Here is a 67757-nt window from a genome sequence, read left to right as displayed (position 1 = left end):
CCCCCTCCATTCAGCAAGCACTCGTCGGAGGCCTGCTTTGTGCCAGGCATGCTGCCGGTTGCTGGGACTGCAACAGTGACCTAGGCGGACACAATATCCGCCCAGCAGAGCCCTCCAGGAGACACAATGAGTGACAACAGCGTGACACAGGGTGCCGAGCTCCGCTCTGGGGGCATCTGGGGGCTTTGGGCCACACAGCAGGAGTCCTAGCTCAGTCTTGGGAGTCAGGGAACGTTTCATGGAGCACGTGCTGGGCCAAGGCCTGAAGGATGGGTTGGATTTATCCAGGTGAAAGTTGATGGGGGTGTGGTGAGTGCCTGCATGTGTGTGTTGGGGGGGAGGCGAACATTCTGGGCAGGGGGAACTGCATCTGTCAAGGCCTGGAGGTGTCACTGAGTGTGGCCCAGTGGAGGAAACGAAACATGTTTTCTGGGGCTGGGGCGAGGGAGTGGTGGGGGTGGGACAAGTGGGGGCTTGCTCCATGAAGGGGAGGAAGCTGAACTGTATCCCAGGAGTCCGAGGTAAGCCCATGACCTCTCTGCATTCACCTTTTTCTAGCCCTGTGTTTGGGGATGAGGCCCATTGGCCAGGAACTGCCCACCATCTTTTTTCCAGATAAAATCCTCCTAGTAGAGAATGAGTCTGGCAAGAAGACAAGTGGTCTCCAACCTGGTCGGAAGCTGCTCTGGGATTGGGGAGCATCACCTACCAAACTCCCAGTACCCCCTTTCTCTGAGCAAACACCAGGGCTGGGTTGTGTCACGGCTTCAACATCTCCCTGTGCGCACTCATTACTCCCCATGCTGTAGGGAAGAGGGAACCCACCAGAGGGTCCTGTGTTCAGGCGGTGGAACCTTCTAATGTCAATTTCTAGAGCAATCTCGGGGGCTGCTCTAAGGCTGCTCTGAGCCCCCTGCCTATGCCCACATTTCCTACTGTGCAGGGCAACAGGGGGGCAGGGGGAGCTTGGTGGAGGGCCCCCCAGTGAAAACATTGACTCCTCTCCCCAGTGTGTCTCCTCCTATGAGATGGTTCTGGGAGAAAACCAAAGTTCAGAGAAGTTCAGTGACTTGTTTAGGGACCAATAGCTGGCTGGGGACTCCCTACCCTCCCAGATTTGAGCCCACGTGCGTGGGATTCCATGGCTGGTGGGATTTCCTTGCGGCAACTTGTCTCAGCCCCTTGCAAGGGATGATTCTAGGTCTCACTGGATGTATGCTCCTAGTTTGCCCAGCTTTCTTTAGCTTGATCTCCTAAGGGTCCCACTAAACTCTACCCTAAGAGAACTGTGAATTCAGGGGACTGGCTTATTCCCGGAAGGTTTAAACATTTGGGTACCATTATGATTCCAGCAGGGGTGTACTGGGAGGAGGAGGCTGGGCTGACCGCCCGCGGGGGCGAGGTGTGGTGGGGGCAGGTAGGGGGCGGGCCGTTTCCATCAGCTCCGGCTTCCTTCACAGCCGTGGCTGCAGCGGCCCCTTGTGGCTGTTTTGCACCTGAGGCAGCCGAGGATCAGACAAACAATTTTAGAGTGCGGAGGAGAGATACCTTTCCTTAGGCGGCCTCCTCCACTCCTTTGTTGCTCCACTGCCAGTTTCAGAGAGAGAAAGACACATGCCCAGGGTCACACAGCTACAGTCTGGGTCTTTGGATTTTCAGCACTTCCGGGCCTCTTTCTCTTGTACCAGTCTCAGCTCAACGCCAGTTTGCTCTCCCTAGGGAGGCTGGAGAGTAGCCTGGAGTCTAGAGCCAACCCGTGCCCAGATAATGCCCTCCTGACCTTTCAGATCTTTCATCTCAGAGTTGAGCACCGTCAGAAATGCAGAAAGAGGGGCCATTCAGGTAGCAGGGCGGCGAGTCCCCGTACGGCCTCCAGGGGGCGCTGTGGCGCCTAGTTGGCCTAGTCCTGGGCGCCGGCTGCACCCGCGGAGCCAGCTCAGCCTGCTGAGGGCAGAGGGAGCTGCGGGCGGTGGGGTGAGCTTGTAAAGTCAGTCCCCGGGGCCGGCAGCCTGTCCGAAGCAGCAGCTGGCTCCAGAGTGGACAACACCGCTTTCTTCGGTAGCTCGGATGCCAGGCTCTGATCCGCCTTGCAATCCCCTCTTCTCTCTGAACCTCTAAATAGCCGCGGGAGGTGGGCAGGCAGGATCATTGTCCCTGGCACATAGACTGGGAAACAGAGGGGCTAACAGATTGCCCAGACCAGCCAGATGCTGAAAGTCAGAGCCTGGACTGGATCCGGCACTTTGGACTCTATATCCAGCGCCCTTTCCTGCATAACTTGTGACTTCCCCCGCGCTTGGCTCAGGGTAAATAGGAAGGGTGCTTTGGTGGGAGGTGGGAGGCGCTTTGGAGTCAGCTCCACTGCCGCCTGCCCCTGTGGCCGTCAGCAAGTCACATACCTCTCTGTACCTCAGTATCATCTGTGAAATGGGTGGTAATGATCTCCTTTGGAAGGTTGTTGTAAGAAACGGACCTAATGGATTATGTCTGGGCGCCTGATCTAGGAAATATAAGGACTGCTGGGTCCTTGCTGCGCCATCAGAGCCCTGTTGTGCTTCCCTGAGGGAGGGGAGAGCTTCCCTGGACTGTGGGGTGCAGAGCGTGGGGCGGCACTGCTCAGGCCGTTGGAGCGAGTGCACAGATGAGCTGAGAGGGGGCCAGGGCTGGTGGGGTCAGAGGCAGGGCAGGGTGTGAGGGATGTGAGGGTGAGTTACTTAGCAGCCCAGACACGGCAGAGTGAAGGGGAAGGAGTGCGGGGGCCGGCCAGGCCTGGCGGCACCAGGCACCAGATACCCAGCATGGAGGCAGCTCTGCGGAAAAAGGCAGCGAGGGCGTGTCACCGCGCCAGCCCCACACCGCCAGCTCCTGGCTCCTGTCCAGCCCCGGCGCCCCAGGAAAGGGGCCGAGCCAAAGGAGACGTGTGGATTGGGACCGCTCAGTGTGTGGGCCTGTGTGGAGAGTGGGGTCCGGAGAACCCAATGGGAGTGAGGGTTTCCTCCCCTGCTGCCCACTCCCTCCTGCTCTCTCCACTTGCTAATAAGGCCTTTCTTCCTGCCCGCATGGCTGGGAGTGGGTGGAGGAGAATGCTCCGTGGGCCTCTCCCAGCCCTGGTGGGGTCACCATCTAAGACAGACAGACCGAGGCAATGTCCCCACATGTACCAGGCTCTCTGCAGCTGACTTTCCATTCGGACCTGAGCCACATCTGCATGGGTCAGGGTGCCCGCAGGATACGTGACTCTCGGGGTCAGCTGAATGGACTCTAGAGAAAGAACTATTTTTGAAAGTCTGAATAGGAGCAGGGTTGGGGTAGCACCCAGGAGGAAGCACGGAAGCTGAAGGGACAACGGAGGAGGGCGCAGTGTGATGGGAGCTGGGGGGGGGGGGGGCTGAGGTCCCAGAGGACTGCCCTCCACAGCGCCCTCCTGGAGGTCGTATGGGGACTTGCCGCCCGGCCACCTTCTTTCTGCATCTCTGACTGTGCTCAGTTCTGAGAGGAGAGTGACCACAGCTGTCCTGTTGGGGGAGTACACGCTCACTTCCTTCTTCCCTCCGCCCATCTCCTGCAGCTGCCTCCCACTGGCTGCTCCAACGGGGCAGCCAGAGATCAGCCTTCTGGGCATAAGCAGGGCAGGGAAGGGTGGAGAATAGATCTGGAAGGAAGCAGAAGAGTTATCAGGGTGATGGAGACACAAAAATAAATAACCAACTCCTGCCCTCAAGGAGCTCACCAACTAGAAGAGGAGATAAGAGTCAACTAACTCTCACCAGGGGGACAGAGGATAGCCCCAGAAGAGGGTCAGATAAAGCACCAGATGGGCTCAGAGGAGGGAAGGATTTGGGGTGGGGAGGGTGCCAGGGGTCACAGAGACTGAAGGAAGAAGTGGTGGGGAGAAAGTATAGCTCAGTGCTAGAACACGTGCTTAGCATGCGTGAGGTCCTAGGTTCAACCTCCAGTGCCTCCATTAAATAAATAAATGAACCTAATTATCTCCTGAACCCCCCGCCCAAAAAAAAAGAAGTGATGTGCTGGTTTCCTATTGCTGGTGAAAAAATTACCTTGAACTTAGCGGCTTAAAACAACACAGACTTAGTATCTTACAGTTCTAGAGGTCAGAAGTCTGAAGTGGGTCTTATGGGCTAAAATCAAAGTGTCAGCAGAATTGTGTTCCTTCTGGAGGTTTTAGGGGAGAATCTGTCTCCCTTCCTTTTCCAGCTTTTAGAAGCCACCTATGTTCCTTGGCTTGTGGCCCCTTCTGCCTTTAAAGTGCATTGCTCCAACCTCTGTTTCCATGGTTACATCTTGTCTCTTGGACTTGAATCATTTTGCTTCCCTCTTATAAGGACCCTTATGATTACTTGGAGCCCATTTAGATAATCCAGGATAATTTCTTCATCTCAGGATCCTTCACTTAATCACATCCACAAAGTCCCTTTTTGCCATGTGAGATGCGTATTCACAGGTCCTGGGCATTAGGCCTCGCACATCTTTGGAGGGTCATTATCTGCCTGTCACAGTGAGCACTGGAGAAGGGGCAGGGTTAGACCTGTGGTGGCTGAGGCTGAGGATACTGCAGGGGGAGGGGACAGCCGAGCAGAGGCAGGGGCGTGAGATAGAAGCCGTGCTTGCCAGCACCTGGTGTGTGGTTGCAGGAAGGTGTGGTTCTGCGAAACAGGCCTGGAAAAGCTGAAGGGCCAGCACCTGCTCCAGTTCCAAATAAAGGCAGTTGGCCTCTGAGTTGAGTGGCAAACGTTGCCCCACAGGGATGGTGGGGGTGGGGCAAGCCCTGTGGGTGCAGGTTAGCATAGCTGTTTAGCATTCATTCCGCTGCTTTATTGAGGCGCCGATCCTGGCTGCCTGTTGAAGGCTCTCCGTGTGCCGGGCAGTGTTTCTTACATATGATTTTTATTTATCTCGCACAAACCCTCTGAGGTGGGGGCTATTAGCCCCATTTCTGAGATGAGGAAACTGAGGTTCTGGGAGGTTAAATACCTCGCCTTGGGTGACATGGCTTTAAAATAAATAGTGGATCTGTGAATCAAACCCAAGGTCACATTTTATAGTGGAGGAAATTGAAGCTCGGGGAGACTAAATATCTGGGCCAGGCTGATGAGTAGTTATTACACCGGGGCGTGACTCATCTCAAAGGCTAGGCTTGTCACTGTCCTGCTACACAGCCACTCATTAACCCTCAGTGCCGTACTACACGGCCTCACCTCTATTCTGGAGTTATTTGTACAGTTTCCAAATTAAAATTTTGACGGAAGTTGGAAATCACTGTTCATAGGGTTTATACTGATTTTTACCACTACCAGCAATGTCTTGTTCCCCTTATTCCCAACTGATAGTTACCAATCCTTTTCACCTTCACCGACCTGACACGTACACAATGAGAAATCATCGTAGTCTAAATTCGCATTTCTCTTATTACGAGCGAGGTTGAACATTTTCATATGTCTAGCTGCAATGCGTATATCCTTTCAGGAAACTATTTGTTCATATTCTTTGCTTTTTTTTTCCCCTCCTGGGTTGTTGGTCTCTTATTTGGTCATTCGGAGGAACTTGTTAAATGTCTTAAGGCTATTGGCTGTAGCTCCACAATATGGGTTGCAAAAATTTCCCCTTCGTTGTTCGTTGTTCGCACAAGTTCTGTAGTGAAAGGCTTCCTGCTTATCACTTTCCACCTTCGGCTCTAGTTATTTGCCTACTTGTTTTATCTCCTCTGTAATTATCCCTCAGATTCCCGGGAACTTTCACTCGCAAGATCTGATTATAACCTCCATGCCAGAGGAATGTTGATATTTCCATGAGTGTTGGGAGAAAGTTTTCCATGGCTCTCTTGTCTTTCTGTTCATCTTGCAACCAGAGGCACTGACAGCTTTTGTTCTGGTCTGTCTTTTCAAGGATGCTTTAGTAGTGAACTTTCACCTACCCACTTATGGTCAATTAATCTTTGACAAAGGAGGCAAGAACATACAATGGAGAAAAGACAGTCTCTTCATCAAGCAGTGTCGGGAAAGCTGGACAGCCTCATATAAATAATGAAGTTAGAACACTCCCTCACATCATATGCAAAAATAAATTCAAAATGGTTTAAAGACCTAAATGTAAGACATGGTACCATAAAACTTCCAGAAGAGAACATAGGCAAAACATTCTCTGAAACAAATCGTGGCAATGTTTTCTTAGATCAATCTCCCAAGGCAACAGAGATAAAAGCAAAAATAAACAACTCGGACCTAATCAAACACATAAGCTTTTGCACAACAAAGGAAACTGTAAACAAAATGAAAAGACAACCCACGGACTGAGAGAAAATATTTGCAAACGATGTGACTGACAAGAGCTTAATTTCCAAAATATACAAACAGTTCATACAACTCCATATCAAAAACAAAATACAAAAAACCAAAACAAACCAATCAAAAAATGGGCAGAAGACCTAAATAGACATTTCTCCAAAGAAAACATACAATGGCCAACAGGTACGTGAAAAGATCACATCACTAATTATTAGAGAAGTACAAATCAAAACTACAGTGAGGTATCACCTCACTCTGGTCAGAATGGCCATTATCAAAAAGTCTACAAATAATAAGCACTGGAGAGGATGTGGAGAAAAGGGAACCCTCTTACACTGTTGGTAGGAATGTAAATTGGTGCAGCCACTATGGAAAACCGTATGGAGGTTCCTTAAAAAACTAAAAATAGAGTTACCATGGGATCCAGCAGTCCCACTCCTGGGCGTATATTGAAAAAATACACGTACCCCAGTGTTCATAGCAGCACTATAACAATAGCCAAGTCATGGAAGCAACCTAAGTGTCCATCAACAGATGACTGGATAAAGAAGATGTGGTATATCCCAGGTGATGCTTCCCAGGGGGTCCAAGGACCACACGCCGCTTTGATTTGGGAACAGGCTGCAGCGGACGGTTTGTGAGCAGAGTGACTTGATCAAAGCTGGCTTGAGATGGATGAGCCTGCTGCTGGGGAGAGGCACCGGAGATCAGCTCTGAGGGTGGTACTGCCATTGTTTGGACTTGAAGGATAAGGCTAGGATTATGGGGGCGGCAGAGGGAAGGAATGAAGGACGCGCTGGGACACCCACCTGGGATGACAGCCCTGTGTTCCCGGCTTCAGGGCACCCTGCTCCTGGCTGTCTGATTCATCTGACATTTTCTTGTGTCATCTCCTGGCTCAAAAACCATTGTTGTTGTTTTCTTCAGGAAAAATGAAAAGTCACATCCACAGCCTGGCCTGCAGTGGCCTTCCTTGTCTGAGTCTAGCCAGCACTGCAGCCTCTCGATTCTCCTTTGGCACAGAGGTGAGACCACGAGGCACAGGGCCAGACCTCCTGGGTTCAAATCTTGGCTCTGTCACTTCCCCAAACTCTAAACTTAAGCAAGTCACCCTCAGTTTCTTTGTTGGAAAAATGGGGCCATAGCTCTTTGCAACCTAGCTTCAGCATAGGGGAGCTTTGATGATTTAAACCAGTCACACACACCCTTGAACGGAGTCAGGCATGTGGTAAGGACTCATACATTTGGGCTTAACCCTTAGAGGATCCTTTCTGGAACTTTTTAGCCATCTGCCACCCGGGTGTCCTCACTCGGCTCACCACTTACTGCAGCTCACCCTGGGCTCTGCTCAAACCTCCTCCTCCAGGAGGCCCTCCCTGCTAATCCCAGGCTGCTCTCTTTCCCTGACCTCCAGCAGCCTTCAGTCCGGACCGCATCTGCATCCCTCCTCTGCCCCTGGCCGGCCACCTGTTCTTGTCAGGAGCCTGCACTGTTTACCCCTTTGTCTTCCGGGAGCTCAACTCTTCCACCCAGGGGCAGACAGCCTGGATCCAGGGCACCTGCCTGCTGGTCTCAGTTTAGCAGGAAACCACCTGTGTGACCTCAGGCAGGCTAAGTCCACTCTGGTCTCAGTCTCCCCATCCACAGACTGATGGGGTTGGGCAAAAGTGCCAGATATTCAGCTTTAGAAGAGGGAAACCCTCTGCTCAAGCAAAAATCTTACAGGAAGCTGGGGATGTGAAACCAGGAAGAACAGAGGTGAAGGAGTGTGTGTGAATGTGTGAGTATGTGAGTGTGTAAGTGTGTGTGTGAGGGTGTGTGGTCAGCAGCTGGTTTGCTCCGCTGACACCTCTGCTGAGGGCTCCTTAAGTCAGACTTGGGACACCCTGGGGGGAGGAGCTTTCTGCACCCCCATCCCAGTGGTGCCGGAGTTTCAGAACCTGATTCATCTCGCTAGGCTTGTAGCAGAGGTTTCATCTATTTCTTAGTGATAAAGATGAGGATAAGGACAAGGTAAAATGGGCCTGGTAGGAATGCCAAGTTCCGGGTTCCCTTCCCCTCCCCCGCCTCCCTGAGCTCAAACCCTTCCTCCTTAAACCCCAGATACAGATCTCTCTGCCTGAAGGTGTTTATTTGGTTTCTGTGTGCTGGGAGGCTATCTCTGTGTTTACTGAGCTAGGACTGATGTCTTTGGTGTGTGTTCTGGTCTCCACAGGCCCCGGCCCTAATCCCAGATAAGGTCCGAAGACCACGGAGTGCCCTCCCCCTTCCAATCCCTAGCACATTCCACTGGAGGGGCCGGGGGTTGGGGGAGGGAGGTGGGGCCAGAGGGCTTCCTGGCTCTGTGGCTCCAGGGCTGATTTCCCACCCTTCCTAGGTGCTGGCATGGCTGGGAGGCCTCAGGCTGGTGCTTGGGGCACCCTGGTGAGGGTTGGGGCTGGCGTCCCCTAGGTCCTGCCCAGAATGGCAGTGAGGTGCCCAAGGGAGCCAATGAGATTTTGCCCTCTGTTAATGGTGTGTGTGTGTGTGTGTGTGTGTGTGTGTGTGTGTGTGTGTGTGTGTGTGTGTGTGTGTGTGTGTGTGTCTGGAGTGGGGTGTGTTTTCCCTCCCAATTGACTGTTCATTGATCAAAATGCCCCTTGGATACCAGGCCCCTGGCAGAGGGTGGGGCCTGTTCTTTCTCTGGGCAAAGGGCATCTCCCTCATCAGACCCCAGACACAGGGGCACCCCTGGCGTTCCCAGCTTCTTGCAGCCCACCTTGCCACAGGATTCTTTGCAGTTTCTGCTTAATAAGTGTTTATCCTGCAGCTGGCTGGAGCCAGGAGGGTACTGGAAGAGCCAGGAGGAGCCAGGAGGGGCCAGGAGGGGCCAGGAGGGTTCAGGGTTCAGCATTCAGTCTTCAGAGCTGCTCTGAATTCCAGCTGCTCTCAAGAATGTACCCCCCTGCCGGCCACAAACCCCTCCACCTACCTTCCTCCCTGGGGAAGAAATTTTTCCAGGAACTCAGCTAACTTGACCACCCCTCCCCCAGTCTCCTGGGCCCAACTTGCCAGCTTGAGGCCAGTGGAGCCTGAGGGAAGTCAGAATTGAAAATGTATAAACATCCTTTGTCCCGGATTATAGAAGTGACACACCTTCCTTGCTGCTCTGTTGAAATTTTGGAAAATACAGGTTCTGGTGGAAAGTCACCTCCCTACTCTTGGCCCTGACGGTGGGCAACGTGGGGCGGGGCCTGCGTGGACACAGTCTTGGTTTCCCCCCAAGCCCTCAATGGGCATCAGTGCTGGCAGACACGGGCACTGTGAGCGCTTGGTGAGTAGAGCCTAATTAGAAGCTAATTCAGCCAGGACTTCTTCCCGAGCAGATCTGGGGTGACCACTGTCCTGGAGGGAGATTGGATCAGCCTTGGCTCCAGACCAGTCCTCTGGCTGCAGGGCAGATCCCAGGCTCAGGCCCCAAGCTTGGAATCATCCTAGATTCCTCTCTTTCCCTCGTGCTCCCAGGAACCCATCAGCTCGACCTGTTTGGCTCTGCCTGCAGGATACGCCCCACATCAGGCCACTTCTCACCCCCCTGTCATATCTCCTGAGCCCCAGCCCCCAGCTTCTCTTGCCTGGACTTTGTAAGAGCCTCTGCTTCTTCCTTTGCTCCTGGTCTGTGATCTGGAGAGTAGCCAGAGGGATCCCAAGGCTTCTCTGAACAAAGCCCTCTTACTGTCAGAATAAAGCCCAGCTCTCTAGTAAGACTGCAGACCCGTGTGCTCTGGCCTCCTCTGGGCCTCCCCTCCTGCACGCCTGCCCCTGGCACACTCTTCTCAGCTCCTGGGGCTGCTGGGGTTCCTAGGACACCCTGACCCCATTCTTCCTTGGGGAGTCTGCCTCTGCTGAGCCCTCCCCCCGGGATCTGGAAGCTCCTTGGCCTCACTCAGCTCTCTGTCCACACACCACCTCTTTCCTTGGCCTTTCCCCCATCACTCTTCCCCTTCTCCTGCTGTGCTCCTCCCCATGGGCCCCTCAGCTCCTAGAATCACTGGATCTGCCCCACCCAGAACGAAAGCTCAGGAGGGCAGGGAGTGTTTACCCGTTTTGTTCTAGAAGCCCAAAGTCCAGAAGGTGACTGGCACAGGTGGTCCACAATTGTTGGTTGAATTAAAAAAAGAGAGACTTCCTTCTTTTCTTTGTCTTTTCCAGCAAATAATCATTAAGCATTTACTAGTGCTGACATCAACCTGGAGCTAGGTGCTTAGTGCAGCTCCAAGCCCAGCTGGGGAGATAGAGCTGGGGAATATAATGGGGCGAGTCCGGGGGGGTGGGGATGGCGGGAGGAAAAACTGGCCCAGCCTGAGTGGATCAGGCAGACCTCCTGGAGGGGGTGATGCCCAAGCTGAGCACTGAAAGGAACCAGAGTTACTGGCATCCAGATAAAGGGAGAAGGCAGGTGAGGAGGGAGGATGTTCCAAGCATGAGGAAGGGTCTGCTCCCCTCCGGGAGGGCAGGGACGTGGCCCTCCTGGCCACCTATCAGCCTCTGGTGCGCAGTAGGTCTTCAGCAGTGAAAATGCCGAGATAGCTGGTGTTCAGGAGTCACACCTGATTTTCAGGAAGACAATTTCAGTTCCCAGACGGGAACCTTGCTGTGGGGAGGTCTGCAAGGGCTCTGCAGAGTTTGCCCAAGGACTCACAGGATCAGATGAGTTTTGAAATGGAAAGAATCCCAAATCCTAGCGTCTTTCTACCATCCCTGGTGGGAGGGAAGTTAGCAGGGAAGGGAGCAGAATATCACCCAGGGGACCGCGCTGGTCTCAAGGAAATCAGGGTGGGCATAGGACAATGTTCTTTCTCTCTGTTCTCAGTCTGGTCCTTCCCATGCTCCAGCCCAGGTGGTACTGGCTGTGGTTTGGCGCTGGACTCCAAATGGGGCTGAAGTAGCCCAAGGTCAAGGCAGAGAGGCAAAGAGAGGAACCCCTGGCTAAGTGACGGCCCCCTCCCTGTTTGGAGAGGAGCCTGAGCCTGGTCACGTAAACTCAGCTCCGTGGGAGGGGCGGGGCAGGGAGAGGTCACTCCCCTCTCCCAGGGTGTGGAATGTGGCACCTGGGGGGAAGCTGACCCTCTCCCTCCCCCACTGGCCCGGACCAGGGGCAGTTCCCTAGGACCCAGCACTCCCTCCCCTCCCCCACCCTTGGCTCTAGTTCCGGTCAGGCTGGTTTTTCCTCCCTTGGGGACTCCTAGAGGAACACCAGGGGCCATCATGACCCCACCTGCCCTGTCCCACTTTCCCTGGGTTCCCATTTGTGGGAAGTGAAAGGGATGAATGACAGAGGGGGCCGGATGTGGGCTGGGGGGAGCTCCTGCTGCTGGCCTCCGGTCCCTGTGACGTCATCACCCACCTGACCTGAGCAAGGTCTTGAGCTGCTCATGGTGTGGCCAGTCGTTTCTTGTCTCCATCCTTCATTCTCCATCATCGCTACTAGGATGAAGTTCAGGCCCTTTTAATCGCTAACAGGAATTATTTCAACAACCCTAACCTGGTCGCCCTCCCGCTGGCTGTGCCTCGCTCATCCTGCCAACGCAATCAACACATGGAACCCACGGCAATTTCTAAAATATGAATTTGCCCACATCACATGACTTTCCACTGTCTCCAACTCCTTCTCTGAGCTTACAGCCCCCTGTTGACCTCCTCCCTGACCCCTCCCCTCCATGCCTCCAACCAAACTGAAAGACCAATGGCCCCGGGTTGGCCCCAGAGATCCCACTCTTCCAGGACCTCCTGCCTGATAAACACCAATAGGTCTTTCAGCCTCTTGCTCAAGGATGGAGAGGTGTGAAACATGCCCCCAGGCAGAAATGATGCTCCTTTCCTCTGCCCCCACCTGCTCCTACACACCTGATTATAGAATTACACTGATTTGTTTGAGCCTCATATGCCTACTGGCTCAATAGTTCTAGAATGGTTGCACACATAGTGGCTACTTGCTCCAGCACCCCTAGAACACCCCCAGCTGTCTCAGAAAGCCTCCCCCTAAATGCCTCCCACGTGCTCTCAAGGTGGCTGCTGGTTGCAGGCTCAGGCGGGGTCACTCCAGCTCTAGCCACTCTGGTCCACGTGCACTACCTGGGGAGGCCCTGGCTGCCTGTCGTGCGAATGCCCAGGTCCCTGCCAGAGGGTGACACCGGATGTTCCTAAAGTTTCTGATCCTTGGGGAGCCCAAGCTGGCAAGGCCTCCCCCTCCAGGTCCAAGTCATCCAAACTGAAGGAGCCCTCTTGAACCCAGATTCTTCCCTTTGAAAGTCCCTCTTGAAAGTTTGGCCACCTTCTCTTCCCTTCTCACCCTCTTGCTTCATAAAGAGGGAAAATCAGAGTAAAGGACCCAGGAGTGGGGACAGGAGCCTAGAAACCTTTAGTGGGGGCCTCTCTTCTCCGCACATCTGCCACTCCTTTTCTAATTCGAGACTAGAGTGTCAGTGAGTATGAGTGGGGGCAAAGAGGTCTGGGGCGTGTGCTGAGGGAGGGGAAGAGGGATTTACTACATTAAATATGGCCAATTCTAAATGTCCATCATCTAGTGTTTTCTAAAACATTATTTTTAATTAGCAATGAATAATTCTTAATTAACTAGTAACACATAAATACATTCTTTTAAAAAATTTTAGAGTTTTTAAAAGTGAAGTATAGTTGATTTACAATGCTGTGTTAGTTTCAGGTGTACAGCAAAGTGATTCAGTTAAAACTATACATATATACATATATTCTTTTTCAGATTATTTTCCATTATAGGTTATTACAAGATATTGAATATTGAATATCAAGATATTGTGCTCTACAGTAGGACCTTGTTGTTTATCTATTTTATATACAGTAGTGTTAATATATGTTAATCTAAAACTCCTAATTTATCCCTCATCTCCCACCCCTTTCCCCTTTGGTAACCATAGTTTGCATAAATACATTCTCATAAGAATGAAAATAGCAGAGACGGAGCTTGGGTTCCCCTGACTACTATCCTTCCAACAGCTTTTCTCCAAGGAATTCCTTGTTGTCAGTCTGGTGTGTTTCCTTCCTTATTTATGTGTTTACATGTATATTCATATGTCCCTATGGGAATAAGTCATTTTTAAGCATATGGCGGCATTAATTTATCACGTCATATGTATTGTTCTCCCACCACTTTTATTTTACCCAACAACTGGTTCTTAGTGTTTTTCAAGTCACTAAACAATTGACATTACTCATTCTGTTAATTGCTTCTCGCATAATGTGAATGTTACATAGTTGACTCAACTGTCCCGCTAGCTACTTGTGGTTGTTTCTATCTTTCCTTTATTGCAAACAATGCCTCAGAGAGTATCTTTTATGCCTCCCTGAATAGATGAACAAAGGGTTCTTTGGGTCAATACGGAAGAGTGGAACTGGGGCTTGCAGGGGGTGTGGATTTTTTTAATGGAAGACTCTGCCAAATCGCCCTGCAAAGTGGTTGCTATAAACTGCCCTCCACTCATGTGTTTGAGGGAGTTTTTTTTCTCAGCTTCCCTAACACTTGACATTATCAAACTTTGTAATTTTGCCAGTCTAACGGGGAAGAGTGAATCTCCCATCTTCTCCTGGTGTCCTCGGTTGGGCTGGAGATCTGGGAGGAGAACCTGGTGATGTTTATAGAAACTTCCAGCCTGCCCTGCTCATAGTTCCATCTTCTACTTCTCCTTTCAGGGTCCCTGGTGCCCTAATCCCCGAACTTCTGGGTCTTGTGCTGAGAATCTGTTTCCTTCTGTGGACTTCCGGCCCTCACCTCCTCTGCCTCCTCCTTCTGCTCCCAAGCCCTAGGTCTCAGCTTCTTGTCTGCTTTTAGTCACCATTTTGAGTTTTGAAATTTTTGTGGACATTTCTGATCTTCTGCTGTCTTTTCTTTTATTCTTTTAAAATATTCCTTAACTTTCTGCTTAATAGGGTTTTAGGAAGGAGCAAAGATTAATGTGGGTATTCAATCTATGACATTTCATCAAAATAAATGTCTGTATAATCCCTGGTCAGACTGTTAGCCTTTCAGAGGCAGGAGAAGCTTGTGTTTACTTCTTGCATCTTGTCTGGCAAATAGAGGGTAGGACTTGATACATGTTTGCTGAATGGAGGAGTGGCTGACAAAGTACCCGAACATCCCGTGCTGATGACCCTGATGACCCTGGGAAGGAGATGGTGTTTAGGTAAGGGTTATCAATTTATTATTTTTTTATTTTTAAATTTTTTATTTTTTTAACTTTTTTTTATTAATTTATAATTACTTTACAATGTTGTATCAAATTCCAGTGTTGAGCACAATTTTTCAGTTATACATGAACATATATATATTCATTGTCAAATTTTTTTCTCCATGAGCTACCATAGGATCTTGTATATATTTCCCTGTGCTATACAGTATAATCTTGTTTATCTATTCTACAATTTTGAAATCCCAGTCTATCCCTTCCCACCCTCCGCCCCCTTGGTAACCACAAGTTTGTATTCTATGTCTATGAATCTATTTCTGTTCTGTATTTATGCTGTTTTGTGTTTTTTTTTTTTAGATTCCACATATGAGCGATCTCATGTGGTATTTTTCTTTCTCTTTCTGGCTTACTTCACTTAGAGCATCCATGTTGCTGCAAATGGTGTTATGTTGTCAGTTTTTATGGCTGAGTAGTATCCCATTGTATAAATGTACCACATCTTCTTTATCCAGTCATCCATTGATGGACATTTAGACTGTCTCCATGTCTTGGCTATTGTAAATAGTGCTGCTATGAACATTGGGGTGCAGGTGTCATCCTGAAGTAGGGTTCCTTCTGGATTTATGCCCAGGAGCGGGATTCCTGGGTCATACAGGGTTACCAATTTATGCAAAAAGCAAGATCATGAAGTCTTGCACCCTTTTACCTGTCTCTCCTCCAGCTTGTGACTTCTGCTCTGTTTGTGTACACGAGTCCATTTTTGAGGCTGAACTCTGAGTCTTGCCTGTATGACCCACTAACTGACCGGATAAATAACTGTGCATCCAAGCACAGAGAACAAATTAGGACCTTGGCAGGTGATACTATGACTTTCCCAACTCGATCTTTTTTCCAGGCCAGTGGAAGAAGTCACCTTGACTCTCAACCCATTAGAGGAACAGAGTTAGTAGTTGGGACTGTAGCTTTAGAGAGTTAAAAATCTGGGCTTGAATCCTGGGTCCACTACTTCCTTGTGTGACATTGGTCAAGTTAATAACCTTTTTGAGCCTCAGTTTTTTCATCTGTAATATGGGGATGATAATACTTTAAGTCACAGGATTAGCTGATAATGTATACAAGGTGTTTAACATAGTGGCTGATATAGTAGATGCTGGCTGTCACCATTATCATCTTCGTCATCCATCACTATTATTGTCACCATGATTGTCATCATCATTACATCATTTTGTTCTTTCCAAGTACTAGGTCTCTCACTTGTTTCCAGTGGTCCCCAACCACTATTTCATTTCTGCAGGGATGATGAGAACTCTCCCACCTTTAATCTCTCCTCTCTGGGAACTGCAATCTGCACTTGCTCTAGTGTAAGAAGCTTCTAGGGTACGTCCAGGGGGAGGTACAGAGAGAATGGTTGGCCTCAGAACCTGGGCACAAGTTAGCCATGTGATTTCAGATGAGTCACTTAACTCCTTGAGCTTCCTCGGACTGGATCGGATTTTCCTGTGATATATGGATTGTTAATAGGCCTTACCTGACAAAAGATTCCATGGTCCAGTATATTTGGGAAATGCTGATTAAGCAAAGTTAAGTAATAATACCTAATGATATAATAGATATATAATGATAATACAGTACATTATATAATGATATAATAATAAGTATTATTATGTAATATTATTGCTTTAAAAAAATTTTTTGGAGGGAGAAGTAATTAGATTGATTGATTGATTGATTGATTGATTTATTGATTTATTTATTTATTTATTTAATGGAAGTACTGGGAATTGAGTCCAGGACCCCATGCATGCTAAGTACACACTCTACCACTGAGCTATATCCTTCCCCTGTAATATTATCATTAAATAGTATATTACTATCTGTCTAATTAGCATTTATCTAACCATTGAAACAATTCCATGAACTAGGTTGTTATTATTACTATCGTCATCATCATCATCCCTGTTTTATAAATGAAGGACTGAGGTTTTTGGAGCCTTTGGTACGGCGCATTGTGCATCTCCAAAAGGAAGTGGGGACAGCAGTGTTTCTGATCCTAGCTGACTATGGACCCCCTTTCCCGGTCCTGGGCTCTGCAGAAACAAGCCGTTTCCTCTCTGGAATCCCTTCGTGCTCAAACATTCCCTTCTCATCACTCCTGAGCCCGTGTGCCCCTCCCCTGCAGACCGCAGGCCCCCATCCTGGAGACCAGGGCTTAGGAAGGCAGCTCCTTCCTTCAGGTTCTGCCCTTACCAATTAGAAGCAGATCAAGGATGTTGCTTGCAGACAGTCTGTTTAGTGAATGGGAACAGTGGCTTGTGTCTCAGCTCCATCTCTGGGGAGGGCAGCCTTTTACAAACTGTTCTCTTGAGTTCTTGATGTGTCAGAGAATGTTTAAAAGCCACACAGCTCATGGTGGAAGGTGCTAGACGCTGTCTTGGCCAGCGAGTGGGAGCAGGAGATCCTCTAGACCCCAGCCAGCACTTCAGCCTGGGGCTGACTGCCTTTGGAGTTAGCCTAGGATTTGGGGGAAAGAGACCCGAAGGAGTTGTTTCGGAGCTGGGACGTTCTTGGAAAAGAGATCATGGCCTCTGTCGCACTCAGGAAACCAGGCCCTCGTGGCTGAGAGTTAAGAGGCTGGGAGCCAGAATCTGACCCTTTTGGCTGTGAACCTCCAGCAAGTCACTGTCTCTCTCAAAGCCTCAGTTTCCTCATCTGTAAAATGGGGATAAGAATACCATTTCCACTGGGCTGCTATGAGGATCCAGTGAGGTCTGAAAAGGCTTTGTAAACTGTACTCCTCTGCAGTCAACTGTTTTTATGATTAGGCTCTGGGGTAGAGGCTGGGACGCTAGGCTCCTCTGAAGTTCAGGGAGCTCACAATCCCTTAATCTTTAGGGGGAGAACTGTTGGTCCTATTCTTTATTTCCTAATACAAAGTCCCTTCCCAAAACCCTCCTATCAGGCCAGGAAATCAGAGATTTCCAGCTGGGGCTTGGGGTGCGTAGCAACTATCTGGCCAATCTCCCCCTTCCCCCACCAGGAGCAGGCCTCCTCCTCAGGGCCAAATAGTGACTCATGTCAGACCAGCCCTGGTGGCTACAACCTTTGAGAAGGGCCAGCCACACCCTGCTTTCTGGGCCTGGAGTCTTCCTCCCCCTGAGAGTCCCAGAACCCACTTGCAGGTCTGATTTCACTGGTTTAAACAGCCTCACACTGGCCTTCCTAGTGGCTCAGGCTGTTCCTGGTGGCTTAGGGCTGTGTAGGTGGGGTTTCCTGCCCCTGTTCCTGGTTAAATAGGTAGCTAGAAGACAGTTTATTGGGGACTGGTTTCAAAGGCTGAGGACAAGCCTTCATTTAGCCACCGGTGACCCAGGGGGTCATATGCAGAGGGGAGGGCTGAGATTTCATGGGGAAAACTGAGAGTAACTGGCTTATCTCCCTAACATGCTGTCAAAAGGCATAGGGCTTCTGTCCTGAGACTGGGTGGCTGCTCTGATGTAAGGACACCACGCTCTGATGTAAGGAAGGAACCATGGGGGCAATTCTGAGGAGTGAGGTCTTTGGGGACAGGAACTGGGGTAAGGATGCTGCGGGGCCCTGCAGTGTCTGGCGGGGGCAGGAGTCTCCAAGGCAACCAAAAACGTGGGTGGAATTGTTGAGCTGGATGAAGAGTGGGCTGGGGGGGCTGTGTGTGGAGAGGAGGGGCTCCTTCCTCTATTATCAAAACGTTGCACGTGGACGCCCACCCCAGAAATCCATTCATTCATCCCCATGCTGGGACTGGACTATTAGGCACAGGAGGATTCAGCCTCTGACACCCTCCTTCGAGATGCCACAAGGAGGGAGGGATTCCATTTGGTCTCTGAGTGCAGGTGGTAAAAGTCCCCTGGGCGAGTGAGTTACTCAGATCCTCATAATGACTCAGTTAAAGCATGTCACTTAGTCTGGGTTGAATGCATGTTTTGGGGGTTGCAGCGTTTAGGGTTGCCCTGGTGCAGGGAATGGGTGATGAGAATCCTTGTGTAGGGGTCAGCCCCCAGGTGGAGGTCAGGCTTGAGCTTGGGGCCTGAAGGTGCCTTTTACAGCCCAACTGCAGGACCCCTCCCAACAGCTGTTCCCAGGGGCCTACTGTCACCTTTGGCCACAGCAGGGTGGGGCAGCTTTGTCTCAGGAGGCCTGGGAGGTCGCAGCTCAGAGCTCGTCATCTGGGGGACTTTGGGGAAGTCAGGGTATGGGTGATCTCCAAGGGACAGGTTCTGAGAGACTGTAATTCTGAGTGGGGTGTAGGAATCAGGGGAATGTATCTTGGGGGGTTAATTTTGATCACAAGGAAAGGGCTCAGAATATGATGGGGGGGGACTCTGAGTGAGTGATCACTGGGGGAGGACGAACAGGTAGGAGTATACTCTCAGAGAGACTGTACTGGGGGGGTGTCTCAAACTCTGGGTGATCTTAATGGAGACAGACCAGCTTGTGAATTTCAGGGAGCATTGTCTAAACATACGTGTAGTGGGGGTGAGGATCAAGATCGGAATGAGTGTGCAGCGGAGTGTGGTTGGGGCTCGGAGTGGGCTTGGGTGGGGCAGCTCTCTGGAGGGTAGGAGCCTCTGGCCTCTGGGAGGGGAGAGTTGGAAGCAGAACCAGGACCTGACCAATGGGGAGAGTGCCTGTATTTGCACTCAGGAGTCTGCAAATTCCTGGCGCTCTGATATCCGCCTGACACCATCCCCCTCCCCCTCTCCCGCCCGCCCAGGGCATAAAAGGCACCAGGTGAGGGCCTCGCCACTCCTCCTGCCGACCGCAGCAACTCCGGCCAGTGTCGTCCACGTCCTGCTTCGCCATGACTTCCTACAGCTATCGCCAGTCGTCGGCCACCTCGTCCTTCGGGGGTCTGGGCGGTGGCTCCGTGCGCTTCGGGGCGGGAGGCGCTTTCCGAGCTCCCAGCATCCATGGGGGCTCGGGCGGCCGCGGCGTGTCGGTGTCCTCCGCCCGCTTCGTGTCCTCGTCCTCCTCCGGGGGCTACGGCGCGGGCTATGCGGGCGCCCTGGCCGGCTCCGACGGGCTGCTGGCGGGCAACGAGAAGGTGACCATGCAGAACCTTAACGACCGCCTGGCCTCCTACCTGGACAAGGTGCGCGCCCTGGAGATGGCCAACGGCGACCTGGAGGTGAAGATCCGCGACTGGTACCAGAAGCAGGGGCCCGGGCCCGCCCGCGACTACAGCCACTACTTCAAGACCATCGAGGACCTTCGTGACAAGGTGGGCGGTGGCCTGGCCGCGGAAAGTGCACCTGCCGCGAATATCCAGCCCCGCGGGCCGGGCGAGGCCCAAGGTGGGGGCGGCGGGCGCCCGAGCCACCTCCCGGCTGGGGCGGGAGCGAGCCCGGTAGGACGTGGGAGGGCCCGCAGGGTGGGGCACAGGGATTCGGGCAGGTGAGGAGGCGCTGGACAATGGGGACAGGAAGGGGAAGCCCGGGGGCGGGATGGGGGCGGGGAACGGGGACGGGTTAGTGTGGGGAGCTAGAGGGCAGGAAGAAGAAGGCGCGCGCGCGGGTCGGGGAAGAGGGGTCAGAAGGAGTGGGAGGAGATGGGCTCCCCTGAGGTCTAGACCTGAGCTGCTGTCGCAACAGGGAAATGCAAGAGTTTGGCCAGGGAGGAATCTGGTCCATCCCGGCCCAGACCTGCCCTCTGCTGCCCCGGTGTGGGGCCCTCTGCTTTCCTTTTCTCTGGCAGGACAGATCTGGTTTCCATCACGCTCAGGCTGAAGCCCCTCCCCTGCGCAGGGGGCCATATGGGACTTAGAGGAGCTGTAGGAAGAAAGGGAGAGGCAGTTATGGCCCCTGGTTATGGAGGGACATATGCTGTGGTCCCTGGACGGAGTAAGGGAGGGACATGCCGAGCTTGAGAAAGACCTCTAGGGAGAGGACCACGGGCATTAGTAGTTCTGTGTAAGTGGGGACCCCACATCCAAGCTGCAGGCTCTTGCTGGGGGGCACTCAGGGGCCCGGAGGGTCGGGGCTTGGTCTCCACCCACAGGGAAGAACTCAGAGCTTTGAACTCAGTCCAGAAGAAATGTTTCAGAAGCCAGTGGGCCATTTAACAGCCTCACATATTGAGTCTCCAAACGCACAGCCGCCCCCCAACATAGCCCCACGCCCTGCCTGTGCCTGGCATGGTGCTGGGTGCTGGGGCTTAGACCAGATCCATCGATGAGGGAGAGCTAGAGATGTAAACTAGGATAATGCTTTCACACTTTGAAGATTTCGACCTGCACTAGAAAATATATTTTACCTGAAAGATGAGGTGCAGAGTGCCGGCATGTAATAGATGCTCAACAAAAGGAATTCCTTTCCCTAAAGGCAAAATGTGACTTGAGTAGGGGGTACGAACAAAAGACAACGGGGTAACCCCCGTGCTTCCCTGCATCTGGTCTGCAGATCACTAGAGGCTGCCTCCCTAAGACCATTTAGAGTTTCCCTGGGTGCAGGTTTCCCAACTTTACCCCCAGGCTTACCTCCCTGCCCTTCCGCCTACCTCCTACCTCCTGGCTTAGCCTCCCTGGCAGTGGTTTCTCCTTCTCCAGCTCCTGGGCCTGGACTGATTCCAAGGCCTTCCAGAGAGCAGGCTGATGGGCAGCCTGGATTGGCTGGGGCTTTGGTCTCTAGGGAGTGGGGTCATGTGTAATACTCCTCTCTCTCCTAGGGGAAAGTAGGTGGGTAGGGCCAGGAGGCTGAACTGGTGCCAACCTCCTGCTTTCTGCCTTCCAGATTCTTGGTGCCACCATTGAGAACTCCAAGATAGTCCTGCAGATCGACAATGCTCGTTTGGCTGCAGACGACTTCCGAACCAAGTGAGCATCTCTGACTTGGGGTGGGGTGGCGGCTGCAGAAGCCAGAGCAATGGAGGGGGGCAATCTCAAGCCTTTTTGGGGCTCAGGGCAGTGGGGGGGGATGGACTCTGCCCTCACTCACCCCAGCTAGTCTGAAGCACAGCCCTCCACGGACTCCTGAACCCTGGAGAGGTGTGGATGTCTTCAGAGGTACAGAGGAAATGCTGACCTGACTGCAAATATTCCCTCTGAAAGATTCGAGACAGAGCAGGCCCTGCGCATGAGCGTGGAGGCCGACATCAACGGCCTGCGCAGGGTACTGGACGAGCTGACCCTGGCCAGGACCGACCTGGAGATGCAGATTGAAGGCCTGAAGGAAGAGCTGGCCTACCTGAAGAAGAACCATGAGGAGGTGGGTTTCAAGCTGGACCTCCTGTCCATCCCAGTCCAGCTTCTCAGGACTGAAGACAATTTTTTATTCTGTATCCTCTGACTCTGGCCACTTTTGCTGCATCCTCAACATGGCCCTAGGTGTGTAGCATGGCTCTCAAGGGTTCTAGCAGGGGATGGTGGTGACCTTGTCTCTCCCCCAGTCAGCACTCCTAGATCTGCATCTGGAAACCAGCCCCCAATGGCCTGGGGGATGGGGGAGTGACCTGGCCCAGGCCCAGCAGGCTCTGGGCCCTGACATGCCCACCTCTGCTGTCTCTTTCCAGGAAATCAGTGTCCTGAGGGGCCAGGTGGGTGGCCAGGTCAGCGTGGAGGTGGATTCCGCTCCGGCCGTCGACCTAGCCAAGATCCTGAGTGACATGAGAAGCCAATATGAGGTCATGGCTGAGAAGAACCGGAAGGATGCTGAGGCCTGGTTCACCAGCCAGGTACGGAGGGGAAGGAGGCAGGTGCCCTGTGGGGAGGTGGCAGGCAAGGAGAGAGGGCTTAATATTCCCTGGCTTATTCCCTCTGCCTCCCCTCACTGCAGACTGAGGAGCTGAACAAGGAGGTCGCTGGCCACACAGAGCAGCTGCAGATCAGCAAGACGGAGGTCACCGACCTGCGACGCACCCTCCAGGGTCTGGAGATCGAGCTGCAGTCTCAGCTCAGCATGGTCTGTGCCCTCTGCCCTGTGGGAAGCACCCTCGTGTCCTCGCAGCCTTGGGCAGTCTGGGTGGTGGCTGTGCCCATGCCCTCTCTCAGCACCAGGCACGGCTGAGACTCCTTCCCTCTTCCTGCCCTCAGAAAGCCGCCCTGGAAGGCACCCTGGCAGAAACAGAGGCTCGCTTTGGAGCCCAGCTGGCACAGATCCAGGCACTGATCAGCGGCCTCGAAGCCCAGCTGAGCGACGTGCGAGCCGACACCGAGCGGCAGAACCAGGAGTACCAGCAGCTCATGGACATCAAGTCCCACCTGGAGCAGGAGATCGCCACCTACCGAAACCTGCTGGAGGGCCAGGACGCCTACTACAATGACCTGTCCCTGCCCAAGGTCCTCTGAGTCCAGTGGCCCCCTCGGCTTCCTGCCCTCCTGCAGAGGGATTCCCCTGGGTAGGGGCGTAAGAGGGGAGGGACCCTTCCCTGGCTCTCCCCCTGAGCTGCCAATAAAACTTTATGGCCTAAGGGAAGAAGGTTGCTGGGTTTGTTATTTCAGCCCATGGGCCGGGCCTTGGCACTGTTTGGCTTTGTTTGAAACAGAGTCCATCCACCCTGTCCCAGGAAAGGGAAGAGGGGGTCGCACACAAACTCCAACTCTTACGGTTATTCCGTCTTCATTCATCTTACCTGTTCCTTAAAACAAACTTGTGAACTAAGCATTGCTCCCACTTTACAGAGGGGTAAACTCAGGCCCAGAGGGGCGAGGTGGTTGGTGGTACAGGTAACTGTTCTAACACCTAGCAAAGGTAGGATTTGAAACTGGTTTTTGCTTCCAGATTTAGTTTTCTGACTATGGTACTTCCCTACAAGGGTTGGTGTGTGTTTGTGTAGGTGTAATTAATGCTTGCTGAGCACCTACTATGTACCATGTAATATAGTATGAGTGACATCTTACAGAGCAGGAAAACAGGCTCAGAGAGGTTAAGTAGCTTGCCCAACGCCTCACAGTGACTACCTGGCAGAGCTAAGACCAGAATCTACATTTACTGATTTTTTTTTTCTGCTTGTTGGCACTTTCTTATTTATTTATTAATTTATTTATTATTTTTTTTAAATTGAAGGATAGTTGGTTTACAATGTTGTGTTAATTTCTGGTGTACAGCATAACGATTGAGTTATACATATATAGATATATATTCCTTTTCATGTTCTTTTTCATTATAGGCTATTACAAGATACTGAATATAGTTCCCTGTGCTCTACAGTAGGACTTTATTGTTTATCTATTTTATATATAGTAGTTAGTATCTGCAAATCTCGAACTCCCAATTTATCCCTCCACCCATTTCTTAATTCTTAACCTACAATGCCAACCCTGCCCCCCTGTCTCCTAGGATGACACGACTCGTACCAGTTCCTCAGTACAGTCTAGTCTTGTTCTGGGACAAAGCAAGTTCAGAGGAACCCCTGAGGCAATTCCTCCTGACACAATTCTCCACCTAACTGAAGGAGAAACTGGGGCTTTGGGGTCAGAGCCTGGGTAACGGGGGCAGGCATCTGCTCAGAGGTTGGCTGGGGAGGGTGTGGTGTGCCCGTTGGCGTGTGTGCGTGTGCGTGTGCGTGCATGGACACCTCCATCCATCCCTGGGCAGCCCCGTGTCAGCCCCTTACGCCCACCAGCCCATACCTGGGCCCAGAGCCTGGAATAGGACCCAGCCGTGACCCAGACCTCCCACAATGACCCCCAACCTGGCTTGCCTGGGGCTGGTCCTGGGTCCACAAAGGAACACCAAGTCCCAGTATCCTGGTTCAGCTCTGCCCTTGGGTGGGTACGGTCCTGCCCCTGTGGTTTATGGCTCAGCTGCCAAAAACGGAGGCCAAGTAAAGGTAAATAAGAAGTCCCACTTACTCCAGCTGAGAGGTTCAGGCTGAGTGGGCTGCGCAGGGCCCGAGCATCTGTCTGTGACAGGAGGCCGGCCCTGTGAGGGAGGGGTCAGTGGAGAAGCGCTACCCCACCCTCCTAGAAGGTCTTCTCTAGGGGCACAGGCTGTGCAGCACTGGGCCAAGGAGGCCTGAGACCCTTCATCCTGAAGCAGGTGCCCTTTCTGCCATTTTCCCATGGGCCTTGGCGAGGGTCATTCACTTGCTCCAAATCACAGGCTGGTGACCAAAGAGCCCAGCTCTTCCTCTACCCCTGCTGCAGCCCTGGGCCGGGAGCCCTTCCGCCACTCCCCCAGCTATCCATCAACACCCACGTTCCCTCTTTCCCTCTTAACTTAGGAGGCCTTGGAGCTAGGGGCCAGAGGCCATGCTGCACCTCCAGGCTGGGACTGCCCAGAGGTATTTGTTCCCTGTTCATGAAAGCCTCTGTTGTTGTCACAGCTGAAACCCTCCCCTATGCTCCAGAGGCCCCTGGAATGTGGCTGTGGGGTGGGGTCTGGGCCCACACAGGTGGGGCTGGTGGCTGGGTCGCAGGTTTGGGTGTCAGGAATAAAGCCTGCCTTTGTGCGTGTGTATGTGTGTGTGTGGAGGGTGGGGACACTTCTGTCTCAGTCTGGGAGCTGAAACTAGGGATAGTGTGTTGACACAGCAGCTGGGATAGAGGAGAGGGAGAGAGACGAAGGGGGAGGGGATTTGAGGAGTGAGGTTTTTCCAGGCTGGTTCTCATGACCACTTCAGTTTGCAAGCATTTCCGGCCCATCTTCTTGCTCCATTCATGTGAGTCAGCCTGGGCTGGAGTTATTCCCGTTTTCCTGATTGGTAGACGGAGGCTCAGAGAGAGGAGGCTTGATTATCCAAAGCCACATAACTAATAAATGAGAAACGAGGAATTCTCCAGGCCCCAGGGTGTATATTCTCTCTGCCCCCTGCATCTCCCTGGGGAGCAGAGGAGGTGAGGGTGGACTCTAACATTTATGGAGACCTCCACTCCCCATGGGCCATCAAATGCTCACTGTGGCCCTGTAGCTGGGGTCGTTGTTACTGGGGTCAGTGGGGTTTTTCTTTCTTTCTTTTTTTTTTATTGTGGTAAAATACACAACATAAAATTTACCATCTTAACCATTTCTAAGTGTACAGTTATGTGGCATTAAATATACCCACGCTGTTGTGCAACCATCACCACCCTCCATCCTCATAACTCTTTCCATCTTGTAAAGATGAACCTTTATCCCTAGTAAACGATAACTCCCCACTCTCCCTCCCCAACTCTGGCAACTGCCATTACACTTTCCATCTTTATGACTTTGACTCTGCTCAGTACTTCATATAAATGGGAAAATGGCCCAATATTAAGTTGGGAACCTGGGTCGGAGACGTTGAGTCACACCCAGAGGTGGAGTCCAGCCCAGGCTCCTTCTGCTGGGCTGCATCGTCCCATCCCCAGGACAGAAGGCCGGCTCTGTGGATAGCCTCTGTCTGCAGTGGGCGAAGGACAGAAATTGGCATCCTGGGTGGGCTGCCTAGGGCAGGGCCTGGGGCCACAGTCTGGACTAGGGCCAAATGGAGCTTGATCTTTGCCCTCATCCAGCTGTCCCCTCCTGGCCCTAATGCGTAGGCCCCAGGCACACAGACCTTGAGCTCATAGGAGCTGTTTGGACCGAAACCAGGGATTCAAGACTGGGCCAGCTGCCGCCTGGCCTGGTCCTGAGAGTGTAGGGAAAGCTATCTTGAGGGGCTGCTGGAGGGGAGTCAGGGTGCAGAGAGAGGTTGGCGGGGCTCCAGCCCTCCCTCACCCAGGGCTGACGGTACGTAATTGTTCATGGTAATTGCTGGGGCCGTAATGTCTGCAGAGGCTTTAATGAGCTATGGCTGATCTGAGTTTGATTATTTTTCTTTCAGAGGAAAAGACAGTATCCTCCCACCCATGAGACAATACCGCACTGTCTGGGTTCAGCACTGCGAGGCCCGGCTGACGGTGATGCTGGGTGAGAAGTCTGCCCCTACGCCCCAGGACTGCACCCCGCTTCTGACATCTTAACTCAGGTGCAGGAGTCTGGGGTCTGTGGGGATGAGCCTTCTTTCTTATTCCTTGTTTGAGTGGGGGTCAGGGGATCCACTGAGTCCTGGCGAAGCCTTCTTACTAGCTGTGCCACCTTATACAAATCGCTTTCCCTCTCTGAGCCCCAATTCCTTCTGAAATAGGGGCAGGGATCGTCTTCTGAGATGTGAGGATTGGAGGCGTGGAAGCAAAAATATCTTGTAAACCGTGAAGTATGCAGTGGAAGTAAGAAATTACTCCTATTAGAGCAATAATAACAAAGATCTGCATTGCCCAAGAGGTGCTGGGTGTGGTAGGATATGGAAGGGTACGATGCTCAATCATGGGGTATATCTGATGCTCAAGGACAAAAGTTCCTCCTGCTGAGGGTCCTTGGAAGTCCCAGGTACTAGATGTGCACCACGCTCTCTGGCCCTTCATAAGATGGGGAGCCAAGAGGAGGCAGGATGGGCACTTTTGGGCCTCGGGCTTCCCTGGAAGTGGGAGTTGAAAGTTTCCAGTTGCTCCAAGGAAACTGAGACTTGAAAGGTACCATGCCGAAGGTTTTTACAAGTGGCAACTGATAGAACCAGCCTTGAACCCAGACCCAAGGGGCTCCAGGGCTCTGTCCACTTCATGGTGCTGTAAGGCCTGGGCCAGGAACCCCCCCTCCTGACTCTCCAGTCTAGTCTTGCTCACTTCCCCACCCCTGGCTCTCTCTCAACCCTGGAGCTGCAGACTTAGGGCCAGGCCTGGCTCCAGGGGTACTCCCACAGGTATCAGGTATCCCAGGAAAGCGGGCCCCTGAGCTGGTGGCAGAGGAACACGCTCTCCTGAGTGTTGGACTCCCCTCTCCGGCCTCAGCATCCTGCTCTGTGAAGTGGTGCCTTGGCCTTCAAAAATCTCCGAGGTGACTTCCAGTCTGCCTGCCGGGCCTCCTTCTCCCCTCCCTCCTCAAAGTGCTCAAGCACGTGCAGCCCTCTGGGTTGGGTCCCTCCTCAGCCCTGCGGCGGCTCTTGGCAGGACAAATGGGGTTAATCTGGTCCCGCTGTGCAGCAACATGCCTCTCCCTGGAGAAGGCAGGGGCTTTCTGGAACTTGTTCCCGTCTTATCTGCAGAGGTTTGCCCCAACTCGTCCCTGCAGCAAGGCGAAGGTTCGGTGACATGTAGTTGGCAGGTGGTAGGATGATCTATCAGCCCCATGTCAGCCCTGAGCCTGCTGGCTTTTGTGAGACTTCCAGTGCAGTGGGGCTGGGGGGCACTGGAGAAGCAGGAGGGGGGCTGCAGGTGGGGGAGAGGGGGAGGGGGTGGAGGAAAAATGTCCATTTGCAGCATCAGGGAAGTGACAGATGCTGGCACCTCTGGTCACCTCAGCTGCAACTTGACTCAAGATCCCTCTCCTGTCCTCAGCCTGTCCCCGTGGGCTTGCATTCCTCCACATGCCTCTGCCCACCAATCCCCAGAGCCCCGCGGGCTCATGCCCAGGCTCTGAGGGACAGCACAGGGCACTGGTGAAAAGTGGATTCCCAAACTGAGAGCAAGGCGTCAGCCGTTCTGGGGTGAGGGTTCCGGGCTCAGAGGGGGCAGCAGAGAAGCCTGGCAATGGGCGGAGTTGGCTGGAGCCTCTCACAGGCCTGGGAGATGTGATGGGAGTTCACTCCTCTCCGTGCTCTCCTGGAGTGCAGAGATGAACCTGTAATTCAGGTGTTAAAACCATGGCCCCGGGGGGAAAACACCATACATTCTGAATCATCTCCTTTGTTGCATCAAGGGGGAAAAAAAAAAAAAAGAAAGAAAGAAAGAAAAGAAAACCCCCACACTGGCCACATCGAGGTGTGCAGGCAGCTGTGTTTGCCGGGAACGCAGAAGGAGTTGGCTTCCCTTTTGGGGGAGGAGACGCGGTCCCACAACACCCGCAGAGGGGTATATAAGGAGCTGGTGGCTGGGGGGTGACAGGCACAGTGCCTGGGTCTCAGCCCTGCCCGTGCCTCCCACCAGCTTCTCTTGCACTGCTGAGAGCTTGGGGCTGCTGCCTGGCCATGAGCACCACATTTCTGCAGACTTCTTTCTCCAGCCTTGGGGGTGGCTCTACCCGAGGGGGTTCCCTCCTGGCTGGGGGAGGTGGCTTTGGCGGCAGGAGCCACTATGGGGGAGGTGGAAGCCGTAGCATCACAGCTTCTTCTGCTAGGTTTGTCTCCTCGGGGTCAGGAGGGGGCTACGGGGGCAGCTTGGGTGGAGGGGCTGGTAGTGGTTTGGGTGGAGGTTTTGGAGGTGGCCTTGGAGGTGGCTTTGGAGGTGGCTTTGGTGGGGGTTTTGGTGGTGGCTTTGGTGACTTCGGTGGTGGCGATGGTGGCCTCCTCTCCGGCAATGAGAAGATCACCATGCAGAACCTCAATGACCGCCTGGCCTCCTACCTGGACAAGGTGCGTGCCCTGGAGGAGGCCAACGCTGACCTGGAGGTGAAGATCCGCGACTGGTACCAGAAGCAGAGCCCCACCAGCCCGGAGCGTGACTACAGCCCTTACTTCAAGACCATAGAAGAGCTCCGGGACAAGGTGAGTCCTTGGGGGTCAGGGAGAGGGGAGCAGGTGGCTGGTGCCCTGCACACATCTCTACCAGCAGTGTTCCGGCTGTCTGGAAGAAATCCTTTCCTGCCCAGGCAGTGACTGTCGGTGTGTGACCTCTGCAAACTTGGAGTTCGGGGATTGCATTCCAGGTGCGGACGCTGGCAGCACACATCCGCTCAATCTGGCAGTGCTGGGTATCCTGGGAATCTGGTGGGGACCAGCGTAGGCTGAGGTGGGGGCAGAGTGCATGCCCTGCAGGACTTTGACTGGAGCATTCCTTTGCTTCTTTTGCAAGACTGGGAGTGGAGCTCTGGGAGTCCTGAATGCCAGGACCGCCTGCCTCACCTTTTGGGTGACTTTGGTGGCAAAAGCACTGCCGGGACTTAGGAGACCTGGATCTGGTTGTGGGCTCTGCCACCCACTCACTCACCTTTCACTCACCTGGACGGGTTTCCTCAGCTACAGAATGCCTTCCTCAGGTTCCTGTTGACTGGGATGTTCTGTAGATGTATGGCTGTGTCAAGGTGTGCCGGAGGCCAGCGACCATGAGCTGTCCACAGGGCAGGCTAGTGGAGTGCCCTGGAGATGGGCACCCAGCCCACCCCACAGTGGCAACCTGGGATCCTTGGTCTTTCATGCTCTGGAGACAAGGAAGAGGTGTGGGGGCAGATGGAGTAGTGAGCACTCAAGGTGAAGGTGGACTTTGGCCCTGGACCCTACAGGCTTCCATTGCTGGTATCAGAGGGGAGATGGTCAGTGAGGGGTCCGACCTGGGGTGCAGGGTGGGGAGAGCAGCAGGGAAGAGGAGGGGTCCTCTAGACACCAGCTCCCCATCTTCTGCAGATCCTGGCAGCCACCATCGACAACTCCCGGGTCATCCTGGAGATTGACAACGCCAGGCTGGCGGCCGACGACTTCAGACTCAAGTACGTCCCCCATCCCTCTCCCAGTTCAAGTGACCCAGACCCCTCACCCTTCCTCACTTGGGTTCCCTCTTTCTTCCCAGGTTTGAGAACGAGCTGGCCCTGCGCCAGGGCGTGGAGGCTGACATCAACGGCCTGCGCAGGGTGCTGGACGAGCTGACCCTGGCCAAGACCGACCTGGAGATGCAGATCGAGGGCCTGAATGAGGAGTTGGTCTACCTGAAGAAGAACCATGAGGAGGTGAGAGCGGGGCTGGGGGTCGGGGGCTGGGAGGCAGAATGGGGCCTTCTCATTATTGGCTGAAGGGCTTAGTGGTTCAGATATGCCCCTCTCCCAGCAAAACAGTGGTCAGAATGGAGAGGAAGGGGCACCATCCTCTGGTGACCCAGACCCCTTTTCTTCTCTGATCTGTAGCCAGGCCGGGTGGACAGTGGGAACTACTGTCCTAATTTGCTTCATGAGTTCACACAAGGACCCTACTGCCTTGAGGTCCTCCCTTGGTAGGATTTAGAGGGCAGGGGAGACCCTCAGAGCTGAGGGGCCCGTGTGATCAAACTTCTTCATGTGCAGTGGGAAACAGAGGCGGAGGATGGGTGCAGGGCAGAGCCAAGTTCTGGGGATGAGTTAGGGATGGAGCCGGGATTGACATGGGAGACCCCAGACTCGGCTCTCTCTTCTGCCCTCTGTCTCTGAATGGAGCCCACCCACCCTGCAGGAGATGAAGGAGTACAGCAGCCAGCTGGCCGGCCAGGTCAACGTGGAGATGGACGCTGCACCGGGCATGGACCTGACCCGGATGCTGGCGGAGATGAGGGAGCAGTACGAGGCCATGGCGGAGAAGAACCGCCGGGATGCAGAAGCCTGGTTCTTCAGCAAGGTGGGCCTGACCTGCCTGCCCCATCCCAGCTCCCTGAGCTCCTGGGGGACCCATGGAGCTCACTGCTCTTGTGTGCTACTTACAGACAGAGGAGCTGAATAAGGAGGTGGCCTCCAACACAGAGATGATCCAGACCAGCAAGACAGAGATCACAGACCTGAGACGCACGATGCAGGGACTGGAGATTGAGCTGCAGTCCCAGCTCAGCATGGTGTGACTCGCCCTGCCCCACCCCTCCAGCCTCTCCCACCCTCCATGGCTGCTTAAGCCTTGGAGTTTCCCAGCTCCCTCTGGGGTGGGGGTTCCCTGCACTTCATTCAGCCCCTCTCTCCAGAGGCCCTCAGTGGCTTCCCGCCTAGCCTGTTGTGGTGTCTGTTGGTCTGTTGATCCATCAGAAAGCCGGGCTGGAGAGCTCGCTGGCAGAGACAGAGTGCTGCTACGCCACGCAGCTGCAGCAGATCCAGGGCCTCATCAGTGGCCTGGAGGCCCAGCTGAGCGAGCTCCGCAGTGAGATGGAGTGCCAGAACCAGGAGTACAAGATGCTGCTGGATGTCAAGACGCGGCTGGAGCAGGAGATCGCTACCTACCGCAGCCTCCTGGAGGGCCAGGATGCCAAGTAGGTCCCGTGGGAAGGTACCTGCAGGACCCTGGGCTGTCGGAGGGGGCAGAGCCTTAGGGAGTCAGGCCTCGATGTCTGCACCCAAGAAGGGGCAGGGGTGTAGAGGGGGGATGAGGTAGGGGACGGTTGTGGTCGGGGTGGAGCATCATCCTAAGGGCACAGCGATGTGTACAGTGAAAAGAGAAGAGAGCAAGGAGTAATGGGTTCTGTACGCTGTGCTGTGGTTTTGGGTGGTTACCTTGGGCAGGTTGTGTCACCTCTTTGGACCTGTGTGCCTTCTGTAAATGACACATTTGGGCTAGTGGTCTCGGATTTAATGCTGGTTCCACTTTCAGCATTAAATAGATGGGGTTTTATCATAGGTCAGAATCTCTCTGCTTAGAGGTGGCAGGTCTGGAGGGCTCTCAGGACGTCCCAGCCTTTAGAGAAGTCAGATGTGGGGAGGAGGGTGGGGTGGGGGCTGGGGGGGACTGCTTAGCTGTCTACCGAGGTCTCCCTTAGGGAGACCTGAGCTTCTGTCCTTTGCTTACATCTGCTCCCCTCTTTCAGGATGGCTGGTATTGGCACCAGAGAAGGTAAGAAAGCTTAACTCTTCCTGAGTTGCGAGGGGAGGGAAGCTGTTTAAGCCATGATTCCCCATGGAATGGAAAGGAAGGAGAACAAGGCCAAGTATCCTAGTAGGGTGGGGACATGCCCATTCCAGTTGATACCTCTTACCCAGTGGGACCCTCTACCAGCCCCAGGTAGGGTTGAGACTGAAGATTTATTGAGAACCTTCCAGGCTGAGAAGGCTAGGTCCAGGGCATAGCTCCCCCCAGCCCTCACTTTCATGTATTTATGGTAAGATGCCCATGATTACTTCCTGTTTATGTGCAGCTTAAAAACCCTGACATTCTCGCTCACTGCAGGGCATACCTGCCACTGCCACCACCCACCTCTTTCTGAGTAATTCCAGTCCTCCTGGCAGCTCTAGGATTGGCCAATGGCCATTCTCAGGGGTGCTATCCAGTTCTTTCAGAGCTCAGCCAAGGTCCTGGTCCTGTGGGAGGGAGGACAGGGAGGGTCTCCCACTCTAAAGCTCACCCCTCTTTCTACAGCCTCCCTGGGTGGTGGCAGCGGCGGCAAAGTCCGCATCAATGTTGAAGAGTCAGTGGACGGAAAGGTGGTTTCTTCTCGAAAGAGAGAAATCTAAATACCCAGTGCAAGAGAGACGCCCCCGCCACCCCAACCCTCCCCATGCTCAGTGGACAGCTGGCCAGAGGGGCCAGAAGAGCAAACTCTAGACCCAGAGGTCCCTTGTCTCCTATTTGGGTGCTTTGCATGCTCTCCCTGTGCCCCTCCCCAGCCTTCCCACCTCCTTTAGAGCAGGAAGGTGCAAAGAAACCATAGTATTGTGTAACAAGGTCGTTTGTACCATGTCTAGCCATGCAATAAAGAATTGCTTTTCCTTTTGCAAATATCTCATGGTGATACGCCAGTTTTTCTTGTTGGTGGCCTCTGAGGAGGCGCAGGGCCCACGTGCTGTCATCTCCCCCGACTTTGACTTCTTCCCTGCACAGTCATTCTTTGAGGTCCCTGGGGTGCCTGGGACAAACCGGGCTGCTCAGGGGACTTGCTATACAGCTTACCCCCTTAAGCGATCATGGAAACAGGAGACGAGGTTCCTTAGAGCAGTTTGGCGTACCTAGCACAGAGCCAGACACATCGACTGATCACTTGCCAGATGCCTGCCTGTGTGGACGGCATTGGTTCACCACTGCACGGCTGGCCCTGCGCTCGGCCCACCCGCCCTCAGTTCTCATGTGATACAACTGCAGGTGGTCCTAATTTCTTATTCCCTCTTAGAGGCGAGATGAGAAACCTATAGAGGGAGTCAGGGAGATGACTTGCCCAGAAGCTTCATGGATGGATGGATGGATAGTAAGCTGCAGGGCTGGGGCTGGGTCCCACATCCGTATGACTCTAAGACCAGGGCTTGTTCAGACCCTGGTCCTTCGCAGTTCATTGCCAGGATCCTCCTCCTTGCTTCTGGTCCTCACCACATGTGCCCCCTGAACCTCCCCTCTTTTCCAGCCAGGTACACTTGACCTCCAGAGTGATTGAACCAGTTCCCATCTCTGCCCCCCTACAAAGCTGGCCCCCATTCCCCCCGAAGCTGCCATCTCCTCATAAGGCACTTAAAGTGCCCAGAGGGAAAGACACCAGCTCCAAGAAGCCCTCCCTGATTTTCCCATGCTTACGTCCAAAGCAACACCAACCCCTACTGCCCTTCTCTGTCCAAGTCCTGCTCCTGCTCCCCTCTCCCCAGTCTCCACCCTAGGGCTCATTAGAGCAGAGGCATCCATGCACACCTGATTTGTTGCCTCTGGTCTGGCACTGGTTCCTCTGGGATTCACAGCCCACTGGCAGAGGCCAGGGAATGAGGAAGTGGAGAACTCTGGGTGCCCTGGTTGGGCTGGGCTGGGGTCAGGATTGGTGGGCAGGGGGAGGGAGAACCGGTTTCTTAGTCCTGCTAGGAAGAGCAGGTAGGAGGTGTCTCTGTTCTCCTGAGAATCTGATCAACTAGGGGAAGGGCCCAGCCCTCTAAGAGGGACCCTGTGGGTCTCACGGGTCAAACTCCTTATGCAGTGATCCTGGCTGGAGAGAAGGTGTCACCTGATCTTTCTGAGGGAGGTTTAATCTAGAATGTGTCTCCTGAGTACACACTCCGAGGCCAGACTCCCCTGGGGCTGGAGGAAGGAAAGGGAATTTAAGTGTTCCATTCTGGGTTCTGGGCAGGGCGTTGAGTGGACAGCATCTCATTTACTCTCTCGACAGCTTTTGAAGTCGTGGTCAGACTTTAGCACTTCAGTTTTCAGACAAGGAAACTGAATCCCAGGGAAGTTAAGTCATTTGAATGAAGGCACAGCTAGGAAATCGTGAAACAGGATCTGGCACAGTCTCTCTGATTCCAGACGCTTGCTTTTCCCACAATGCCACGAGGGCAACGGAACCTGGCAACGCCTTCCTTACAGGGTGTGCTGCTCTGAAACCTATTTCTTAACCTCTGGGGGCAGCCTGTTCAAGTGTCACCCAGCTGTTACGGTCACAAAGATTGTCCTCACATGGAACCTTGGTCTCTCACGCTGTGGTTCAAGCCCAGAGTGCCAAGTGCCACATTCCCGACATCCTGGGATCAGTCAGGCTCCTTCTGGGGACTCTCCAACCCTATCGCCTGCTGTTCCTGCCTCTCTGACCTCTGGGCTTCTGTTGGGAGGTCTCAGACCTTCTAAATAGCTGCTACCAATGCTAGCTGTTCTTCCTTTTTGCAAAAACAATCGCCTCTGCAAAGGTGTAGAGGGGCAAGGGGGCTCAGCCCTCATCCAGGGAGACTTCTCTCAGGGCCAGACCCTGAGCTGCTGGAGAGAGGGTGCTGCTTCCACCCTCACCGCCGGAGCGCCCGTTCTTGCTCTGCTGGGATTCCGGGACGGGCTGTCAGAGGCCCATGGAACTTGCCAAGCCCTGTCCCCTGCCTGACCCTGGAGCGAGATGTCCACGCCCAGAGACAGCTCAAGCCTGGCTGAGCCCTTAAATAGTCTCTGCGCAGAGATGGCCCGCCTTCTGCCCGCTCCTGGACTGAGGTGGGGCTAGGTTTCCAGCCAATCTGGGAAGCAAGAAGCAGGCCTCTTTTCTCCCCTTAGAGAGGCCAGCTTTGGGACAAGGGATTAGGTCCCTGGGTGCGTCCTCTGTTCAGGCTAGGCTTCCCAGAGCAGGCGTGGGGCATACCCACCACTCTCTCCCCGAGGACTTTGACTGGTCCCTGCCCCTCTTTGAGTCTCAGTTTCCTCATCTTTAAATTGAAAATTCTGGCTGGATGAGATGAATTTTTTTTTAAATGAAGTATAGTCGAGTTACAGTGTTTTGTTAGTTTCTGGTGTACAGTATAATGATTCAATCATATATTCTTTTTCATATTCTTTTTAAAAATGATCATATTCTTTTTTATTATAGGCTATTACAAGGTATTGAATATAGTTCCCTACGCTATACAGTAGGACCTTGTTGTTTATCTGTTTTATCTATTTTATATATTGTAGTTTCTGCAAATTCCAAACTCCCAATTTATCCCTTCCCACCCCCTTTCTCCTCTGGTAACTATAAGTTTGTTTTCTATATCTCTGAGTCTGTTTCTGTTTTGTAAAAAAATCTGTGTGTTTTTTAGATTCTATATATAAGTAATAACATGATATTTTTCTTTCTCTTTCTGGTTTATTTCAGTTAGTATGAAAATCTCCAGGTCTATCCACATTGCTGCAAATGGCATTATTTCATTATTTTTTCTTTACAGCTGAGTAGTATTCCATCACATATATATTCCACAATTTCTTTATCCAGTCTTCTGTTGATGGACATTTAGGTTGCTTCCATGTCTTGGCTATTGTCAATAGTGCTGCTATGAACATTGGGGTGCATGTATCTTTTCAAATTAGAACTCCCTCCAGATATACACCCAGCAGTGGGATTGCTGGATCATAGGGTAAGTCTATTTTTCAGTTATTTAAGGACTCTCCATACTGTTTTCCATAGTGGCTGCACCAAACTGCATTCCCCTCAGCAGCATGGGAGGTTCCCTTTTGGATGAGATGATCTTGACGTTCTCTATGAGCTGATCTGCATCCTGGGACCTCAGAGGGGCTCCTGGCCCCTGAGATCTGTGACAGCAGGGGCTGGGTCTACCCCATGCACTGCCAAGTCCTCGGAGAGGGAGCTAGATAAATATTTGTTGTACAAATGCGCGAACTTTCTTCTCTTTTGCTCTTTCCTGTCTTAGACGTGACGTGACTCTGGAAATTCACTAGTGTCTTGGGCATGTGCCCACATGGTGGTCCCTCTGTGGGCAGCTGGTGGCAGAGGGCGGGGGGGAATAAGGAGGCGGCAGCTTTTCCTGTGAGATTTGGAGCTGGGTGACCCCATCGGTTACCATTCCTGTTTGCTGTTGCTTCTCACCTAAAGCCAGCAGACAATGTATCTTTAAAACAGCTTCTCAGGCCGTTATCCAGAGCTCCCCTCTGCCAGAAGCAGTATTTGGAGGTATATTTGACAAAGACCCTGTCTTTAGGGAACGTAAAACTGACTGGGGGAAATAAGACAGGAATGCCACCAACTGTCACCTGTCCGGTGGCTGTGGGTGCCGTGCTGGCTGCAGGAACTAGAGATGGAGGCAAAGCAGTGAGCTGGCACAGAATGGAGGCCCAGAGGAATTCTTGGACAGGTCATCTAACAATGATAAGCCTGTACTTCCTCATTTGTAACAGGGAAGGACTAGTAACCTTCTGCCTGCTGGGTGCTCCCGTGGGTCAGGTGCTTCTCAAACACTAACTCATCTAATGCCTGTTTTTCCGATGGGACCACAGAGGAGGCCCTGAGAGGTTGATCATCTTTCCCAAGGTCATGCAGGCAGTCTACGGCAGATGGAGGGTTGAAACTCAGGTCCACTGAATTCAAAGTCTTTGCTGACCTCGCTGGGTTTCCAGAGAGCCCTAGTGGTATAAGGGATTTGAGGAAGAAAAAGAAAAAGAAGACACTAATGAACTTATCTACAAAACAGAAAGAGACTCACAGACATAGTAAACAAACTTATGGTTACTGGGGGGAAAAAAGGGGTGGGAAGGGATAAATTGGGAGTTCGAGATTTGCAAATATTAACTACTACATATAAAATATATAAAAAACAAATTTCTTCTGTATAGCACAGGGAACTATATTCAATACCTTGTAGTAACTTATAACGAAAAAGAATATGAAAATGAGTATATGTATATCTGCCTTTCACAAGAGTCCCCATCCCTGTGGGGGAGCCTTAAGACCCTTTGGGAGGTTGTCAGGCATCCTGGGCTCTGGACCCCTTGTGGTCCAAGGAGAGAGGAAGGGAGGAATCTGATCTGAGATCCAAGAAAGGAACCCTGGGTTAGGAGCTGGGGGATGGGGCCTAGGCCTCTGTTCGGCAGATGAGTGATCTGGTGACTCTGGATAAATCTTTGAGAATCAGAGACTGAGGAGACATTGCTGAAGGAAACAGAATCATTTCCATGTAAGGCCCATGATGAATCAGTGGTGGAAATCCATGCAGTTCTCTTTCCTTCCCACTGCTCTGGATCTTGGCTTTCTGGGCCTTGGTTTTCCTACACATGAAATGAAGGGGTTGGATGGGAAAGTTCCTAAGTTGTCCTAAAAACAATTTAGGCTTGGACATTCTGTGTTGAGTGAGTACCACCGCCAGTCCCCGAGGTTTGGAGCTCATGTCAGGACAGACAGCAGACAGGCTGACCGTCAGGCCACCACCAGCTGCATAGGCCTAACCACTGTGCGATGCAAGACCATCCACCAGCTGGGTCTTGGGTGACAGGGGGCCTGAGGATGGCAACAGAAGACACCCTTGGTTGGATGGGATGGCGCTGACACCAGCCGGGAAGGGATTTACCATGTAGTAGTGAAGGGGGCAGAACCTAGAGCCAGAGGTTTGAATCTTGGCTCTGACATAATGAAGTTTGGGCAATGCAAACCGCTCCTAGCCTTAGTTTCCTCATCTGAGAAAAGGGTATGATACAAAGAGTGGAGTTATTTCAAGGACCAAACGAAGTCAGGCACGTAGAGCGTTTAGCACAGTGTTCAAGCAATGACAGCAAGTGTAATCGTTGTCTTTTAACAGAATGGAACCTTCAGCAATCGTGTGCTGATTTCATGGTGACCTGGGTCTAGTGACTTGGCTCCGCTGATCCTCATCTGGGGTTGTAACATGGGATTATATATTCATGGGGTTAGTAAAAACTCTCTACCATCGCAGCGTGGATTCAGGAGCAACATGTTCAGCACAGCCTCACTTGCTGGGGATACTCATAAATGTAGCGTTCTCTCCCCTTACCTGGAAAAAACATAGGGGAGGGAACTGAATTTGGTGTGATTTTTACCAGAAAGCAAAGAAGGAAGCTTAAGACACGTGAGCAGGGCCTCAGCTCCAGCCCTCTGAGCTGTCCCATTCGGAGCTGGGTTGGGAGAGGCGAGATGGGGTTCCTGGGAGAGGTTGGGATGAGTCTCTGCCCAGCATCCTCCAGGAGGGCTGGCCTGTGTCCCCCGGCCCTGTGTGCCCTGGGTTCACTGCGGGTCAGTGGAAGGCATTCCTGTGTCAAGGCATCACATACCCTGCTGGGGAGGGGAGGGGAGGGGCGGGGAGGGCAGGCATGTCCTGGCTGCCGTGTTTGTACCACTGGGGATTGAGAGGCTCTGTGGTATTGTTCCTCTCCGAGGCGTTGGCCGAACCTGCTCTTCAGCCCCAGGAGGCTTGTCATTCCAGGCCTAGCAGGTTCCATTAATCACCTTCTTGTCACTTTTGATCCTCTACGGAGAGCACGGGAGCTCCTGCTTTGGGCTGAATCACCCCTTTTTGGAGAGAGAGCGCTGAGCCATCAGTTTGGGGTGGGAGGGCCGGGCAGGGTCAGGGGTCAGCCTGAATCCCTGGCCTCACTGTGGTCTCAGGGCACCCACAGCCCGCCCCGGCTCCCTCCCTGACGCTGCCACCCGCTGGGTGAGACTCCCAGCAGGCCCACTCCTCTCCCCGCAAAAAACAAAGGCCAAGAAAGCCCTGACTCAGAGCCCTCCTTTCTGGTCTTGCTGAATCAGCGAAGGGGTTTCCAGGACACCCTCAAGCCTGTGCCACCTCACCCCAGCCCACGGCCTATCCCATCCAGCCCCTCAGGCTGCCGGGGGCTGCAGGCTGTTCCCCGGAGGCCATTCACAGTAACCCTGGCCCCCTTGGTGAATGGAGGCTGGAAGCCGGAGTCCAGCATCCTCCATTCTCAGCCCTGGAAGCTGTCCTGCTATCCTGGGCTCTGAGAGGCCAGCTCCAGGCCCCTTTCTTTCAGCCTGAGTGGTGAGACCTCCCCCAACAGGCTCACTAAGTGGTCCCCCAGTTTTAGTCACATCCCAGCTTCTTTGGCAGAGACCCTGGCCCCAGGCCCAGGGTCACATCCTCCAGTGTGGCCTCTTGGTCAAACATTCACAGGTGTCATGTGACTGGGGGGCTAGAAAGAGCCTGATTCAGCACTACAAGACTTCCTCTCTGGGGTAGCTGCTATAATGGAGTGATTAAACATAGGTTGATCAGGGCTTCTCAACCTTGACACTAAGGACATTTTGGGCCAGAGAGTTCTTAGTGGCAGGGGCTGTTCCACGCACATAGGATGCTCAGCAGCATTCCTGGTCTCTAGCCTCCAGATACCAGTAGCATCCCCCTGTTGTGACAACCAGGATGTCTCCAGACATTGTCAAATGTATGTCCCCTGGGGAGCAAAATAGTCCCTGGCTGAGAACTCTAAATTGAGCTACAGTGACAGAGACGGAATTGTGCTTATGTTAGGGGCAGGGGGAATATGGGCTGGGGTGGGGGCATTGACTGGGAAAAGGTATGAGGAGCTTTATGGGGTGCTGGAAATGTTCTGAGTGGTGGTTACTCAAGTGAACATGTGCTTAAAACTTCGTACAAGGGTAAAAATGCCTCAAGCTGGACACAGGATTTGTACATTTCACAGTAAGAAAAATATACCTAAAAGTGAGCCTCAGGGTCGGACAGAACCAGACTGGGGTGGGGTTTCAGTCCTGACTCTGCTCTTAAGGCTCATTTTCCTCATGTGCAAAATGATGATTGTAGTAGGACCCACCTCACTGGGCTGCTGCAAAGATTTTTTTGTTTTAATTGCTGCAAAGATTAAATGAGGTGTCATGATAAATTTCTTAGCTCAGGGCCTGCATATGGGGAGGGATCTGAGATCAGCTATTATAATGAGCAGGGCTCCGGGCTCGTTCTGTGCCTCAGTTTCCCCAGCTGTGTTGGACGATCCCTAAGGTTCTTTGCCCCTGTGACTTTATCTGATCTTGGAGTCATTTTGTTCTCAGCCTAAACACTTGCAAGGTTGTGGATTCTACAAGACAGAGCCAAGTTTGTCGTCAGAATGGCTAGGAGCTGGGAGTAGATGAAAGGCTGAGAAGGAGGCAGAACATTCCAGGTAGAACTTTTAGAAATAGGAAGAAGGGAGGCAGAGGGCCATGGTGACCTCGCATGATGTGGAGCCACTTTGCAGGCACCCTTCCTCCCCAGAGGCTTAGTCCCCATTCTAACACTGGGTGGGGCTGGGAGCCTGTAGGAGTGAGTTCTGAAAGAGAATTCAGTTGTCAAAGGGTAGGCTCAGGTAGAACACTGTTCCCTCTGAATCATCTGTTTTGTAAAGGATTAAAAAAAAAAAGGCCACCCCCCCACAAAGGCACAACCCACCCTGGAGAGCCAAGGTAACTGGGCTTGTGGGAAACGGACATGCAGCTGGCACCAGTCAGAGGGTGGGGAAGGGAGGAGAGAAGATGGGGCGGCTGTCCAACCCCCTGGAAGGTGTATAAAAGGCATCCACTCTGGGCAAGGGCCACAGTCCTCGGACAGCTCAGGCCAAGCTTCCACTGCACCTGTGCTCTCTCCATCTCACTCTCATCATGAGCTGTCGCCTGCAGAGTTCCTCCGCCAGCTACGGAGGTGGCTTCGGGGGTGGCTCCTGCCAGCTGGGAGGAGGCCGCAGTATCTCTACTTCCTCAACCCGGTTTGTCTCTGGGGGATCAGCTGGAGGCTATGGGGGTGGTGTGAGCTGTGGCTTTGGTGGAGGGGCTGGTAGTGGTTTTGGGGGTGGCTTCGGAGGCAGCTATGGAGGTGGCTTTGGAGGTGGCCTTGGAGGTGGCTTCGGTGGGGGTTTCGGCGGTGGCTTTGGTGACTTTGGTGGTGGCGATGGCGGCCTCCTCTCCGGCAATGAGAAGATCACCATGCAGAACCTCAACGACCGCCTGGCCTCCTACCTGGACAAGGTGCGTGCCCTGGAGGAGGCCAACACCGACCTGGAGGTGAAGATCCGGGACTGGCACCTGAAGCAGAGCCCGGCCAGCCCAGAGCGTGACTACAGCCCCTACTTCAAGACCATAGAAGAGCTCCGGGAAAAGGTGAGCCTTTGCAGGCCAAGGAGGGTTCCTCTGTGCAGGGCAGAGACACGATGTCCAGGAAACCCAGTATCCCTGGGGACCAGCGGATGCAGCGTGGACAGAATTCTTACCCTTCCTGTGGGGGAAAATCTAGTTTTTACTACCTACCAAACAGCTCTGCTTCTGCTGGGCTTTCTCATACTATGTCTTCCCAAATGCATTTTCTCCCATTATTCATTTTTATTGTGATTACTCATGCAAACATTTTTTACTGCTTTCCAAACAGTTATGTTTGATCTCTATAATCCTAACCCACTGGGTTATTTGGAAACCATGACAGTTTTAAAAGCCACTGAGAATGACTCAAACAACAGAGAAAGGGATACTTGTTCATTCATTGGTCTGGGGGTAGAGCTTATTTTTGCAGGTGCCCACGTTAAACTCTCAATTAGCCACGACCAGGTGGGGGAGATGCAGGCAGAGGCTTAGGTGAGGCTAAGCCGAGATTTTCTCCATCAAGCCTGTCCATCACACTGTGATGTCAGCTTGTTGGAACAGAAATCCACCTCCCTGGGCTGAGTCCCAGCTACGTGGGGTGGATTTGAAGAGCTTTGGAACACAGAAGTTTAGACAAGAAATTCAAATGGATGGGACTGTTTGCTGGAATTCCCCTCTACTCAGCCAGGAGGCCAGCTCTAGTGAGGTTATTATGAACTGTGTGGAACCAGGCTGATTCTCTTCTGATCTTAAGGGGAAGGCTCTCAAGACAGCAGCCTGAATGCTTGAGCAGGGCTGCAGAGACGTGACTGACTACAGATGTTCTTGGTGGGGTTGCTCCCTTGAAATGCACATCCAGGTCTTACCCACCACGACCTAGAATGCTAGAGCGACAGAACAAACTGGAGGGCCCAGTCCCCTCTCTCACTTTCCAGAAGAGGAACCGAAGCCCAGACGGATGTGCCTTGTTAGGTCGCAGGGGCAGTGAAGAGGCAGAGTCTGGCAGCCACCTGCCCTGCCTGTGTTTTCTGAGTCCTCCTCCCCAAGCTCTCGGACCCTCCAGTGGTTACCTTCCGTATTTTGCAGATCCTGGCGGCCACCATTGACAACAACCGGGTCATTCTGGAGATTGACAATGCCAGGCTGGCAGCTGATGACTTCAGGCTCAAGTGAGTTTATTTCCCTCGTTCCCCTGCCCCAACAGTTCTTGTTTGAGACAGATGCTCTTCTGAACCGTGTAATTGGAGCATCCCAGGAGTGAAGTCTTGGGGTAATAGCAGGGTCCACTGCAGGGATGGGGGAGTGTCTAACATCATTTCTGTGTCGTTTTTTCTATGAAAAAAAATCCTTTAGGTACGAGAATGAGCTGGCCCTGCGCCAGAGTGTGGAGGCCGACATCAACGGCCTGCGCAGGGTGCTGGATGAGCTGACCTTGACCAAGACCGATCTGGAGATGCAGATCGAGAGCCTGAATGAGGAGCTGGCCTACCTGAAGAAGAACCACGAGGAGGTGAGGCGGGGAGAGGGGCTGAGCTCGCTGTGGCTGAATCACCGTCAGTGAGAACTGGGAGCCCTCGGCTGCAGCCAGACTCAGCCTTCCACCATGGGACCTGGGAGCACTTTCTAGAACACCCCAGTAGCATTCAGAGCCGGGGAGAGGCAGGATAAGTAGCTTCATGCATCTTCCCTCCCCATCCCCACAGGAGATGAAGGAGTTAGGCAACCAGGTGGTTGGCCAGGTCAACGTGGAGATGGACGCCACCCCGGGCATTGACCTGACCCGCGTGCTGGCGGAGATGAGGGAGCAGTATGAGGCCATGGCGGAGAAGAACCGCCGGGACGCAGAGGAGTGGTTCCACAGCAAGGTACCTGGCCCTCTCAGCCTGCGAAGCCAGGGGCTGCCAGGGCCTTCCGGCTGGGCTCCTCCATCACCTCCGTCCTGCTTGAATTCCAGAGTGCAGAGCTGAACAAGGAGGTGTCTTCCAGCACTGCCATGATCCAGACCAGCAAGACGGAGATCACGGAGCTCAGGCGTACGCTCCAGGGCCTGGAGATCGAGCTGCAGTCGCAGCTCAGCATGGTACACCTGCTGCCCCCTGCCCAACGGCCACCACCGCCAGGCCTCCCGCTGGCCCGGCTTCCCTCATACCTTCTCCTCTGCTGCCCCCCAGAAAGCCGGGCTGGAGAGCTCACTGGCGGAGACGGAGTGCCGCTACGCCCTGCAGCTGCAGCAGATCCAGGGCCTCATCAGCAGCATCGAGGCCCAGCTAAGTGAGCTCCGCAGTGAGATGGAGTGCCAGAACCAGGAGTACAAGGTGCTGCTGGACATCAAGACGCGCCTGGAGCAGGAGATCGCCACCTACCGCAGCCTGCTGGAGGGCCAGGACGCCAAGTAGGTCCCGTGGGAAGGTACCTGTGGGACCCTGGGCTGTGGGAGGAGGCGGAACCTTAGGGATCTGGCTCTGAGGTCTGGGAAGGGAAGGCACCTGTCTAAGCTGAAACAGGCTGGGCCAAGATCCAGGACCAGAGCTCCCTCCTTGCCATTTAGCATCTGACTAGCATTTCCTTTCACTCTGTGATCCGGGCCTCTGGATTAGACTGGCAGGACTGGGGACCATGGACAAAATATCTCATATTGGAAAAGGTCAGCCCAACACAGCTATTAAAATAGAGATTTAACTGCCTTCAGACTATTTGCAGGGACAGGGCCATCCTTGTGGGCTCAGGGGAGGGCGGGGGGTTGAGTGAGCCAGAGGGAGGACAAAGTTTCCAGCAAATGCCCAGTAATATCTCCTCCTGAGGCTTCACAGACAGACAAAAAGACAGACAGGCCTGGCAGGCCCCTGATGCTGCTGCCCCATGGGCTGGGGGCACATCTGGGAAAAGAGCCCAACTCAGGGGCTTCGGGGATGCTCTGAGTCGCTCCCTCTGAGGGAAGGCCGCCATCCTGGGTTGCTTTCCGTTCATGGCTGTGTCTCTCATCTGTGCAGGTTGACCGGCGTCGCCACAGGAGGTAAGGAAATAACCCGGGTGGGAGAGGCAGTCAGGCTCCTGTTCACTGCCCTGGGGGTGGGCAGGGCGGCGGTGCTGGGCTCCCCAGTGGAGGGAGGGAGGGGCTGGGGCAGAAGCTGTCATTTGCTCCTCTGTTTTCCTTTCAAAATAGGTGGCTCTGCCTCACAGACCCCTGGGCTCTCATGGAGAGAGTCTCCCAGACAATAGCATAGAGTCCCCATCAACTCACCCTCTCACCTGACCAGTTAGGGGTTTGGGGCCCTCCTGGGTGGGCCTTGACCTGGCCTGAGATGGGTCTTCTCCAGCCTGAATGTCTCTTGCATCCTCTGTTTCCCAGGAAGCACCACCACCAGCAGCACCACCATCTCTCGCCGCTGAGAACAGTAGGCCTTAAATCTGCCCGGCGGCCCCTCCCTCTGTCTTCATCATCCAGAGGAGCAGAGAGCCGGCGGTTCCCTGTAGGAGAGAGGGGGAGACTGCAGGACCCGAGGGTCAGGCACTCTGCTCCCCAGCACCCCGGCTGGACCCCACTCTCCCGAGGGCCTGCACGCCCTGTCTATCTCCCCGGAGTCTGCTTTCTCTTCTCCCTGACCTGGCTCCTTTGAGTCCTCAGCTTCTCTACTAAAAAGAAAATTCAATAAAGTTTCCTGTCTTTTTGCAAACGTAGTTTTGACTCTGGCCTGGTTTCTAAGGGTGGCACCAGCCGAGGCCCTGACTGGTGGCTGTAGGCCAGGGGGTGCGGTTGGGCTGAGCGGCTCACCCTGAGCCCAGAGAGCTCCCAGCTGGGAAGGACACAAGATGCAATAATGACAAACACAGAAGACACAGGTGGCTCACGGGTGAGGACCCCAGCAAACATGGACTAATAGAACGTATCAGAGATGTTGGGGCACTAGGGCCAGTTCAATACCCTAAAGGACCTTCAGTAATAAGGCAGCAACAGGGCTCTGGTAGAGTCAGGTGACGGGGCGATGTGGGAACAAGGTACAGAGGGCTCGGGGCAGGATGCAAGGGGAGGGTACATGGCTGATTTGAGGAGAAGGAGGCCTAGGCCATTTATTCCGGCTCCAACCAGCTGCCTCCCTGCTTCCTGCAGAGAGAGCTTCCTTCCCAGATGGTGGGCACCCAGACCTGCAGTCTGCCCACCCTTCAATTCACCCCAAGGTCCTGCCATTCCAAGCCACTCAGTGACCAGTGCTGGCCTTCCTCCCCGCCTCCCCTCTGCACCCCCGCACCCCTGCTGCTCTGGATGTCCCAGCTCAGACATGCAGTCTCCTCTTGCTCTGCTTACTCCTCATGGTAATGGGTCCCCTGGGTCCCTGCGTAGACACTCTTCTCTTTTTCCTCTTCACCTCCCACCGCCTTGGGCCAACCGGGACCTGTCCATAGTCACAATGACCAGTATGCTCTGATAACTCTCCAGTGAGGCCCCTCTCCTCAGTTCCAGTCTCACGTGCCCAGATGAGCTGGCCATCGCCTCCTCAGATCTGAAGCTCAGAGGAGCTGGAAATCAAGTCAGGAGCCCGGGAGTCCTCTCCGCTTCCTCTCTCCCTCACCCCCTTACAGGTCCACCCGCGGAGGCCGTTTTAGTTGTAAATATCCTCATCACCTGCCCATCTTAACTTGCTGGGTGTGTTGCCATGGCCTCCTTGGCCTCCCTGCCTCCAGTTGGAGCTTCCCCTTTACCCATGCTCCACCCGCCAGCAGGGGCGATTGCTAGATACAGAAAGTCCTCCTGGCTTAGAGATGCCACAATGCAATAGCCCCCCGCCGGCCACTGAGGAAAGCCCAGACTCCTCACCCACTGAGAAGCCACTGGAGCCTGGCCTCTGCCTCTCTCCAGCCCTAAATCCTGCACCAGCCTCCCCCAGCCCACCCCGAGGTCCTGCCCCTGCAAACTGCTCTTAGGGAACCAGCCACGTGGCTGGATGCCTGGAGCCTTCGCTCAATGAGTGACAGTTTGATCTGAACTTCCTCCCCTCATTCTCTTTGTTTTATTGGAGACTACCAGGTCTTTAGTCAACATGCCGACTGAGATGGACACCCTCTCTTCTGGGGCGTCTGGAGAGAGCGGGGTGCACCCAGGTGTTTGCGCGTCCGCGCCTGCCTGCCCTGGCGTTGAGCACTAACCATGTGCGCCAAGAGGGCAGGGCTCTATCTAGCTGACTGCCAGGGCTCAGCTGACACTTACTAAGGGGAAAGATGAATGAATGAACTAGGGAATCTGCCATTTAAGTTTCATCTTGGAGTTTTGGACCGGGGGTAGGGAGGCCCCGCCACTTTGGCCAGCTGCCCCTTTCATTGCCCCCTCCTTGTTTTCCCTCCCTCCCTCTCCAGCCCCCCCCCCCCCCCGCATGGTCACTGCCCTCATTCATCATCCACCTCCTCCTCCACCCTAAGACTGTCTGTGGGCCCAGGCAGTGGGCTTAGTCCCACAGGGGCACTCAGACCTGACCCTCCCAGCTGCTAAGCCAGGGGAAAGATGTCACTCTCCACTCATCCCAGATTCCACTCCACGACAGAACGAGGTGTGACCCAGTTCTCGTCCATGTGCCCAGAACTGTGCTGGGAGCTCAGAGAGTAAAGAGAAAACAGGATATGGCCTCCACTCCCCAAACCCGGTTACCTTTTTTCGTTCATCTGTTTTGTCAGCAGCTATTTATTGAGGGTACCATGTACTGGTCACGGTGTCGGATCCTGGAGAGAGAGAGACATACAAAAGGCAGCCTCTGTCTTTAGGGAGTTCACGGACCGCCAGGAGGTGGGAGGAGATGCCCTCAACCTTCAATAATCACAGTCTTCAAAGCTCAGCGCAGGGCTCACCATCTGCCACAGATCTCTGCTCTTCCCCCGCCACTCCCAGCATCCCCGATCTGTCCCCAAAGCTCTGTACTGATGGCCATCACAGCAATTACTGGAGAGCCAGGCTCGAAGGCCACAGGGTCTGGAGCCCCGCTGCCCTGGTGTGTGTCGGGGCTCTGCCGCTCGCTACATTTGTAGCCCTGCCCAAGCGTCTTAACCCTGTGGGCTGACTTTCGTACCTGCTAAGTACCAGCTCCCTTGAAGGTTATTAAAGTCAGGCGCTTAGAACAGTCCTGGTGCACAGCAAGTGCTCAGTAAACAAAGCTTTGTTTTTCTCTTTCCTTCAGGGCAGGGATGGTTTTGTTGGGATCCCCATCCTCATGACTAAGATGCTGTTGGAGCTCAGTAAATGTGTTGGATGGAGGAATGAGAGATGAGTAAAGACAAGCTCTGGGCAATGAAAGAGGTAGCTAAGCACACTGTCCTGCAGGTGTGAGGAAAAGGGGCCTCTCCCAGAATGCCCAAGGGAAGGCCCTCAAGGCTGAGCCCCACAGCCAGTGCCAGGCCCCCTGGGGTCTGTGTCTCAGGCTTGCTGGGCCTGGAGCAGCCCCTCTCCCTGAGACCCAGGCCGAAACTCAGGAGGAGGCAGTCCTCTCCTTTTCTGAGCCAGTGTTAGGGGTTCTGGGTGGGGTGTGGGGTTCATGGTCCATATGGAGCAATGAAATGGGCTAGACCTTGGGCCAGGTAGGGGCTCTGGCCTGGGACCCTTTCACCCAGACCCCAGAGGGGGTTACTGAGAAGCTGGGCTCCATCCAAGGACCTCTGTGGCCCTATCAGGAATCCCAGGGAAACTGAGAGGGGAGCCCAGGTGGGGGTATTTCTATCAAAGTGGACCCAGGAGCCTTCCTGAGCTGGACAGGGGTGGTTGTCCCAGAGCTTTGGTCTGAGATGTGGGAGAGGTTGGTGGGATGGGTGGGGGGTGGGGGGAAGGCAGTTCTCCCTTTCTAACCAGGACCAATTTCAGCCCCTCAGTTCTGCATGGGGTGTCCATTGGAGGGAGGGCAGCTTCATCAGGCCTGCTGGGTGGATACTGCCCCTCCCCGGGCTTGGCCAGGTGCCCATGCCCACCCCAGGCTCACAGCCCAGCTTCCCAGGGCTGTAGCTGCGGGGAACAGCCCTGTCCGTGGTGTCTGACTAACCTCTATGTCCATGACCGCAAGCGAACACAAGTTAATGCAAGAGATGCCATAATAAAGGGGATAGTAACACGTGTCTAGCACTCTGCCCTTTACAGAGCGCCTTCTCATCCTTTATTTGATTTCATTTTACAACAACCCCAAGTTGGCACTGTTGGGCCCATTTGACATATCTGAAGACTGAGGCTCAGACTGGTAAAGAGACCCGCCCAGCAGGAGAGCTGGGAGCCACGTGCTTTTCAAGACTGAGCAAAGCAAAGTGTTCAGCTCTGGAATCTGGGGCAGAAGTGAGGCTCTCGTCTAAGCCCAAGGCTTAGGGGACAAAGACATCACTGTGGAATGTGCCCGTGGCGTCTCAGTGCCTCAGAGCTGTGGAGGGAAGCGCCTCCCCATGGCAGGTGCTGCACAAAGGTGGCTAATTGCTGTGCAGCCCTGTGACTCCCAGCTGCTTCAGTCACCCTCTCCCTCAACCCCCAGCAAAAGGCGCCTCCCTCTCTCCAAAGCTCCACCCTGGGTGTATTGACCAGTGTACCTCTGCCCTCCCTTATGGGGTTGCGTGTCCTGCCTGGGCCCTGCAGGGGGCAGGCTCACTCCAGAAAGCAAGTGCCTCTTTGGCCACCTGCTGCGACACAGAGTGGAGGGACAGGGCACTAGACCCGGTCCTACCTGGGCCTGGTCCCAGCATGAGGCTCTGTTCAGTCCCCAGACTCGAGTGGGGCAGCTGGGCAGTGCGTGAGCAGGGCACAGCTGATGCGGAGCTGTGGCCCTGAGACCCTTGGTTGCCTGTTCTCCCTCTGTTTTGGGTGGCAGCCTTGAGGGGCCACAGAAGACCCAGAATATGAGATGAGGGTGCCTGGGGCTTCCTGGTAGGGGGGATCTCGCTTGAGGGGAGAGGAGGAAGAGATGTCATGGGAGGGCTGTGGTCGATGGGGTATGATGATGCATTGTTCCAGATTCCCCATGTCAGCGGCTGGGCCCTTCTTCTTCCTGCCTGGGTCAGTGCCTCTCGGGGCTGCTGGGACCTGCCCCTTGTTGGATGGTGTTCCCAGGAATCTTGGGGGCTGGAGTGGAGCAGGGTGTGCAGGTTGTATCCCTTTGAGCAGCTTATCTGAGGGCTCTCAGAGAGCTGGGCACACGTCAGACTCTCCATCTTCCTGCAGTGTTTGGGAGGGACCATGTGGGTGGGCGCCTGCTGGCGGGGCTGGGGATTTGGGAGAGCTGGCAAAGAGCCGGTCTTTACTCTTCTGGTCCATTTTTATGAACAGTCATAATAACCCTGTGGCTTCTTTCATCCAGGGATCTCAGATGAATTTGAAAGTAGAATCCCCAGTATAAAGCACAGTTAATTACTGCCTGGAGCCCACAGTCTGGTTTGCAGACACACTGTCGTTAGCAGGATGATAGTAAGGCTGACTGCACACCAGGCCCTGAAAATGCAGACGGCGGAATCCAATCAAACAGGGTGTTCGGGGAATTCGCTTTGTGGTCCGGTTAAGTGGTACCTGAATCAAGGGGACGCGGGAGACTGAGGCACCGTCGTCTTCTCCTCAGGCACCTGGCTGTGCGTCTCCCACAAATCACAGGTTCTCTAAGCACATCAAGGAGAGCAGTGACAGCTCTGGAAATCTCCATAAAAGCTGGGTGGGGGGAGTCAGGGGCTGAGTGGATCTGAGCAGGAGGCCCTGAACTCTTCCAGACCGGAGTGGTCAGTCGGAGCAGGAGGAGCTGGCCCATTGGCGAGATGGAAGTGGGCCCTGGGACTTGAAAGGCAGAGAACCCAAGAGGTATGGCTTAAGATTGGGGTCAGGGCGGTCTCTGGGCCTCCCCTGTGGCAAGAGCAGTTTGGAGCCAAACCCTGGAGCCCCAGACTATGGCCAAAATCAGACCCCAAGGCAGGAGAAAGGACCTTTGTATTTGGGAAGAGAGGAGAGTTCCTGGGTGATTCTGGACCTAGGAAAGGGGGAGTTTTGAAGCCTAACCACAGTCAGGTCCTGGCCCAGTGGGGATTCAGGACCATCCACAGAGCAGGATGTTGGGAAGCTGGGTGCCCAGGAGCCTTGCAGATCCCTTAGACTCTCAGGAGGAGCCAAGAGCCGTGGCCAGCTTGCCTGCTCTCCTGCGGCCCCGAGCACAGGCTCTGGGCCCTGCACAGGGGCAGCCAGAGAGCAGGAAAGCCCTCAGTGTGCACTCAACCTGTCTCAAGTCTGGTGAGGCCTGGTGAGAGCGGGGGGAGGCGAAAGTTTGGGGCACAGGCGGGGGGCGTGGGAAATGGAGCCCAGAGGGACTTGCCAAATCTTGCCAGGAAGATCTGAGTCACCCAGCAGCTGCCATCAGGGTGGAATGTCACCGAGGTGGCCAGGAAAGAGAAGGGACAACTTAGCGCCCTTCTTCTGAGTTCTGCTTGCTGGGCCTGGGAGGGTAAAAACGGCAGTCACTGAGATTGGGGTACAAAAGGCAGAAAGTCACCATACATCTGCTCCTGAGACCCTCCAGTCATGGTGACAAATCACAGGGGAAGGAGGGAAGGAACAGCTGCGCCTGTTTGGCCAAGGTTCTCAACCAGTGATGCTTCCTCACCGAGGATTGCCAGAGAAAATGCAGGACGCCTCGTTAAATTGCAGTTGTGGACACCATGAATACGTTTTTAGTATAAGTATGTCCCACACGTTGCTTGTATTTTTATTTGCTCCATTGGGCAACCTTACCCTTAGCAGGTTTGCAAACCGCCCCGAGTCTTCCACCATCAAAACCGAACAAGCGTGACCTTTCTCTGATTACTTGGACCAATGAAATCAGTGGCTTGAAATGTCTTAATTGAACTTTTTTCCCCCTCCCACAATGCTTTCTTTAACTCTGTGTACCTGTTACGGCCTGTCTGTACTCGAATCTAACATCAGCTGGCAGAAGATTTGGCAGGAGAGTTTGATGTGGTTATTTGACACAGAGTATGCAGTAACCCTGTTTTTCAGGGAGGGGCCAGGAGTCCTGAGTCCTCTGTTGCTTGAACAAATTCTTTGGTACAAGAGAACAAATTCTTTGGTACTTGTGTTGAGAGGAATGAGACCGGTGTGGGTCCCTCTGGATGGGTGGGCTCTGGGGAGGCATCTACAGAGGTTAAGACACAGGACCAGCATTTCTTAGATGCCTGCTGTGCTGGGAAATTCTGCAGGACGTGTGGGGGTGGATGCCAAAGATGGAACAGGAGACGATGAGGAAGTTAAAGCCTAAGACAGCAGGACACTCTGAGAGATGATCACTGGGTGGCCAGGCTGCCCCGTGGTCCACTGTCTGGTTTCTCCAATGCCACTGGGGCACAGTGGTTGTGGTGGTGATGGTGGCCGGCACATTCTGACCACAGCCCAGAGGAGCAGGGGAAGAGGGGCCGTGCTTGGAGAACTCATTTTCGCCTTGGGCACACTGACAGGCTGCGCCTGGTGCCTTCTGCCTTGAAGGGACAGCTCAGAGCTGGGGAGAGGAGACTCAGGCTTGGTTTCTTGGGTCTCTGCCCACAAGGAAGCTTGGCCTTCAGGTGGATGCTCATTTGAGGGTGAAGGCCATTTTTCACCTAAAAAGGAACCACAGACTTGGTGATTGGTTTTGAACATGGTGGCCTTCCAAGGTGGGCTTGGGGGAAGCCGGGGTGTTTTCTGTCCCTGCAGCAGTGTCCCTCCTCCTCCCTCTCCCCCTAGCTGGGGTCATTGTGGTCAGAGAGCATCCTATCCACTCTGTAGCCCCAAAGCCAGCCCCTGTTCTGTGGCAGGTGGAGTTGGGGGCTTCGGGGATCTTCTAGAGTAAAGGTCAGAGGCCAGAAAATCCCAGCCGAGGGGGCCCCTGCAGCCCTGGACACAGTCTCAGGAGCCGCCTTTCCTCACACAGCTGGGTCAGGCCTCTGAATCAGCAGCCCATGAAACCAGGGCAAGCCGTTTGTACCCTGGAAACAGTGTTCAACTGGGGCTCAGACTACACGGGTTGGAAGAAGAGTTTTGATCTCCTAAATTAGTGATGTGCGTTCCTATTTATCAAGCAGGTTTCAATTTAGTTGTCACAGTCCTGGGAATGTGGCATTAAGAGCTCTACTCACCTTTTGGGAAAACTGAGGCCCAAAGAATTAAGTGGCTTGAACCAAGGTCTGGCTGAGTCCAGGCCCAGGGCCACTGCTGTCCAGCCAGACACTTCTCTAAGCCCTTCTTCTGCAAAGTCTCTGCTGGCTCGGTGGGCCAGATATGTCATTTCAGCTGGGATGTGCTGGGAGGCCTGCTTACTATCCTGGTGACACTGCACCTCCGAATGGGCCCTTCTGAGGACCAGCCTTGGGAGGTGGGTTGATGTTGCCTCTGCCTATGAAGGAAGGCCAGGAGGAAGTCGTGCCATCATGTCCTCCTGGTGTGCAGGTGTTGGAGGATGGTGGGAAGGAGAAGTGCCTGCTGAACTGAGAAGGCATCTTGAGACCGAAAAATGAGGCAGGCAGCTCCATGTGATCAATGGATCTGTGTATTACAGGGCAACTTATGCATAAGGTGGGATCAGGTGGACGGATCCCATTTGCACTCTGCACCACGGAGGGGCCACTGGGACAATTTTACAGTTAACTTAGTGTATGCGAGTAGGTGCCCAGAGACAGAGTGGACATTCCAACATTTATGAATGGATAACTAGTCTCATAGGCTCTGGGAAGATGTTGGCAAAGGTTTTCATCATTGTTTGGGGACCAACAGAGCATAGAGGGCGCCTGGTCCTAATGATTATTAAACAATATTAACTACAAAGCCCTTGACAACAGAGAAGGGATTCACTTCACAGTACAGTCCTGGGTAGGGTCAGCAGGAAGACAGGAGAAACTGTAAGTTTCCAAGATGGTGTCAGTTACACTAACGGCCATACAGTAGACCTGGAGGCAAAGGGAGACAGAGGTCCCTGAGGGTTTCCGTATAGAAGAAAACCCAACTGTGCCACGGACTGAGCCTCCGTAACTCCTCTTTGTTCTGTGGTCAGTGACACAGAAGGAACGGTGGCTGTGGGTGATGGCCTGGGCCTCCCGTTCTATGCTGTCTGAGATGGAAGGGCCCTTCCTGTTCAGATCAGGGCTCTGGAGCCCAGAGTGGATGGGGCTCACACAGAGAGTTTGGGGCAGTGTAATTTTGACCCACGTTAGAAAGAAGGGTCTCGGAACAGGACCCTATTTTGAAATAAAATCTGGTGAATGGGCACCCCCAACGTACTTAATACTGAACAGGAGGGTTTTCTCCAGGGCTGGACACCCAAGGGAGGTGGGGTTGGGTGGGCTGAGCTGCCTGGGAGGTGAGCAGCCCTGTGAGTCCCAGCTTCAATCCTCTGATCCAGGTAGAACCTTTGTTCCACTTGGGCCTTGCTCCATCCAGTGATGGTCCAGGCTCCGGAGGCAGAAGAGGGCAGAGGACTTCTTCCCCTGAGGCCCCCTCTGCACTTCCTTCCAGGAGGTGGCCTTGCAGCCTGCACCATGGGAAAGGGGACCAAGGGCGACTGAAAGAACTTCTCTGGCCAGCCTGTCACCTGCTCCGGGAGAGGTATGTGCCTCTCCTTACAGCCCTGGAGACACCTGCCTGGACTCTGGCCTGTGGTGGCCTCCTGATGCCCGGGCTGAGTGATGGGAACACAGCTGGGGTAGCAGACACCTGCTCATTCAGTTGCCCTGAGAAAAACCTAGAATCAGCCTCAAATATGGATTGTACAGAGGAGGGATTAAAAAAAAGAAAATGGGAACATTAACTTCAGAAGTCCAGCTGCTTAGAGACCCCAAACAGAGAAGAGCCGCGTTAGGAGCGGGGAAGGGGCTGCCCTCAGGACGAGTGTGCTGGGCCACAAATGAGGTGGGTCGGGACATGGTGTGCTCAGAACTTGCCTGAATGGGCCCTGCAGAGATAGCCAGGTGCCACACTAGTTGTCTCAGAAAACAAAGGAGGCACTTACAGGAGGTCTGGTCAGAGCCCCAGTCCCTGTCCTGACAGTCCGGTGGGTCTCAACTTGGGGCGGTTTTGCCACCCAGGGGATATATGGCAGTGTCTGGAGACATTTTTTGGTTGTCACAACTAGGGGAGGGGGTTGCTCCTGGCATCCGGCGATAGAATCCAGGGATGCTGCTAACCCTTCACACTGAAGCCCCCACGACAAGGAATAATGTGGTTTACGAGGTCCACAGTGCTAAGGCTGGGAAGCCCCTCAGCCCTGCAGGGAGGGCAGGGAAGATGGGCAGCCATAAGGAAACATTGCGGAGGCAGCCAAGCTCTGGATGCCTGAGGCCCCTGCTGGAGGGGACACGCAGCACATGCACCCCTGGGAGCCCATTAGATGGCTCTTGGGCATCCTGTTGAGGTGTCCACTGGACTGGGCGAGGCATGTGCACCACAGCCAACCCTCCTGAGTAATTTCAGAGAGAAGCTCATAAAGTGTTTTAAGAAGTCGGTAAATTACAACTTCAGAAGCATGTAACTGCATCTATAAACGCCCGCCTTGCCCTGTGTGTTTGTGTGGGAGAAGAGGGAGCAGGCTGCTCAAGCCTTGGGAAAGCCCACTTTGAGGGCGGAAGACCGAATTTACCTTTCGTCTGTAATTCTCAGGCTCTCCTCCTGGCTTGCTTAACTCTCTGGCAGTGTGTCATCTGTTCCTCTTATTCCTTCCCTGTCCAAATTGTCTGCATTGAGCACCTCTGTAAACCTGTTCAGGCACCAGTGAGGTTGGAGTGGGCTGTCCAGGGTCCTGATTCTACCCTCCTAGGTTCAGGGAACTGGGGGGCCACAAAAGAAACTGCCCTCTAAAGCAGCCCCACTTGAGAACTCACAGCCATGATCCTTTGCTCGCCACAGCCACAAACCACCATCAAAGACAATCCTCTTAGCCTAACCAAAACGTGTGTTGGTTTTCAAAACACTTTTACTTCTGTCCTTGTTTGACACTCCTTGTATCTGTGTGAAACAGACGGGGCAGGCTCACGATCTGTACGGTCCCGATGAGGACACTGAGGATGCCAGGGAGGGAGGGAAGTGCTCAGTGTTGCAGGGCAGATCATCAGCCGAGCCAGGATTTGAACCTAGGTCTCCTATCCCTATGTTCTGGGTGCCTGCGCTTGACCTTGGTTGTGTGGGGGAAGCAGTGGGACAAGGGCATGGGACTTGAGGTCTGAGAGCCCTGGTTTCAGATCCAAGCTCTGTTCTCATTGCCTGTTCATCTTGAGCAAGATTTTTTTTAATTAAAAAACAAAACAAAACAAAACCAACATTCTGAGCCTCAGTTTCCTCAATATTGGCCCCCTCCCAGGGTTGTGGTGAGGTGCACATGAAGTAATGACGAGCTTGGCACATGACAGATGCTCCATGAATTTTACTTCCTTTGCTGCCTTCTCACCATCCCAGCGGCCCAGGCAGAGGTGAGCAGCTAGGAAAGGTGGGGGTAGTGGACAGAGGTGACAAATGGGCAGACCGGGCTCCTCAGGGGAAGGTACACAGAGAGGGCAGGTACCAAGTGTCATTCGTGAGGCCACTCCCAATTTATGGGATGTGGTGCAAAGACTTTGAAGAGGCAATAAAATTCATATTTGGCTAGGAAATGACAACAGCTGAGAGTCCTGACTTAGCAAACTAAATTCCACATTTTTTTTTTAATAAGGCAAGGGATTCTGGATAGGTAACAAAAATCACATTCTAATGACATTAGCGTCCCGGATTAGGAATAGGCTTTCCCAAGAGTAACATGCCAACACCCCACGGAGAGTGTATATAAACGCCCCAGAGAGGCCATGAGAATCCAGAACCTGAGCTCTCGGCTAAGCTGCCAACTTCCTCTGCTAGCATCATGGCCACCCAGCTCTGCTCCCCGATCTTCTCCTCTGGGTCTGTCAGGGGTCTCTGTGGCACAGCAGGTGGCATCTCTCGGGTGTCCTCTGTCCGCTCTGTGGGCTCCTGCAGGGTCCCCGGTCTGGCTGGTGTCTCGGGGTCAGCCTCTTCCGTCAGGCTGGGCCTCTCTGGCTTTGGGAGCTGCTTGCCAAGTTCCTATCTGTCCTCTGGGTACCACTCCTCTGGCTTTGCTGGGAGCGGGGGCTGGTTCTGCGAGGGCTCCTTCAATGGCAACGAGAAGGAGACCATGCAGTTCCTGAACGACCGCCTGGCCAACTACCTGGAGAAGGTGCGGCAGCTGGAGCGGGACAATGCGGAGCTGGAGAGCCGCATCCGGGAGTGGTACGAGGCTCAGATCCCGTACATCTGCCCGGACTACCAGTCCTACTTCAAGACCATTGAGGAGCTCCAGCAGAAGGTAATGGGGACCTGGCCCCTCTGCAGCCCAGCAGCCCAAACCCTGGGAGGGGTCTGTCTCATCCCACTCCAGATGGGACTGTAGCTCTTAAGGGATTCTCTCTCCTATGAGGGTAAGGTTTTCTCTCTAGGGTCTTGGTTTCCTGGGGACCCAGACCTCTCTGCTGATTGTGAGCCATTATCAGCCATTCCTCCCCACCCTTCTCAGCTGTAGGAAGGGCAATCACACACATGGCACCAAGTCCCTACTGGAGACAAGCACTGTGCCTGAGGCCTTCCTATCCTTTGGCTTGTTTATTCCTCATCTTGGAGAGATGGATATCGCTGGGCCCATCTAACAGATTCAGAAGTTGAATTTTAGGGAGATTCAGCAACTTGCCTAAGATCACACAACTTATCAGTGTTGGATGCAGAACCTGAATCCACGTTGGCCTGGTTCTCTCCACTCTCCCTGGTGAATCCCACTGCGTCACTCTGGGGGCTGCAGACATCAGGACTGATGGTCACTGATGTTCCTCTGTTGCCCTTCCTGGGACTGATGCTCCCGCCATACTGGGGCTCCGGGCTCAGAGCTGGACATGCCAAAGGTGCTGGTGGTACTTAGGAGCATGGAATCTGTGAGCTGGGCTCTCCTCTTTCCCCTGGGGCTTTCTCTAGCTCATGGGAAGCACCCTGTTCCCCAGATCCTGCTGACTAAGGCTGAGAACTCCAGGCTGGTCCTGCAAATTGACAACGCCAAGTTGGCGGCTGACGACTTCCGAACCAAGTGAGTGGCCTGATGAGGGGAGGTTTCTGGGCTGCTCCCTTGCTTCTGTCCCCACCCGCCTCTGGGAGCAGGGGAGGTGGGAGTGAGGCCAGATGAAGCCATAAGTGGGCAATGCGGCACTGGCTCTGGACCACCTCCGGGTCAAGGGAAAGGACCACTCTGCTGCTAACCCTGAATCAGCTGCAGCAGCTGGACAGAAGAGCAGGGGTCCTGGCCTGGGTATGGCTGCTCTGCCACAGACTCGGCAGGGTTTCGTGTGTGCAGGTACGAGACGGAGCTGGGCATGCGGCAGCTGGTGGAGGCTGACACCAACAGCCTGCGCAGAACCCTGGATGAGCTCACCCTGTGCAAGGCTGACCTGGAGATGCAGGTGGAGTCCTTGAAGGAGGAGCTGATATGCCTCAAGAAGAACCACGAGGAGGTGAGGCTGGTGCCAGGCAACCTCCGGATGTTTCCCATCCAGTGGGAGCCACTGCTGACCCTTGGGCATAACACCTGTGACAACCACCTCCACAGTAACTCCAGCTGATCACTAAATGTGATGGCTCATTCTGTGCCAGGAATGATAGAAAGCACTTTGCATTTCATTCTCGTTTCATTTCATCTTCACAATAATCCCAGGAGGTATATGCTATTACAAGCTCCATTTGACAGATGAGAAGACTGAGGCACAGAGAGGTTAAGTCACTTGCCTAAGGTCACCAGACTCCTGGCTGGGACACTCAATCTCCATTTGGACAGCAGTGCTTAATACAGATTCAGCTTGCCTGGTGTTTGCATCATCTCGCTTCACTCTTCCAAATCCTCTGAGGAGGTTGGTATAGGTACATGAGGAGACTGAGGCTCAGAGAGGTTAAGCATCCTGTTTAATGTCACACAGCTGGCAACTGAAGGAGGAAAGGTTTTACCCAGGTCAGTGGAACCTGCAACGAGCATACTTTTCACAGCCTTACACCATCTTGTTTCCTCTCTGCAGGAAGTCAACACACTTCGATGCCAACTTGGGGACCGGTTGAATGTGGAGGTGGATGCTGCCCCACCAGTGGATCTCAACAAGATCCTGGATGAGATGAGATGCCAGTATGAGGCCCTGGTGGAGAATAACCGTAGAGACGTGGAGGCCTGGTTCAACACCCAGGTGGGGCCAGGGCAGCCCAGGACAAGCTCCTGGGGTGGGGGTCACCTTGACAGTAGCTTCACTTGCTCTGACCGTGCTCTGGGGCCTCTGTGCTTTTCAGACTGAGGAGCTGAACCAGCAGGTGGTGTCCAGCTCGGAGCAGCTGCAGTGCTGCCAGACAGAGCTCATCGAGCTGAGACGCAATGTCAACGCCCTGGAGATCGAGCTGCAGGCCCAGCACAGCATGGTGAGTGGCCTCTGCCTGCGTGGCTGCCCAAGCCCATGGCAGGCCCCCTCGATCCACCAGTCTCAGTTACCCTGGGGCGTGGTCACCAGCCGTTTGCAGATGCCTAGGGCTGTGCGTCTCTGGGTGGGATTCCCTCCCATTGGCAGTGTCTCCTGTTTCCCATTGCAGCGGAATTCTCTGGAATCCACCCTGGCAGAGACAGAGGCCCGCTACAGCTCCCAGCTGGCCCAGATGCAGTGCCTGATCACCAACGTGGAGTCCCAGCTGGCCGAGATCCGCTGTGACCTGGAGCGGCAGAACCAGGAGTACCAGGTGCTGCTGGACGTCAAGGCCCGCCTGGAGTCGGAGATCGCCACCTACCGCCGCCTGCTGGAGGGAGAAGACTGCAGGTGAGTGGCTCGGGGAGGCGGGTGGGCCCTGGAGGTCCCCGCTGGGGGACAGGGCTCACTGGGACCCAACCCTCAGTGCCGCCGTGAGGGCATCAGTCCTGAAGTGGTTATTGCACAGATGAAGGGGGGTTGATCAAAGCCCCTGGAGAGAGATCCTTCTAGCCCTGGGCTTCGGGCATTTGCAGTGAGACAAGTTGGCCCCACTCACAGCACTTCTCCCACCATTGTTTGTGACTGGGAGTTTGTGGTCTTCGTCCCTGAAACCCTCTGAAACTGGGATTTCAGAGGCACGGTCTGAAGTTGTTTGTCATTGTCACCTACCTATCTCACTTGACCTGCTAAATCTGTTTACCGTTAATGTTGGTCCAGTAGCCAATGCCAAACCCACCTTGACATGATCGCCTTTCCTCAGGCTGCCTGCCCACCCTTGTGCCGCGGAGTGCAAGCCTGCCATTAGAGTTCCTCATGTCTCAAGCGTGCCCTGTGCCCCGACTGTGCCCTGCGCCCCAGCTGCCCAGCTCAGCACCCAGATCCGTACCATCACGGAGGAGATCAGAGATGGGAAAGTCATTTCCTCCAGGGAGCGTGTGCAGCCGCTGTAAACAGCCGCCTGGCCCAAAGGGGCAGGCCCTGGCCCACAGGAAGGAGGACACGCCTGTGGCTCCTGGCTCTTCACAACCCCCTCTACCCTAGAGGGACCCCCCCCCCCAACCCACAGTCCCTGGCTCAGCAGATTTTTCTACCAAAATACTTCTTAGATTGTGTGTTTCTGGACTTAACCGCTTTTACGCCACATAAAACTAGGTTTCCCTGGAAATTTACCCAATAAAGTGTGTTCTCTTGGCATAGCAAACTGGCCTCTGTCTACTCTCTGTGGTTGGTTAGTGGGGGTGTCTGATCAGGGCTTGCTGTGAAGGTGTAGGATTTGGTCTCGGGTTTATCTTCTCTGGCTCTGAGTGGGAGGAAGTGATAGGGTGAATCAAAATACTTCATAATGGGGAAATCTCAGGGCCCAGTCCACGAGAACAGATGCTGGCCCAGTCGGGATGGGTGCTGGCCATAACCTACAGGCCTGGCCCTGCCCATGGCGACCACCTGGGGCAGCCTCAGAAGAGGCAAAGACTCCCAGGTCATCCTCCTCAGGAGCCCTGCCTGGATCTGGTGGTTCACTCTCTTCTCTTCAGTTTCTCCTCCCTTGTCCAGCGCCTATGACCCTGGGGACACAGGAGAGGGGGTTCCAGGGTCAACCAGAGAGGCAAACTCCAAGCAGCCAGCCTGGGCCAAGCACCCCAGGAAGTGGGGTTGGGTGAATTCGGAGCAGAGTAAACCCAAAGCCTCACTGCATGCATTCAATCAGCCTGTGTGTCAGCGGCACATTATGTCGCTTTGTCTAGCTTTTTATCAAATTGTTCAGAGCATCTGCATTGGTTAAGGATCCCGTGCTCTCAACATCACACCTACCCTTAACTGAGTTCCAGTTTACATCTCCAGCCACCGTGCAAGCTCGGCTGTTCAGCAGTTCAATGCTGTTTGGAGCGGGCATTTGCCACAGCAAGTGGCAGACTGACCCTTCCTCAGGTGTTTTGACTCCTACATCATTGCTCTTTTCTTGACATCAACAGAGAGATGATCTAAAGCATCCCATTTTATCAAATTTCCCCAGAACGAACGTAATACTTTCAACGCAGTCTGATCTTGTTTGTACTTTCCACCTCTGCTATCTGGCTGTCTTTCTTGTTCTCACGTACTCAGATCAATGAATCCATCACCAGATAAGGACTGAACATCCCGTGAATGGAAAATGTTAATGTGTGTGTTTATCTAGGGAAAGCAGGGGTGCGGGAAACAGCTGCAACATAGGGTGGGGAACAGGCACTGTTTCCCAGCTGCTGATGTGAGATACCCCCCACGCGCTACCACACAGCCCCAGGGACAGCAGGTGCGGGTTTGGGGCTGGTTTTCAGGTTCTCAGGAGGGAAGAGCTCATCGAGAGCTGGGAAGTCCAGGGGAGGCTTTAGGGGAGATTCAGAATTGAGGGGAACCCTGAAGGATGGGCAGAAGCAAGAAGGAGGGAAAAGGGTACTTTAGGACATGGCCAAGTGTATCCGTGGCATGTTCTGGGGGCAGCACGGACCCCATCCGAGCAGAGTGCGAAGGTCCTGAAGGAAAAATTATTAGGATACTTACTAAATGACATTCATTCTTACTGATAAGGGGTTCTAAGTAAGATTCTATTCTGTTAAAAAGAATGCTAAGCAAAAATGGAACTAAACCAGAATAACTTACGCGCTACTTAATAGCTTTCAAAATATTACTGCTCAAGGCATCACACAACAAGGGCTCAGACAAGAGAGGGAGGGGTGCTGGGTGAACAGCGCAAAAAGGGTTTTCCTTATAAAAATTATTACTGATGTGTTACAAAATTACCTAAAAAACTTATCGAGACTTCTTACCACACCTTCAGCACTGCATTGGCTTAGGGTCTGTCTCCCTTTGGCTTTTGGCCCAGAAGAACATTTTGTTCTTTGCCAAAGGGGTCGGTTAGTCTGGGCGGGTGTGGCATTTACACAAGGATGCCTGATTGCTTGACGTCATCGAGCCTCAGTTTCCTCATCTGTGAGAGTAGAGATAGTAAGGCTGCCTTTGGAAGTCTCTTTCCCTCCCCACTCTCTCCTCCTTTGTTCTCTCCTTACTTCCTCTTTCCCTCCCTTTCTATTCTCCCTCTCTCTTCAAAAAATCCTTTCTTTGCCTCCTTACTAAGCACAGTTCCCCCTAGGCAAAGCATCCATTCATCCATCCACCCATCCATCCATTCATACATGATGAAACATTGAAAAGTCCCACATGACAGAGGTTTCATAAGAAGTACGAGGTCAGTCCTTGCCCCCAAGAGCTTACAGTCTCCCTGGGCAGAGCGGGCCGGAACACGAGACAATCAGAGGACATCGGTGAATGGAGGGCCAGTGGAGCAACCTCTGGTCACCGCTGTGGGTGTTCAGAGCCGGGAGGCACTGCAGGGCTGGGGGAGGTGGCAGGCTCGAGGGAGAAGGCCAGACTGGGGCTGGGCCCCCAGTGGCAGTGGGGCAGGCCTGGTGTCTGGAGCTGGAAGGCCTGGGCCTCGGTCTCCCTGGGAAGACTATGAGGATTCAAGTAAGCATTCCCCACACCGGGAGGCGGCACCTCACTACCTACAGCTGTGTGGTAGGGCATGCGGGGGGCTTAAGGAAAGATGCACCTTGAATGGCTGCACAAAGGCTGGTTCTGCCGGCTCTGCTGTTCACCAGCTGTGTGACCTCAGGCAGGCTCCTGAAATATTCCAAGCCTCAGTTTACTCATCTACGAAATGGGGATAGGGGCAATGCCATCTCAGGAGGCTATGGTGAGGAGTGAAAGAGAGAAGGCATGGAGAGAGTTCAGTGAATGATGGCTGGTTCCATTAGCCCCCTTGTTAACCTGTCAGCGAGGAGGAACCCCTTCCAGGCAGTAGAGGTGCGAAGCCCTGCCTGGGAACCCCTGCACCCCGTAGAACAGCATGGGGCTTCCCAGACCTTGGCTACTGTGGCTTCTCTGGACCCTGTGGCTCCAGGGTGGCCCTTGTGGAGCCAGAGCATGTTCCCCGGGAGGCTGTGGCTCAGCAGGGCTGGGGTGGAGCCCGTACCACTACGGGTGGGAAACGCAACCACCCATGGAGGTGCAGTCGGACTTTCGGCTCAGCTGCGTCCTTTGCACTGGAGCATGGATTTCCAGGAGAGAGACGCTGAGGCAGCCAATGGGGCCCTGGGACTGTGCTGGGCGGGCCCGCTCACACCAGACCCCTGGGCATGGGAAGGGCATGGTGACTCACGGGAGCTTTATATCCAAGGGCCCCAAACACAAGCACCTGGCCCGTGGGATGGTGGCCTGTGTGCTCAGAGCCCATCCACACTCCCTAATGACAGCTGCTTAGCATCATCTATCTGAGGACAAGCCTCCACCCATGTGGGGACGGGCGACCATAGCAGCTGCCATGACCAAGCACTTAGCGTGAACAGGTGCTGTTCTGATGCTTCAAACTCATGTTGTCCTCACAGCAGCCCTAGGAAGTGGGTCCTATCATCCCTTTCCAATTTTCACAGGGAAGGAAACAGAGGAGGCAGAGGGGAGTGAATTCACACAGTTGGTAGGTGGTGGGGCTGGGATTTGAACCCACAGAGTTCATACATTATCACAAGGCTGTGCTGCTTCTCCTGGGACACCCCCAGCGGCTGTTGGCCATCCCCTGCTGGAGCCCATCCAATCGTGTCCCTTCCATTCTTCATGGAGCCCCACCACATCCAGCAGCCTGGGATGGGATTCTAGAGCAGAGGGGGAGGTGGGTGGTATAGTGGAGAGAGCCAGGCCAGACTTGGGGTGACAGCTTGGCTCTGTAGCTGCAGACATTTGGGCAAGCTCTTATCTCCCCTGGGTCTTGGTTTCCTTGGGCTTTGAGATGGGGATGATACACTCGGGCTCACAGAGCAACGTAAGGACTGACACGGTGCATGGCTGATGGTAGCTCTCCTGATGGGAAGCTATTACTTGTCCTCAGAAGAGTGAGCAGGACCCCAGACCACAGGGCAGACCAGAGGGCAAGACCCCCATCCCTGGCTCCACCTCCCCTCTGCTCAGCTCCCGGCCCCTCTACAGGGTCTCACTTGCTCAGCAGATTGGACCTGCTGAAAAATAAAAACCTAGCCCTGCCAGGCTCTCGGCCTCACTCCAGACAACTCCTGCAGCAGAGATGAAACTCTGAAGGTCAGGCTCTGTGTGCCTCTGGGGAGGCCCGTGAATCAAGGCCACTCCCCTCTCCCCGGACAACCAGAAACAAAGGCTTTCCTATTTTCCAACCAGGGCTTGAGAAGACAGACCTTCCAACCCACGGGCGGTGTCAGCATGAGCAGGTGCGCAGTTAGCTGACCTTTCAGTCTTTTTGGCTGGCTGAGGTTACACAACAGAGCAGATTTCCTGGCAAGAAGGGCAGTGGGGATGTGTCCTTCAAGGGTCTGTTGTATCTGGGTGACCAACTATCCCATTCTGCCCGGGACTGAGGGGTTCCCTGGGGTGTGGGGCTTTATCCCTAAAACCAGAACAATCCTGGGGAAACTGGGATGGTTGGTCCCACCGTAGACAAGTTTCCTAGGCCTTTCTAGAACCTTCTGTGTGCCTTCCTGCAACACCCCTGCTTGTTCTTTTGTCTCCCAGGAGCCAGCCTGAGGCCTCCTCTGCTCCCCTGGGCTCATAAAAGGAGACAATGCTGGAGAAAGTCAAGACAGTGTGTGGACTCCCACACCTCTTAAGAAGGAGGCTGAGGTCTGGGCGCTGATGACAGGCCCCTTTGATGAACAGAGACTTGGTCCTCCCGGCGACACGGGGTGGCGGAGATGAGTCTCGATGTAGCTGCTGGTCCAGTGGGGCTCCTTTTTTATGAGGCCGGGAAATGTTCACGGGAAGCTAAATAACAGGTTAATGAGGGGTTCTGATAGAAAGCGGTATTAACTTTAACGAGGAGAAAACACCCTGTACCAGCCAACGCCCACTGGGGCAGAGATATAAACACAGGACGAGACGCTGCTTCTCTGCATTGGGGGTGCCTGGTCTCGAAGATCTACCCCTTGTGCTGTTGAAGCCATGGCTGCCAAATGCCTCAAGGCCAGCTTCTCATCAGGGTCTCTCAAGGTCCCAGGAAGGACCAGTGGGGGCTCCGCTCGTGTGTCAACGATCTACTCCGGCGGCTCTTGCAAGCTCCCCAGCCTCTCCCGGGGGACCCGGAGTTTCTCTGCCTGCTCGGTTGGGCTGGGCAGGAGCAGCAGCAGGGCTGCCAGCTGCCTCCCCACTCTTTGCCTCCCCTCCGGGGGCTTTGCCACCAGCTACAACATGGCCGGGGGCTGGTTTGGGGAGGGTGTCCTCACCAGCAATGAGAAGGAGACCATGCAGTTCCTGAATGACCGCCTGGCCAGCTACCTGGAGAAGGTGCGGCAGCTGGAGCGGGACAACGCGGAGCTGGAGAGCCGCATCCGGGAGTGGTGTGAGCAGCAGGTGCCCTACCTGTGCCCTGACTACCAGTCCTACTTCCTGACTATCGAGGAGCTTCAGAAGAAGGTGAGAGGTTCAGATTAGCTTTGGCTGCCCTGGGAGCCTGGTGCCACCAGCCCTGGACTGGTAGCCCTGCTCCTATGGGGTCACAAAGCCTGATCACCTTGGTGGCCCTTATTGGCTCCACCCAATCATCTTAAGGAGAGCCATCATTAGCCCATTTTACAGATAAGAACACTGAGGCTCAGGCTGGTGAATTGACTTATTCAAGGTGATCCAGGTGACAGTTAGTGGAACTAGAGCTTGAAACTACCTGGTTGTGGGACCTTTTGTACACAGCTTCTCTGAGTTTTAACTTTTTTTCTTTTCTTTTCTTTGTTTTTTGGTTTTTAATTTTGAGGGGTAGGTAATTAAGATTATTTAGTTCAATGGAGGTGCTGGGGATTGAACCTAGGACCTCATGCACGCTAAGCATGCACTATACCACTGAGCTATACCTGCCTTCTCTCTCTCTCTCTCTCTTTAAGGTTAGGGGATTAGATTTGATGTGTTTGGTGCAGATCAGGGTGTCTGTAACTAACTCAGAAGTTTCCTTCTTGCCCAGCCCACATCCCCCGAAATCCTAGCTAACTCCTGAGAGGGACCATTTGTGTCCAGGGAATCACGGAGTGTGTTTTTGGGAATGACTTGCCCTGAGTCCCCTGAGGGCCTGGGGGAGCAGAAGACAAGAGGTAGCTACCACACCAGGTCTTTCCTGCAGTGTTTCCATCCCTCCCTCTCTGTGACCCAGGCTGCACATCTCAGATGCACTGCGTTGGAAGGGACCTTACAGCTGTCCTGCTCTGATCCCTACAGCATGCCCATAACGCTTTGCAGCACCTCAGCTGCTAAGAGCCCAGGGATGGATGACCACCACCCCCCGACCCCAACCCTGCTCCAAAGGCAGCCCACCCCAGCTTTGGGGAGGTCCAGCTAGAAGAATGTCCTTCCTTTCACTGAAGTCATTTTCTTATTTCCCCAGACCCTGTGCACCAAGGCAGAGAACGCCAGGCTGGTTGTGCAGATCGACAATGCCAAGCTGGCCGTGGATGACTTCAGGACCAAGTGAGTTGTCCTCTGTGCCCTTTGGTTGGGTGTTGGTAGAGCTGGATGTTGGTGATTCTCAGACTCAGGGTTCTGGCTACACTGAGTCACTGAGGCACAAGGCAGGATACACAGCACCAGGCCAATCTGGGGTGAGATCGGACTTAGACATCAAAAGGAAAACAGCTCTAGATGCCCCACTATGTGCCTGCCAGGTATGAGACAGAGGTGTCCATGCGGCAGCTGGTGGAGTCGGACATGAATGGCCTGCGCAGGATCCTGGATGATCTGACTCTGTGCAAGGCTGACCTGGAGGCCCAGGTGGAGTCCCTGAAGGAGGAGCTGCTCTGCCTTAAGAAGAACCATGAGGAGGTGAGGATGGGGGAGCAGGTGAGCATGGGGCGCAGGTGATGATGGGGGAGCTGGCGAGGATGGGGGAGCAGGTGAGCATGGGGCTCAGGTGAGGATGGGGGAGGAGGGTGATTGGGGCAATGATCTGTGAAAGCTGGCGCTGACCTCGGTTTGTGCCACAGGAAGTGAACTCATTGCGCTGCCAGCTTGGTGATAGACTCAACGTTGAGGTGGACGTGGCCCCACCTGTTGACCTGAACCGTGTTCTGGATGAGATGAGATGCCAGTATGAGACCCTGGTGGAGAATAACCGTAGGGATGCTGAAGACTGGTTCAATACCCAGGTAGGTGCCTGGAAACAGTGTGTGCACCAGAGACACACGGTGGGTCACAGAAGTGACCTTGGGGCTCTGAATCAAGATGCCTGAGTTTGAGTCCCAGCTCTGTTTCCAACTCACAGTGCACCTTGGGCAGGGTGCTGTCTTGAAAGCCACAATGTCCTCAAGGGTGGAATGAATGGGCTGGACTTGGTAATCTTCTTGGCTCATGATTCTAAGTGGCCTCTGTCAGCCTTTGAAGCTGAGTCTCCAGTGTTCCTGACCGGGTCCTGCCTGTGTCTGTTTCAGACCGAGGAGCTGAACCAGCAGGTGGTGTCCAGTTCAGAGCAGCTGCAGTCTTGCCAGGCGGAGATCATTGAGCTGAGACGCACGGTCAATGCCCTGGAGATCGAGCTGCAGGCCCAGCACAGCATGGTGAGGCCCGAGGCCGGCGCGGGGCTGCTCTGGGACCCAGCCAAGTGGCATGTGAGCCCCCAGCCTCCGTGTTCTGATCACATGGGCAGGCTCCAGGGGATCGAGTTCTTGAGTGCCAGGGCTTTTCATGCAGAGAAGAGGGAATAAGGGGCCAGCCCTCATTCACCAATGTCCCGGTGGGAAAAGACAGGAGACCTGTAGCACCCGACGTGGCCTGACAGCAGCTCCTGAATTCATGTGAGCAGATTCATTCTGAGTAATTATCAGTTACTCAGAGATATCATTAACAGGAGAGCTACGCTAGATCAGGAGGCTCCAGGGGCTAATTTGGCTCATCTCACAC

The 67757-nt window shown here is 53.8% G+C and overlaps 5 protein-coding genes and 1 long non-coding RNA gene across 6 annotated transcripts in view; all 6 read left to right on the top strand.

Moving 5' to 3' along the window:
* The first annotated feature begins 19271 nt into the window (after positions 1-19271).
* Positions 19272-22951, top strand: KRT19 (keratin 19). Its single transcript, XM_010986007.3, has 6 exons — positions 19272-19760; positions 21268-21350; positions 21585-21741; positions 22046-22207; positions 22309-22434; positions 22566-22951. The coding sequence occupies exons 1-6, from the start codon at positions 19341-19343 to the stop codon at positions 22818-22820; spliced, it is 1203 nt and encodes a 400-aa protein (XP_010984309.1). The 5' UTR covers positions 19272-19340; the 3' UTR covers positions 22821-22951.
* Positions 22952-28271: 5320 nt separating this feature from the next.
* LOC105094051 (keratin, type I cytoskeletal 15) lies at positions 28272-32801 on the top strand. The gene is made up of 8 exons (XM_010986001.3): positions 28272-28951; positions 29807-29889; positions 29970-30126; positions 30602-30763; positions 30849-30974; positions 31159-31379; positions 31932-31957; positions 32480-32801. Exons 1-8 carry the CDS (start codon positions 28436-28438, stop codon positions 32572-32574), a joined length of 1386 nt encoding a protein of 461 aa, XP_010984303.2. The 5' UTR covers positions 28272-28435; the 3' UTR covers positions 32575-32801.
* An 8094-nt stretch (positions 32802-40895) lies between these two features.
* On the top strand, positions 40896-43762 carry KRT13 (keratin 13). The gene is made up of 6 exons (XM_010986002.3): positions 40896-41390; positions 42453-42535; positions 42720-42876; positions 43070-43231; positions 43321-43446; positions 43538-43762. The coding sequence occupies exons 1-6, from the start codon at positions 40896-40898 to the stop codon at positions 43760-43762; spliced, it is 1248 nt and encodes a 415-aa protein (XP_010984304.3).
* A 6284-nt stretch (positions 43763-50046) lies between these two features.
* LOC135323158 (uncharacterized) lies at positions 50047-55942 on the top strand. Its single transcript, XR_010384410.1, has 3 exons — positions 50047-50160; positions 53830-53919; positions 55667-55942. It is a non-coding gene; the product is annotated as an uncharacterized LOC135323158 (long non-coding RNA).
* A 129-nt stretch (positions 55943-56071) lies between these two features.
* On the top strand, positions 56072-60026 carry KRT36 (keratin 36). Its single transcript, XM_031468118.2, has 7 exons — positions 56072-56659; positions 57342-57424; positions 57689-57845; positions 58401-58562; positions 58663-58788; positions 58957-59177; positions 59590-60026. Exons 1-7 carry the CDS (start codon positions 56201-56203, stop codon positions 59777-59779), a joined length of 1398 nt encoding a protein of 465 aa, XP_031323978.1. The 5' UTR covers positions 56072-56200; the 3' UTR covers positions 59780-60026.
* A 4762-nt stretch (positions 60027-64788) lies between these two features.
* KRT35 (keratin 35) overlaps positions 64789-67757 on the top strand; it is a 4134-nt gene continuing 1165 nt past the window's right edge. Inside the window, exons 1-5 of the mRNA XM_010986006.3 lie at positions 64789-65294; positions 66250-66332; positions 66527-66683; positions 66845-67006; positions 67289-67414. Coding sequence (XP_010984308.2) covers positions 64824-65294; positions 66250-66332; positions 66527-66683; positions 66845-67006; positions 67289-67414 — 999 coding nt within the window. The 5' untranslated portion in view covers positions 64789-64823. The remainder of the gene's footprint in view (positions 65295-66249; positions 66333-66526; positions 66684-66844; positions 67007-67288; positions 67415-67757) is intronic.

Source organism: Camelus dromedarius, chromosome 16 (genome assembly GCF_036321535.1).
Source record: "Camelus dromedarius isolate mCamDro1 chromosome 16, mCamDro1.pat, whole genome shotgun sequence".
In the NCBI taxonomy this organism is placed as follows: Eukaryota; Metazoa; Chordata; class Mammalia; order Artiodactyla; family Camelidae; genus Camelus; species Camelus dromedarius.
Note: the sequence above shows the minus strand (reverse complement) of the source record. Positions and strands in the feature narration are given on the sequence as shown.

Bases quoted from the DNA above. Each gene is read 5' to 3' on its own strand.
- KRT19 (XM_010986007.3), top strand. From the start codon at position 19,341: ATGACTTCCTACAGCTATCGCCAGTCGTCGGCCACCTCGTCCTTCGGG. The intron at 21,351-21,584 runs GTGAGCATCTCT...TCCCTCTGAAAG, and splicing joins GCAGACGACTTCCGAACCAA to ATTCGAGACAGAGCAGGCCC. The intron at 22,435-22,565 runs GTCTGTGCCCTC...TCCTGCCCTCAG, and splicing joins TGCAGTCTCAGCTCAGCATG to AAAGCCGCCCTGGAAGGCAC.
- KRT36 (XM_031468118.2), top strand. From the start codon at position 56,201: ATGGCCACCCAGCTCTGCTCCCCGATCTTCTCCTCTGGGTCTGTCAGG. The intron at 56,660-57,341 runs GTAATGGGGACC...CCTGTTCCCCAG, and splicing joins TTGAGGAGCTCCAGCAGAAG to ATCCTGCTGACTAAGGCTGA. The intron at 59,178-59,589 runs GTGAGTGGCTCG...GCCTTTCCTCAG, and splicing joins CTGGAGGGAGAAGACTGCAG to GCTGCCTGCCCACCCTTGTG.
- KRT13 (XM_010986002.3), top strand. From the start codon at position 40,896: ATGAGCTGTCGCCTGCAGAGTTCCTCCGCCAGCTACGGAGGTGGCTTC. The intron at 41,391-42,452 runs GTGAGCCTTTGC...CGTATTTTGCAG, and splicing joins TAGAAGAGCTCCGGGAAAAG to ATCCTGGCGGCCACCATTGA. The intron at 42,877-43,069 runs GTGAGGCGGGGA...CCATCCCCACAG, and splicing joins TGAAGAAGAACCACGAGGAG to GAGATGAAGGAGTTAGGCAA.
- LOC105094051 (XM_010986001.3), top strand. From the start codon at position 28,436: ATGAGCACCACATTTCTGCAGACTTCTTTCTCCAGCCTTGGGGGTGGC. The intron at 29,890-29,969 runs GTACGTCCCCCA...CTTTCTTCCCAG, and splicing joins GCCGACGACTTCAGACTCAA to GTTTGAGAACGAGCTGGCCC. The intron at 30,975-31,158 runs GTGTGACTCGCC...TTGATCCATCAG, and splicing joins TGCAGTCCCAGCTCAGCATG to AAAGCCGGGCTGGAGAGCTC.